Genomic DNA, 72,089 nt, shown 5'->3' with positions numbered 1-72,089 from the left:
AAGGGATGCATATGCAAGGGAATTTAGCAGAATTGTGAAACCAATGTCAAAAGGTTGAGACATCGTAGTTTCAACATGGTTGTCATTTCTATCTCGGTAGTGGAACATGATCATTCCTGATCAATTGCTACTGAAGTATTCTACTCGAAATTTCAAAAAATCGACAACCATTTCAAAAAATAAAAGGACAAGCATATGAAGATAAAAGTGCAAAAGGAATCTTTCAACCAAAAATAAGAGATGAAAAAAAAGATCACATGTGAAAAAGTAGAAGCAAATAAAAGTTTTTGAATTTACAAAGAAATCCTATTTATAAATATTTAAGTGTGAAACTGAAATGACACTTGGAGAAAAGCAACGATGACAAAGAAATGCTATTATTTCAAACCTCAATCAAAGGTATGAAGTAGGTCTAAAATCAATTAACACAAGGAACAATGATTGGAATTATGACGCTTTGAGGTAATTTCTTCAAGCCTTGCTAGAACTTCCAAAACTTGCTAGAGAAACGAAACAACCTAAGTCATTGCACAACCTACTTTTTGTCTAAGAAGTAATTATTATACTTAAGCAAATCAAATCTTTCCCGTACCACCCAACACTTGAAGATTCGATGAAACTCAATCTCACCAAGAGCTTAATAATCTTAAATAAAGAATAACACTTCACAATTCCTATCAACCCATCACCTTCAAACTTAGACATCACTCATCACTCTACTACCTGTACCTATAGAAAGAAGTGGTCGATGGTCAAAATCCACGCCAAGCCAACCTTGTATATAAACACCTCCCTCAAGTACATGAGCACATGAAATAAGGATATAAAAGAACTCAACTACTTATAAGACAAACATCCTACAACAATTCTCTATTTTTTTAAAACACCAATACCTTATATAATTTTATTATTGTAACAATATCGAAGCAATCGAAAAGTAGTCTAAACCACAATTTAAATCTTATTATTAGAATTCTATCCATATTGAATGGCATAGCTACCTTTGTAAGACCAATTTAAATTATTGGAATTGCTGGTTTAACTGTAGCAGCACTTTGGGGAACTAGATTTTCAAATATGAATAGATTTAAATATCCATCGGGTAACTTTGGTCATGACTGCAAATAATATTCAATAAATTATAATGAATATCGAAAAAAAATGGCAAAATAATTTAAGTAAATTTAAAACCCTCAATGTTCCCGGACAGGAAGAAGGCAAAAATATATGGCACCTCAAATCATGGATGTACAGCCAATTTGCCATTTCAACTTCTATAAATGGAATGGAAATCTCCAAACCTTATGGCTTCATCCAATTATGATAGGCATTCGTACGGAGACATGAAAGTTGTAAGGATAAATACGTAAATGGGTTCTCCATCACGATCATTAAGCAAAATTAAGCCGATAAGTGGTACTCGACATAGTTGATTAATACTTGGAGAGTCGATTTATATAATAACCCATTGATAAATCTCTCCCTTATCATGTTGGAAAGTGGGCCTCAAAGGATATAAAAGATTAGCAGCAATGTACTTAATTTAATCATCAACAACACAGCTGACTGTGAACTGATGATTAAAGATGCTGCCAGTTCTTCCTTGACATATAAATTAATAACATTACTTGGCAAAGGTATACTTTTGGGACTTAGATCGATGGCAAACGTGCCGATCAATGATATGTGATGAAAGAATAACAAAACTGATTAACCATTTATGAAGCACTGAACTATCCCACGCGTACATTGCAGTGTTCTTCAGTCGATATCTTCAAGGTTTTTTGTTCCATAACTTATCAGATATAAAGCAATTCATGGCAAAGCAAATAAACTATTAAGACTGGGAGAGATAACTTTTCCTAACAACTACTCATCCTAATTGAGATATCAAACTATGAAAATGACTGAATTGAAGTGCTGGATGAGTCATCTAATTGTTAATAAAATTAGTCACGGGAACTATAATTTAGTTAGTGGTTAACCTTTTAAAGTGCACTACTTTGCGTCATCAGGCACAAATCCACTTTTCCCTGCAGGAGTTTTCAACTAATGAAAATTTTCTCACGAAATTGACTTCAACTTTATTCCTCAAATTTTATTTTTTTTTATATCAGACAACAGATTAAAGTACACGATTCTGAAATTTCTGTGGCATGCTCACACATCTAATCTCTTGCATGCATGCATGCATACATACATACATACATACGTGTCACAAGATCATGTATCTGATGTAAAGCCTTTTGATAGACACGTTTAGTCGTGACACTCCACATTATTAAAAATGTTAGATTTCTGATATTATGAGCTCTGAAACTGTTACACTTGTAGCGGACAGTGGCCCACCTTTGAAGCCTTTTTCTTCCTATAAAACCTTCATAGGCTCAACAATCACTGCAAAACATTACAATTTTACAACCCTTCAGCCTCAGACATCGACTTCAAAACTTTAAACCATGGTTCCTAGTGAGCTCAGTACTGAACTTCACTACCTTGCACCAGAAAACCCGATCCTGATTCCAGACAACCTTGGAATGATGCAAAACACAATCCCAGGTTTTCATTTCGATAGATTCTTAAACATCCCATCCAATTCCCACATCCCACTGCCCGCTCATGAATTCATTGCACAGTCCTTGTGCACTTCAACTTCAGATGAAGCGGAGGAACACCAGCTGAGCAGGATCATCGACGAGCGGAAACAACGAAGGATGATATCGAATCGAGAATCCGCTCGTAGGTCGAGGATGCGGAAACAGAAGCACCTGGATGAACTTTTGTCACAGGTAGTCAGGCTTCGAAATGAGAACCAGTCTCTCATAGACAAGCTGAAACATGTATCAGACTGCCATGACCAAGTTGTTCAAGAGAATGCAAGACTCAAGGAAGAAGCCTCCGATCTTCGTCGAATGGTGACGGACTTAAGAACTGGCAGCCCGTATTCTCTATCATTGAGAGAGCTGGAAGACGTTCCCTGCAACACTGCTTACCTGAGAGCTGAGCCGACAAACCAATCCATTGCTAACTCTGTAGATTTGCTATATTAAGATGAGAGTTACACTTATGCCGCAATAAATAACAATCCTATCAGTCTATGTTCCTCCTTTTCCTTAGTTTTAGCCACGCAATAACATCTATTAATCATTTTAAATACTAGTTGAAATAACTGTTTGCAGCTCTTCTCGCCGCATAACATATCTATGGCAGAAAACGATATCAGCAATAGTAATCCATCAGAAGCAAATCAAACACTCAATCATGACTTTTAGCCATTAACCATTTTATGATTATGAACCCACCAACTCTGGTTATAGAAGTTTCATTTGAGATATGAATTAGAGAAACAACAGTATATAGCACTGAGAATCCTCACGGATGATATGAATTTTATGTATTGGATTGAAAGAAACAAGTTGGTTTTAAAGTGGTGGTCTTTTCACTGAACAGGTTCCAGTCATGCCACAAGTGCAGTCCCCATAAAGGCAGTTCAATCTCCAGTGTTGGTCACAATAACAGGGACAAGATGACAAATGATAGTGGAGGTGGCTGCTAATAGTGGCTTCATCATTCAAACAATTACTATATACCAACTACCAAGCGCAAAACATTAGAAAAAAAGGCTATCCACTAACATAACCCTAAACTACTATTTTTAAGCTTTTTGATGAGAGGCATCGATCAATTTGCCTGCCTAACAACTTGAGTTCAGCCCAGGTTTACTTGTTTTCACCAAAAAGCATCGACATCAAAGCACAGGCTTCACTTGTTCTTTATATTGTTCAAATGTAATTTGTCATTGCTTGAAACTTCATCTGCTGGTTTCAGAATCTCATCAGCTCTTGAGATTTCTGAATCCTAATAAGCAATAAACTTGAAGGCTCAGCACCCAAATTGACGCAAGAAAGAAGTTAGATTTCATTATGGGAGCACGTGTATTCCACTCATGTCCAATTAATAAAAAGTATATTCATGCTTTTAAAGTTTTCCAGATCACTAATTAATTTATATCAGATAGAGTGTCAAAACACGAAAAAGAAAAAGGAAAAACCCTTAAGGACCAATCTGAAAATCCAAAGCTCCTGCATGAGAATTCTGTCTGCATTATTTTTCTAGTTTTTTTTTTTCTGGTATGATATGATCTTTGATCGGTCTATCAGATTCATTTAATACATGCCATGATTTCGATTTACATAGGTTATAACCTTTATCAATGGCAAAAAACATAAGAAGTGAGCAGTTTAAGTTGTGAACATTCCAGAGAAGTAAAGATTGGAATTCATAGAGAAAAGATCATGGAGCATCATTTTCCTGGGTATAAATATAATCCGTATGAGCAGCCAATGACCTTCTAATCATACATTCTTCATCATTCAAACCTCTGCACTCACCATCAATGAAACTTATCGATTCCTATAAATCGTTAACATAGAAAAAAATTCAGTAAAAATATACCCACTAAATAAAGAATAGATATGTTCCAGGGAAGAAAATTAACTTACTGGCGTAGAAAATGGTTGCTTCTGAAGGTCATTGGAAAGAGGCCTGGCTTTTGCAGTTGATAGCAGAAGCAAAGCCAATGTCAAGAAAAAGAAGCCTTTTGCCATTGTTTTGTTTTTTTTGGGTTTTTTTTTTTTAACTTTTTGCAGTTTGAAGAGAGCTCGGAGAAAGGAATTAAGCAATAACAACTGCAGTCTGCATTATTTATATGAGGTTTAAGTTTTTAAATTTTGATTAGTTTGTTTATGTTTATTTTTTTGAATCAATTTATTGAATATTGAACCAAAAAAATATGGATTAATATATTCCGTTATATTCATATGATTTGTATATGTTATTTATACTTTCCCGTATCATATTTGTATGTAATTTCATAAAAGGAGCAATAAAATCATCAAAAAAGCCAAAAAGTCAAAAGATTGGCAAAGTCCAGTTGGGAGACAGGGATGACATAGTTTCCTAGGAAACATCGCCTTTGATGAACATCATCGAGAAGTGTATTTTCATTTTCCCATTTTCAGGGTTTAGGGACGATGCAGAGAGACTTATATGTAAAGTAAGCTGTACATGCAGATGCATGCACGTGAGCACCTGTCTACTTGTTGTTTGAATACAATAGTTAATTTCATTATCCGACCTATTTAATTTGTATTTATTTTCATTTAATATTGGTTAATATACTTAAAAAACCCCTCAAACTATTATATTTTGTTTAAACAAGCCCTTAGGTTATTTTGTAGTTAAATAAGCCCTATAATTTTATCCATGAAAACCCTTGATATTAATATTAATGTAAAAATGATTTGAATTTTTAAACTAATTTATATTTTATGTCTACGTAAATTTTGTGAGAATATTTTATTAAATAAAAATAAAATAATATATTTAAAAGTAAAATAAACTAATATTTTAAAATTTCTTGAATGTGTTTATATACATAGCCTATTTAATCATTTGTTTGAAAATTTTGATTACTCTTTTAAATTTTATATTAAAATTAAAAGTATATAGAATTTATTTATTGTGTTAACGAAAAATTAAAAGTATAAAATTCAAAATAATTTTCCTTTACTATTAAAATCAAGGGTTTTTTAAATAAAAATATAAGATAGAGATTTATCTAACTACAAAAATAGTTTAAAGACTTATTTAAACAAAGTGTAGTAGTTTAAGGGATTTTTATAGTATATTAGCCATTAATATTAAAAAGGTTCTTTTCATTACATTAAAAGAAAAAGGTTTTTATTGTTGATTGAGTTTTAGTTCGATTAGTATCGGCATTGTTGTCGTCTTGTGAAGAGACTTGGGTTGAATGCTGTTGAAGTATATTATTCTTCTATTTAAGGGTTGGGAAGGAATTAATGATAGTTCTATATATTGTATAAAAATAAAAGGTTTTTATTTCAAATTATTTGTCTATTTTTTTTAAATTTATCTTAATCAAATTCATTAAACATTAATTAATATTTCCTTTTAAATTAACAAAAAAAATGCATACTCATTATTATACGATGCAATTTACTTTTGAATACACACTGGTTATAAAAGTTTATTGGCATATTACCACCAAAAAGAAGTTTATTTGCATATATAAATTATAGACTAAAATAAAGTTTTTGTACTATTTAGAACTTAATCTCTTAATCTTTATTTTTATGAATTTATTCTTATTTTTTAGATTTTAAAATTCAGATCTAATTGTTAACATCGTTAAATTAAACCCTATTAAATTTATTGGTACGTTATTTTGAAATGAAAAATATTCACTTAATAGCTCTGTAATAAAAAAGTAATATTCTAATAAACTTAAATTTAATTGAATAAATTTAACAATGTCAACAATTGAATTACACTTTTAAATCTAAAAAATAGAGGAACTAAATTTTAATATCTATAAAAGTAGGGGGACCTAGAACAAATTTTAACCTAAGTTTTTATTGTAAACTTATAGATCGCGGCTTAAATCACCGACACGTTTAAAAAAAGTTGTAATTAATTAATAACTTATTAAACATGTCGAGGACAATGCCATGAGAAACCAAGCAGTTTAGCGTTCCAATGAATTGAGAATCAAATATTAATGGAATTTAAAAAAAAAAATACTCCAATAAAATAAATATATATATACGCATTATTAATTTAAAGATAGTTATGAGACATAAATTATAGCATTTTAATCGATTCACAAGCTCTTTGTCAGGGTCTAATATATTAAAGCTCATAAGCTTAAAATATGAATTCATTGATTAATAGTTAAAACGATTACGTTTTTATGTGTTTTGTGTATTATTGTTGTGTTTAAATTACTTTATATATTTATAAAATTTAATATATAAATGACGCTTGTAATGTAAATTTTAAATGACGTTAAGAGGAAGGAGTTGGAAGCTTGGGTGATGATTTTACTCGGTGGCGTATGAAGAGTTGTTGTAAGAGATTGTAGGTGTCTTTGGCTTAGTAAAAAAGTAGAAAGAGAAACATTATTCCTCTTCAAGGGCATAGGAGGGTACTAATAAATGAGGGTAATCTTGTGATATTTTTTATTGGGTTAAGCCATACAAAAAATGTCATATTTAGACACTAACAGCATTTAACTAGGACATTATCAAATTCAATTCATTTTAATCAAATTGAGTTTATTTCGAGTGATTTAAGACACTTTTAAACAATTCTTAAAATTTAAATGTAATCGGAGGTCATTCGAGACCCTTTTAAGTCAAAACAGTGTAAATGTAAGGATTAGAAGCACATGTATCAATACCTCTAAGCTAGGTATTGGTACCCTAGTTAAGTTATTATAGATTTTTTTTTTCATTCTAGAAGTTAGGTACTGATACCTGTCTCTAAAGGTATTGCACCGCAAGTGTAAAGAACCCAAAAACATGTTAAAATGCTCTCTTTTCATGCCAAAATCATTATCTTTCATTCCCATACCTCAATTATCCATTTTAAACATAAAGCACCACCAAAATAACATGTAATACAATATATAATGCATTGAAAAATAATGCATTAAGCTTAGTAAATACATCAAAAATCAAATTTACCTTTACGATTAACAAAATGTTAAGATTCAAATACATAACTTATAATAATATAAAATGGAATTAAATAGAGGTTAAGCATTAACAATTCTCAACTATCTTCTTATATGGCACTTACTAAGTTCACTAATAAATTCCATTTTTTGTTTCATGTTAGCCCATATGTAGAGTCAATAGAACACACAAGATATGCGAAAAGAACACTGAATTACTAACACAAATATGTGTACACTGATATGAATGAAAGTGCAAAGTCATTGAAATAGATCGAAATGCTTCCGTCACTAGCACCAAATTTTAGTATCACTGTATTGTATCGAAGTGCCACTATCACTAGCACACATAAAAATTCCTAATGGTATGTCATCTATATCCTACTAGTTCATATCTTATTTACATGAGCATTAAATATCTTAAAATCATCACATTCACTTAATGGTGATTCAAACTTTACACTCTTTTATAATTTAGTCCTTAATTACATCAAATTCAATAATCATTAAAATATCACTTGACATCTGATTCAATATCATAAAACACTTAATTTAATTTCTATATCTAATAATTTTGTTTTGTTTATCTAATTTTTTTGTACATTTTTCAATTTAGTCCTCTTTACAACAAGCTCACTACATATAAATTATTTTTCTTTGTCATTTAAATTCATCTTTTGACATCACTATTTTAAAATCGATTTCATAGTAATTATCAATCATTATCTTATATAATTTACTTACATAAATGTTACTATAACAAATTCAATAAATTTTCACTTAAGTTTTATTAGGTAAAGTGAAATTTTTGAGGTACTTACAGCCAAGTGTTTGGATGAGCTTTCTTCTTTTTCCTTCACTTTTTAGCTACTTATTTTCCCTTATCACCAACTTGAGATTCACCCATCTTCTCTTTTTCTTTGTTTTCATAAGAAAATATATAGAAGATTTAATATCAAAACAATAATAAAATAATATTTACATACACTTTTGTTGAAATAAACATGAGATTAATGATAAAACCTTATCAATCATACCTTAGTGTTTATACCAAACCATAACTTAAGTTTGATTTTTCCTCCAAGATGAACATCACTTGTCTCCACATGAAACTAAACTTACTATAGGGTTGCTTTATTATTTTCACTAAAAAATTTATTAAAGGAATTGAAGGAATTAAAGTTGGGTTAGTTAAAAATGGTGGACAATACTAAAATGAAACAAAATGAAAGTAGATTATCATGAACAATAGAGGTTTATGTTGGAAAGGATGATAATGGATGGAAAATTTTACATTTTTCTATAAAACTCTATTAAATTTAATAAATATAAAATTATAATTATAACTTAAAAACATGAATATCATCGTTTTCAACATGTGGCCCATATTCAATCTAAGTTCTCATAAAAAATTCAAGACTTAAAATGGGCCAACAATTATGAGATATTTCTCATAATTATCTATTTAAGAGAAAACCATTTTGCCCCTATCAATCTCTACAATTCCATCATTTTTTTATGTCACTTTCTCGGTATAATTACACTTCCAATCTCTACAACCTCGGCAGACTTAATTTATGTGATGGTGTTTTTAATTATCTTGATACTATTGGTTGGACATCTTATGCGAATATTAATTGTGCTGCATACTACGAACTCGAATATGGATTTTATGCAACATTTAGCTTCAAAATAAATGCAATTAGGACTGTGGAAACTCATGACATCGTCTACTTCCAATTGGTTGGTAAAACATTTAGAATGTTAGTTTCGAATTTCAATATAGCTATGGGTTTCACTGACCCTAATGATGTTCAATCGATTCATACCATACTGCTTTACTTGACATACCAAGCAATTTCGATGTCGATGTTGCTTACTCGGCTTTGACTAACTCTATATCACACACTTACAATTCTAAGACCTCTAAAGCCTTACTAGTGCATGAATCAGCCCTAAGATACATTCATAGATTTCTTACTTTTAATTATTAAGGCCGCAACGATTCTTCGTTTGTCCTAACTAAGATGAAATTATTTTTCTTGTGGTGTATGCATTCCGATTATAAAGTCAATCTAGTTGGTTTGCACAAAGTTTCTATATATCACACATTTAACCAGAAACATTTTTCCATCTAGAATTGATTTTTCATCTCTTACATATGCATATATTATGGATCATTTAGATGAATATTGTTTGGATTTTATGGGCTTGTTTGTCGGCACCCCTACTATGTTTCATTTTGTTCCCCCAGGTACACGAATTGCTCGCAACAACAGAGGTTTTCGTCTATGACACAATCTATCTCCCAAGGAGCAAGATGAATAACCCCTTTCGGCTGTAGAGGCATGACTAAACTGCATCGAGACTCGCCTTGACATAATGGGAGCTCAAATCTCAAAAATCCCCACCATATTGTAAAACTGACATTTCTAACAGCCTCCACCAAATTAAATATACACGGGAAATACATTTTACCCTTCCCTTTTTTATTCTTTTAAATTGCACATTAAGGGCAATGTGGGCTAAGTAAGGGGGATTCGTAGTACATGTCATACTATTACTTATTTTTCGTTGCATGTATTAATTCTTACACTGAGATTATTCTTTAATTTGTTTTGAAATTAAACATTCAATTCCTATGCTTAGTTAATTCAAATAACTAGATAATTTATGAATAATTGCTTATTGCTTAATTTGATTACGAAGTGTTTTATAGAATTGAAAATATTGTGAATAAGTCAACATTTCATGAAAATTGTTAGCTCTTTAAACTTTCTTAATAAAAACGCTTGAGTCTCATATAAGTAATTTTATCTTCTGTCAAAAAAATAAGTTGAAATAGTAATATATATACTCCGCTAATGGCTTAGTTATGAGTGAAGATTTCGGAAATGTGACCAAATTGAGTAATTGAGATGAGGTGTTTGGATTGACATCTCATTTCGTGTCAAAATATTTGAGTATTGAATTGAAACTTGCAAAAGCTCCGCTAACCGAGCTGCTACGAGTAAGAAAAAAATTCTGTTTGGAAACGTGTCAAATTGAGTAACTGAGGTGAGGCGCTTTGGTTATCACCTCATTTCACATAAAAAGATTCAACTACATCCCAAACTTTTAAGCTTACAAGTTTGATTAAGCTTTAAGTTAGTGAAGTAGTTGATTTTTGCATAATGTTAAAATTTTATAAAATGCTTGATGGTTAGACCTAGCAACTGCTTATTCATGTTTCACTTAAATTGTTTGCATTATGTTTGGTTGTGGAAATAGACTTTATTTTGAAAAAATTGTCAATTGATTTCTCGTATGAGAACATGCTTGAGGACAAATATCAGCTAAGTAGGAGAGATTTGATCGCAGGCTAATTTTGTGTGTTTAATGTACTTATTTTTTGTCAAATTTTGAATAGAATTAATGCTACTAAGCTTATGATTTTTTGTTTAAATTTTGTCAGGATGCAACTGGAATGGTGAAGTTCGAAAAAAAAAGCAAATTTGGCTAAATTGGAACGAACAACAATAAAAGGGGCCAAATTGAAAAGTTGAAGAATTAGTGACTGATTAAAAATTAGATTTTGAATTTGTCAAACTCTATAAATAAATAAAAATCTGATTTTAGTTGGTTATTAGGCATAATCTTAAAAGGAATCATGTCAAATTTATGCTAAATTTGGCATGATTCCGCCTAAGGTTATGACACTAGAGCAAGATAGAAGTGAATGTTCCCAAATTCATCACTAGTCTCACTTTATTATGGATATATAATCTAGAAAATTTTCCATTTCAATTTAATTTTTTTATTTTTAATATTTTAATATTTTAAAGACAAATAAATATTTAAACATAATTTTCAAAAAAATAATATTCTCAATTTGAACTTTAATTTTGAAAAATACAATTAAAAGAGAAAGGTGTAAGAATTTAAAGTTATTTTATAATGCATTTTTATAATTTTATCTTTTAATATTTTTAAATTAAAGTAAAATGATACAATAGTAAGATAAATTATTATCATATTTATTATTTAAAAAAACCACCCAACTTATATTTAATTTTTTTAATCAACTCGATTCGAAATTGATTTGATTCCAAATGTGAACATCCTTAGCAAAGGGTAACCAAAAAAAGTTGCAATCTAGAAAATCTAAGCTAAACCAGGGCCATTTATGTATCATGCGGGAACTAATAAATTTATTTATTTATTTTTATTATTTTGAGTTAATAAATTTGTTAATTTATTGTATTCATTAAAAAGGATACAAAAATAAAAGAGAGAACCAGAGTGGCCGGGGGCTCTCTTCGTATTCCTCTGCATGTGATCCATTTCTTCGACGTCCTTCTTTAGACTGTTTCCTGTGAAAATTTTGGATGAGAAATCAAAACTTGCGAAAAACAAAATGGGTTTGATTCAGCTTATCAAATCAATTAATTGGGAAGAAGAAGATTATCCTGCTCAAGAAGATTTCATTGTCCTTCCTTTCTTTTTTATGTTTTTCCCCTCTGTTCGGTTCTTTCTCGATAGGGTTCTGTTTGAGGTACTTGCTTTTATCCCTTTCAGACACTTTTTTTTTTTTAATGATAATTTGATTGGATTTTTACATTACTTCTTAAGTTTTGAAATGCTTCTGAAACTTTGCTGCTTCTTTTTTTTCTTTTAGCTTTATTGAATTGTTTGATGGGTTGTTTTTGTTCTAATGGGATTGAATAATATGGGATTCATACGTGTTCTTTGGTGCCGCTAGTTGTTTCTTTGCATGCGAATGGCATTATACGTACTTTTATGCTTTTGATATGATGCTATAAAGAAATCGATTTGGATATTTGGAATTAGATCCTACTTCAACTTTCTTTTAATTATGTTTTTAGGTTATCGTATCTATTAGAATATATCCCATACCTTGCCCATACCTTTCCCATACTTACCCATACCTTGGAAAGGTCAAAGTTATGGGCACCAAATATTTATTTAGTGTTGGGCATGGGATAATAGCAATTTTTGGTCCCTAAGTGAATAGGGAATTTGCAAGGTGGCCCTTAAACCTCAACTATAAATAGGCCAACCATTGCTCATTCTCATCATCCCACATTTGCCATTCTCTACCTAAGTCATTGTTCTCTCTCCCTATTTGTAAAGTTTCACTTGTATTTTAGAGTGAAATATAGTTGGTAGTGCCCGAGGACGTAGGCAAGATTTGCCGAACCTCGTTAAAATTCTGGTGTTCTTTACTATTTATTGTTCATATTTTGTGAATGTGATTGTAGTGATTTATTGTGCTATTAAATTACGATAGAGGGATATTCTGGCTAGGAAAGACTTGGTACTTAAGTGATCCTCGTGATCCACCTCTCTTTTCTGGGAATTGAACTTAGTGTGATTTATTTTACTCTTTCACACGCTTCCGCACAACAGTATCGATATTTAAAATGAATAAGAAATAGATAATAGAGTGGAAATGCATCTAAATCAATGTTCTTAGTAAATGCATTTGTATTGGATTGGCTGCATGTCGTCTTTATCTAAGTGGGATTGAATAATATGATATCTCTCCCTCTATCCTTAACACTTAACAGTATATTAAGAACAAAAAAAAACCTTAACAGTATACATGCCTGGCCGTGACTTGGTTTGAGAAAATTTTCATGCCGGGCCTGAATTTCGCTTGCCTCGACCCATTTTTCTGTTCATATATAAAATATATTTTATATACATATACATATATATAATTTTTACAATACAATTTAAATAAAAAGAGGTTTTATTTTGAATTTGGGCTGGTCTACGTTAACACCCCCAAAGGCTATGGCAGATACTGTGTTTGAACTTTGAATCCACTACTTGCAGATTCCGAACCGACATGGCTGGTACTCAAACCACAAGGCAAGAGTCTAGGTTTCCATTAGGCCTATTTAACTTAGTTGGCGAGTTAATGGTGCCGTAGCATAGACATATAGCTAAATCTATGCGCTCGAAAACACATTGAAAGTTTTATTTCTTTTGATACATCTTTAGCTGTGTTGGAACCAGATTTCTTCGGAAGAAACTTGTATTTTCTTTGGTGGCTTTTCTTGAGAGCTGCTTCTGGCCTTTATTTCTGCATAACACTATGGGTCATATTAGTGAAAAGGATTTGTGGTATTTTGATGTAGCTTGCGTAATATGGAATTGAGTGAAGGACTATATTGGTCTTGTTGCTTCAGGATCAGCTACAAATTAGCTTGGCTCAAGCTTCTGTTAATATATTTTATCTCTTTGAAGCTTGAGCATGATTCACTCAAATGTATAGAGCTGCTGGGAGTCTAAGCTTGAAGTGTTAGCAATAGATGTTTGATGTCAATGAATTCTAAAAGAAAGAAGCAAATGTAAACTGAAGGCTTTCGGTACTTGGAAATGAAACTGTTGGACTCTATTTCCCTAGTCTGACTGAAATGTAGTTCTTTTCTTTATTTTGTTTTCTTCAGATTAGTTCTCCTAAGAGCTTAAAGCAATAAATAAGTGTCATCCCTAAGTTGACCCTAATTCCCCAGGATGTTGTTTGAACCTATATTGTGTTACTGATGAGACTTTGCCTTGACTGTTGTATGTTTATGGGTTATTCACAATTAAGTAGAGTTTTACCATTTTGTAGAATTATTTTCGCTAAATCTTCCCCTACATAAAAGCTTAATGTCTTTGTTTTCATGATCACATGTTGAAACACTGGCATATTCCTATGAAATAGGTGACTGCATTGTGTGTGGACCTGTGCAGTGCTATCTGAAGATTTGCTTCCAGATTATTTTCAGTGCATCCAGGTGCCGTGTGTTGATGTACAAGTATTCTGACTAAAGTTTGAAACTTTTACCAATATGGGGAGATAGTTTATTGCAATTTATTTGCTAAATGACGCTTGAAATAGATTAAAGTCAAGTGCTATTTGAGTGCGGATAAGGTCCATATCATTGTTGATACTATCAAGTAAAATCATAAATTAAGTAGATCAAAGTGCTTGTCTGAAATGCTTTTTAATGTAATGTAATGTAATTGCAATATGTGTTTAGCTAGTTTGGTCACTCCTCTCCATTGTTCAATCTCTCTTTTTTCTATCAACGTCAATCCTCCTAACAGTTTATTCATTTAGAAAATATCTTACATGGTTTCAGAGAGTTGGAAGGCAGTTGATTTTTGGAAAGGGATATCAGATGCTAGATACCAATAAAACAGACAACAAGAATAAGGTTATAAAATTTAAGGAGTCAGCTTGGAAATGCATTTACTTTCTCTCTGCAGAATTTCTGGCTCTCTATGTAACTTCTAAGGAGCCCTGGTTTAACAATACAAGACACTTTTGGGTAGGGCCAGGGGATCAGGTCTGGCCTGATCAAAAAATTAAGTAAGCTTCATTATCAATATTCAATAAATTGCTCCTTTTTGCTTCAAATATTAACATCGACTTAAGGGTATCTTTGCGTTTACTATACATTCAACGATATGAGATATACAACTTTATGAACTCGGCAGGCTAACTATTATGTTTGTTTTCCAGATTGAAATTAAAGGGACTTTATATGTATGCTGCTGGGTTTTATACATACTCTATATTTGCTTTAATTTTCTGGGAAACAAGGCGTTCTGACTTTGGAGTCTTAATGGGTCATCATTTTGCAACTGTCACCCTCATTGTGCTATCTTACATTTTTAGGTATGCTTTGGAGACTCTTACTCTAATGTAAGATATTAGGCTTGTTGACTCTTGAGATTTTAGAGAGTAGTTGTTTCTTTTCCTTATGCCAGTTTTATGCAGATTTGGCCGTGTCGGTTCAGTTGTTTTAGCAATTCATGATGCTAGCGATGTATTTTTGGAGATAGGGAAGATGAGCAAATATTGTGGTGCTGAAAAACTCACTAGCATTGCATTCATAGTTTTTGTTTTGTCATGGATCTTACTGCGCCTCATATACTTCCCTTTCTGGGTCCTATGGAGTACAAGGTTTGTATGATTTCATGTCTGATATATTTTTTCTGCCAAAGTTTTATGAGGTTTCCTTTCAAGTACTTGAGAAACAAACCCAAATCCATACACATAGCACTGAAGTCAAGGGAAGAGAATGCAACTATAAAAAATATAAGGCTTGCACCAAGTAATCATTGGTTACATCAGTCAAGTAACCAGCAATCTGTCCTTCTCTCTTATATGAATAAAGAAAGGAAACTTTTGCTGTGTTTTGCTAGCTTATCCACATCCCTGTTGCAAGTCCTAGACGTTGGAGTAGTGCTGGTACCATGAACTTATATTTTAGATCTCTAGATTTAAATCTGATTTAGGAACTTTTGATAATGCCTTTTGCTATCTGCTTGCTTCAGTATATATGAAGGTTTATCACACTGATTACTGATCATTTTGGAAGGGGTGAGTTCTGGGATTCCAAGAGCTTTGTCTTGCTACAATGTGATGGGAACTGGCTTTCTTTTAAAGAAAAATATATATATATATTCTAAACTTGCCTTCGGGTTCTGATAATGTACAGAGAAAAAAAATCCACTTAGATTGAGTTTATAATTTTGTTCTTTTTTTTTAAATCTTATTTCTGTCTTCTATGGCAGCTATGAAGTTGTCCAGGCATTGGACAAGGAAAAGCATCCAGTGGTTGGACCAATTTGTTATTATCTGTTCAACACACTTCTATTTTGCCTGCTTGTTCTTCATATTTATTGGTGGGTACTGATGTATCGAATGCTAGTCAACCAAATCCAAGCTGGAGGCAAAATTAGTGAAGATGTTAGATCTGGTAGGTACAGCATATATATATATATGTATTTGTTCTTGGAAATAACTGCACGTAAGAACACAGATTAACTATATAAAGTGATAAATCAATCTCAGTAGTAACTTCTGACTTTAAAGACATGGATTTATTGTGTGTATGTGTGAATTTGTGTCTGTATATTTATATTGTTGATTGGCTTACTTCCTGACTGATAAATAATGATTGCTGCTGCATCGAGGCCATACGAATCATTCCTACTGCATCTATTTTACGCACCTTAGGATGCTACATCATTCTTTTCTCATATGTAATAACTTTAAAAAAGAGTTTCATACCCTTGTATAATATACATCCATGTTGTTATTCTCTAGAATGTGCTTTCAAGTGGCTTTCCCTTTTGAACTTCATAGCTGGCTATTTTATCTTCAATTTATCATTTTTATTTTCTTTTTACAGATTCTGAAGATGAACATGAAGATTGATCCAAAAACAAGCAATAGGGCCTCGGAAGGACTCATGAAAAGGTAATTTTACTTTCATTTGAAAACCTCATAGTACTCACCATTTTAAGGAGCAAAATCTGTTATAGACCTTCACACTTTGGTTCAGATTAAAACCGTCATCGAAATCGGGCATTGTGAACAAGTGGCCAGTGAGTGAACGCGTTGTTTTTGTGTGAAGTTTCGGTTTTCACTTTTGCCATTTTTCTGTAAGCTTCTGAGCAGGTCCATTTTCAGTTGAACTGATAGAGAGGGCTCTTTGTATGTCCTGCAGATGGAGAACATCCCTGGCTTAAACATCGATATTTCTTTCAAGTTCAATGAAATACGCACGTTTCCTTGTAATAGAAGGAAACTTTATATTGTTTCATGATGAAGGATGGGAATGGAGTAAGTTTAGTTGTTGATTTTTGATGTCCGGCTTTGGCACCTTCACAATATGGGGTTTAGGTCAGTTGGGTCACCAGTAAATTTTTTGCTGTTAAGATAACATGTCTACCATGAAAACCTAATTCATCAACATGAAGATAAGTCGTCAGCCAGATTAAGGGTTATCTTACGGTTTCAAAATTTTTGCCCTTAAAACCAATTGATCCCTTTAGTCTTAGTTCAGTTGAAGTTTGATTACATTATTGTAGACTCGAGTGTCAAAGCTTATGAAACTGTCATTAACATGGTACCAAAGCTCCTTTTTTTTTTTTTTCTTTCTTCTTTTCGAGATTAATAACATAGTAAATTTATTAATTTTTGACTACATGTTTGTCTTTTTGAATAAAAGAATATAGTATATGTCGTAACCAATTTTTAAAAAAAAACGGGTATCGACTTGGAGAAAAAACAAAAACGGGAGTTGTCATCAATCTTTTTAGGTGTGATTGGATCACCTTGTAAAAGTGGTTGTTTTTAATGAATGGTTTGATTTATTTAAACAACGATTTTGGTCCACGTAAATCAAGAAAACAGGTTCGGGAGTCGGTTACGCACGAGGAAGGATTAGCACCCTCGTAGCGCCCAAAAATTGGTACCTAGTTGATTAATTAATATCTTAGTGTCGAAAATGGAAAGCTTGAAAGACATTGAAATACGATCCCTCTTCGTAAAAATGCTAATTTGAAAATGACCGAATAAATTAAAACAAATGTTAAAGACTCTCTCATCTCGAAGTAATAAAATGTCACGCTCAATAAGTTAGGACACGACATCTCAAACTTTGAGAATGAGCTTGCCTTTATTTAAAATTCATATATTCTAAAATTTTTTAAAAGGCTGTTTGGTTATTTAGGATAAACAAGAAAAGTCGAAACCCAGTAAGTTAGGGCACGTTTTTTCAAATTTTCTAATACCAAATATTACTTTTATTTTTAAACAAATTCTTATTTCGAGGTAACAAAATGTCGTATCCAGTAAGTTAGGGCACAACACCTCGTACTTCCGAAAATAAGTGTTTTTTTCGTATTGTGATTTAAGAGGATTATATCGTTATTTAGATTTAAACGAGGAAAACCGAAACCCAGTAAGTTAGGGCGTAATTTTCTCGAATTGTCTAAATACGAAACTTGTTTTATTTTAGAAAAACGAGATTATGTGCGTCGAGTAAAAGACCAATGTAATCATAATCGCATGGTGAAATAAGAAACGAGTTACAGTATTAACGTGCATAATAATAACAAAGGTGGTGATATAAAAAACCATTATAATGACAAAATAATATGGATTTGCAAATATATTGAGACATATAAGAATAAACGAATAAACATAATGAAATAATGATAATGAGAACAAAACGAAATAAAATACAACGATAAAGGAAATAACAAAGCAAATTATAGCATAAATTGGATTTTAAATCGGGGTAAGCAAATAAACATATGAGTAAGTAAACACACTTATAATAAATAAAAAGCATAAAATAGTAATAATGGTATAAACATAAACAAGTATTATATAAAATAAAATAATGATACAAAATAAATAAAAAGTTTGGAATTACATAAAAGTATAAACGAATAAGTGGTGAAATCAATGTATTATATAAAACGTAAATGTATAAAAGAGAAACTATAATAATAGTAGTAGGTATAATGAAAGTAAAAATAATACTAGATATGACAATAGTAATATTAGTAATAAAAATAATAGCTATAAGAATACTAACCATGACAATAAGGAATAATAGTAATAATAATAATAAAATAAAAGTCATGTTAATAACACATTAAAATATAATAGTAAAATCTTGACAGGGTAGTGGTAATATATGAGTAATACATAATAGAAAGAATATAAAAATACAATAATAATAATTGTAATAATATAAATAATAACGTATATGTATGAACAATAATAGTAATACAAAGAAGTAATAATAATAATAATATAAATGATAATATGTACGTAAAAATCATAATAGTTAGAGATAAAAGATAATGGAAGTAGTAATAATAATGGTATTAACAAAATACATATAGATATAAGTACAATAACAATAATGGTAATAAAAATAAAAATAATAGTAATAATAGCACGTTAAGTTGTAACAGTAAAATAATAAAAATTGTGATAAGAAAAACATGATAGTAAAATAATAATAGTAATAATGTTAATACAGATACAAAATGATAATAAGTAAAAATGCCAATGAAGATAATAAAAAATAGCAATAGTAGAATAGTAATATTCATGCGTAAATATAAAGATAGGTATAATACATAAAATATAAACATAAATATAAAGAGAAAAATAAAATTAGATAATACGAATATAAATTAAGATAAAATAGCAATAATAGCAATAATAATAAATATTGATAATAAACAATAATAAAAGGAATAAAATAATAGTAATAATAAGAATATTTAATAATAGTAATAATAACAACAATATAATATATACATAAAAAGTAATCGATAATAGCGCAAATAATAACAAAAATAATAAAATTAACTAATTTAACAATAAAATAGTTAAATAATAAAAAATGATTTAAATTGAGGATTAAAACAAATTATTAAGTACAAATTTAGATAAACAAAAAAATGATTGCAAACTGAATTAAAAGTGGAAGGACTTATTTGGCAAATAACCCACTATAGCAAAAACGCGCGGATCTCAGGTAAGGCGGGTCGGGTCGCACGGGTATGGAATAAAACGGCGTCGTTTTGGGTGTTTAAGGCCAGTCCCAAAACGACGTCGTTTTGGTGGCCTATATAAACCCCAAAAATTTTTTTTAAGTTCATTTATTCTCCTCTTTAAAAAAAATTTCCTTTCTTCCTTTTTTGTTCTCTACAGGGGCCATTGCTCAGGCGAGGTTTCAGTCCGGTCGCCACCGTGGACCGCCGCCGTCGCCGGCCACCGCACATGGTGGCCGGAAAATATAAAAGGTACGCTTTTTTGTTTTTTTTATATTTTTTTTAAATATTTTTTTTATATAATCTAATATATTGTATAGGAAAAGATAGATTCAAAAATAGAAAAAAAAAAGAAAAAAAGAAGAAGAAGAAGAAGAAGAAAAGAAAAGAAAACCTTAGCCCGATTTTGAACCTCCTTTCTATTTCAATTTCTTTCGTTGTTTTTTTTGCTTTGAATTGCTGCTGTTTTTATTCAATGTCTCTCTTTTGTATTGATAAAGAAAAAAAAGGGTCATTTTACATTGTGTTTTGATGGCTTTTATAGCCTTGTTACATGATTTATTTTATATTATCTTTCTTTTCTCTTCCTTTTGCAAGTGCAAGTGGAGTGGTGGCATAGTGGCGGTGGGAGCAGGTGGAGTGAGTGGCTGACTAGCATGGGGCTGGGGGCAGAGGCGGCAGAAGCTGATTTTGCTAGGGTTTTTAGTTTTATTTTAGGTATTAAGCTTAGGTTTGGGTAGATGTATTGAGTTTATATTGGGCCCGCAAATTGGGCTTGTACAGTATATAAATATTGGAGTGGCTACCATCTCCACGTGAAAGTAAAACTAGTTTTAAACTTCAAGGATCATGATCATGAATGTTTCAAACATCATTCTTGTTTGTCAAGTAACAAAGACAAAGGGCCTATAACGTGGAAGTTTTAACTTTGAGAAAATCTTTCTTCCTTTTAGTATTATTTAAATGGGTTGAAAGTCCCAATAATGACTAAAGCTGTTCATATTACACCAAGTGAGCTGAATTCTAATTTGTCAACTGAAAGTGATCAATATTTAAAGTCTTGGTTTAACCTAATATGTTCAACTGGTTAAGTCTATTCATATTAAACTAAAAAGAAAAGTAAGATCGTCACTATTTTCTTTTCTTTCCTTTTTTTTTTTTTTGTCGTTGATTTGGATTATAACAACCCTATACCAAAGAGGCTGCTTTTTTTTTCTTCTTTTGTAAATTACAAATAAGACATGCAATAACATGTGGAGTTCCTGATTAATAGTAGATGTAGGATTCATAGACCTTTTTAGGATTATGACATCCTTTTTCACTTCCATAAGTTTAAGAAAACAAGAGGTTTTAATATCGGTGTTGGCACCAATTGCAGGATATTGTTTACTTCAATAATTTAGGCTTTATATTTTGTCCAATAAAGTGTCTTGAAAAATGATGTGTCACTTACATCCCTAGTTAAACTCTATTACACATTCTATATAATATCCATGGCTTTCTCTAAAAACGTGATAGATGAGTATTAATAATAAATTACACTCAAAGGTGATTAAATTATTAATAAATTTACGTTTTAGTTATTAAATTTTTAAAAATTATAAAATAGTTATTAAATTATTCGAAAGTCTTTTTATTTAAGTCACTGAATTGTTAAAATCGTTGTTGTATAACTTTTTTTGTTCACACTAACTACACCAATTAAAAACTATTTTTTCTCTGCTCTTCTACAATTCAATATTTTTTTCCATGAAAAAACTTTGAACGTCATAAATCTATAAACCAAAATTCAAACGGTTTTCTTCTTCAATCTCTGACATTAATTGTCATATTGATTTAGATTTAAAATATATTCTTCTATTTGTTGATAGGTATTGATTCATCGTACCGATCATCGAATAGCTTGGAGCTCGCTAGTCGAACTTTAAAAGGAAAACTTAACATCCTAGTGACTTAAATAAAAATTTTCAAATAGTTTAATGATCATTTTGTAATTTTTTTAAAATTAAGTGATTAAATGTAGTTTAAAAAAGAAAAGTTTAGAAATTTAATTATAAAAATAGGAAAAAAATAAAAGTTGAATTATTAAGAAGTAAAGAAACATTTGTTGTTATGTGTCGATGCATGATTTGGTGGGTGGCCCATAAATCTTTCGAAGTAAATTAATTTAAGAATTAAGACAACGAGCAGGTATTGGGATCTCTCTTTGTATGTGAGTTATAAGTAACATATTTGGTGTGAGAGCACTCACCAACCATGCCAACATTAGTTCCATCCTCTATTGACTAATTGTTTTAACTTGTACTAAATAATACTATGACAGCTATGCCCGAAAAGTAAAAAAAATAAATTATAAAAACAGCACTAATATTTCCCCATAAATATGTTCAAGTACATTTCCCGGCCCCCACGCATTTGTTCAAAACAATGGCGCATCAACCTTCCCTGATCAGTCTGCAATGGTTTTCAATCCTTCTGGCTTGTATTTCCTTGTTCAGTTGGACCATTTTTGCAGTTAGTCCAGACGCTCCATTGACATTGGATTACTACAAATCAACATGCCCCACTGTGTTTGAGATTGTGAGGAAAGAAATGGAGTGTGAAGTAAACTCTGATCCTCGAAATGCAGCTTTGGTTCTTCGGTTGCATTTCCATGACTGCTTTGTTCAGGTTTTTTAATTCAAACACACACATATTACTGCATATATATCGGGGAAGTTAAAAAGATTTCCATTATGAATTTTCATATATGTATAATGATTTGTCCAGGCATGCATATGCAGGGTTGTGATGGGTCAGTTTTGCTTGATGATACAATCAGTTTACAAGGAGAAAAGAAAGCTTCGGCAAATGTGAATTCTTTAAAAGGTTTCGAAATCATTGACAGGATTAAGAACAAGCTTGAATCTGAGTGTCCTGGGACTGTTTCCTGTGCTGATATCCTCACCGTTGCTGCTAGAGATGCAGTGATTCTGGTATAACAAGAAGCTAGATTTAATCATTTTTCTTTTTGGGGGTCTTGATTTTCTTGGGAGGGCACTGATTTAATGGTTGTTTTGCAGGTGGGTGGACCTTACTGGGATGTACCAGTGGGAAGAAAGGATTCAAAAACAGCCAACTATGATCTAGTTAGGGAAAACATTCCAACAGCAAATGAGGGTCTTCTCAGTATTATAGCTAAATTTCTTTATCAAGGTCTATCAGTGACTGATATGGTAGCTCTTGCTGGTAAGCAATTTACATACAAAATAAAAATATATACATTGCATTCATCTTGAGCAAACTTTATGGCTAAATTTCTTTATGTTTCCAGGCGCTCACACCATTGGAATGGCACGGTGTGAGAACTTTCGAGCTAGAATTTATGGAGATTTTGGAGCAACAGATTCATATCTCAGAAACTTGAAATCCATCTGCCCTGCTGCAATTAGTAGCTCGGGAGAGAATAACGCAACAGCAATGGACAATGTTACGCCAAATCTTTTCGACAATTCATTTTACCATACACTGCTGAGAGGGGAAGGGTTACTAAGTTCAGACCAAGAAATGTATTCCAACGTTTTTGGAATCGAAACTAAGAAGCTGGTCCGAAAATATGCTGACGACCCCCTCGCTTTCTTCAATCAGTTCTCGGATTCAATGGTGAAGCTGAGCAACATTACGAATTCGGATAGCATTGTCAATGGTGAAGTCAGGAAGATTTGCAGATTTGTTAACACTTAAAAATAAATACCTGCAAAAACACCCGCCATTTTTGTTAATGATTCCTTTGATTGTGTCTAGGAAATCAAATAAAAACTTCTTTCAAGTTAAATTTGAAGTTCCTTCCTCTAACATTATTAATTTCAAACCTACCCTGTAAATTTGTGATTCTCTCTTGCGTCTACTTCAATCAATTATGTATTTAGTATTCTTATTATTCTTTAGAATGTTATATATTTAAATAAATTTTACATATTAATTGTTTTTAATTATTTTTGTGTAAATGTTCTTCCCATTTTATTCAATCAAAAAAACCTACACCATTTGTCATTAAATTATGGGTAAGTTTTGGTTTTGATCACTTAACTAAAATAAAGTTACAATTTAATTAAAAATTTTCATTTAAGTTACTAAACTATTCAAAAGTTCTTATTTAAGTCACTGAGATGTTAAATTTTTTTTTTTAAAGTTCCACCAACAAGCTTTAAGAGATGATTTGATGATCAATACGATGGACCAGTATCCATCGACGCGTAAAAGAACATACCTTAAATCCAAATTGATCTGACGATCAAGTATCAGAGATCGAAGAAAAAAACTGTTTGACTTTTGATTCATAGATTCGTGATGTCCAAATCTACTTATTGAAAGAAATTGAACTGTAGAAGAGAAGGGAAAGAGCTTTCAATTGATGCAAACAATGTAAACAAAGAAAACCATATAATATCAACCATGAGATGTGGTATGGTAGTTGCTCATCTCATTCTTTAACCATGAGGTTAGGGGTTTAATCATTGCCTGTAAGAATGGAACACATTTTATGGTCAGCTATTTACTTTTTTGGAAAAAACCTGTGGTGAGAGGATTAGTCACTGCTAATGATGGCAGATATCCTTTTAGAAAACTCAACAAAAAAAAAGATATATAGTATCGATTTTAACAACTTAATAACTTATATGAAAACTTTTAGATAGCTTAATAATCAAATTATAACTTTTTTTTAGTTAAATGACAAAAATTTACTCATAATTTAATAACCAACGATAATTTACCGAAAAAATATGAAGTCTATATTCACTTTACTTTTATTTGGGCACAAAGAGCCGGTGCATGTTTATTTTTCTATACCAGCCCATACATATTTTCTAAAAGTGAAATATTACAAATTTATTACTTATTATGAGTAAAATATTCCATACATCCTTATAAATATTAAATTTATTTAAACAAATTATAAGAATCACTCTGAAATTACTAATTAATTGATGAAATATGTAATTTCTTCTTTTATTTCTTTTAGATATGTTAAATTTGAACATGTTTAAATATGAGCTTTATTCATGATTTTTTAATCATACCATTTTCTCATTTTTAGTATTTTTTAGGATAAATTACATCTAAGGTCACTAAACTATTAGTAAGTTTATATTTTAGTCACTTAATTTCAAAATTTTACAAAAAAGTCACTAAACTATTCAAAAGCTTTTGTTTAAGTCACTGAGCTAATGTAACCTCCCTAACCCGGCTTAGACGTTACAACCGAATTCGGAAGACTACATTGGCTGTAACACCTCCTAACCCTAAATTGTCGCCGAAACAGGGTTACGGGGCATTACTGAACCTTTCAAACAATTTACGAACAATATACAAATAAATATCTAACATACTATAAAACATTCATAATGTCCCTTTTATGGACCTTTGGGGCCCAAAATACGTATTAGAAGTGAATTGGGACCAATTTGGGTGCTCGAAAAATTTTTCGTGAAATTCTAAAATTTTTCCTAAGTACAGGGCTCACACGCTTGTGTGTTAGGCCGTGTGGACTCAATATAACCCATTTACAATAACCTAACCAACCCTGTAAATTTTAAATCACAACCAATTCAAACCAATATCACAACTAATTCAATTTTAATATACAAATATATTTAAAACATATCAAGACATCAGCATGATAATCTATTCACTAAACATTCATAAGCAACATTAAAATTAGTTTAGAAATTTCATTCTATTCCATTTCAAAGTTCAGTATTATATGTGTCATTTTGTCTTCTTATCCTTTCATATGACCATTCAAAACAACATATGTCATCTTTTACAACCAAATCCACCATAACAAAAAAAATAACCTAGGTACATGCCACATTTACCAAAAAAAAATATACATCACCAAGTTTCTGAGGTCAGGATCGGCTCTGGATGCTGGACCAGAATGTTTGACTTCTACTAACCTGTGCACGAAAACAACCGTACGTTGAGTATGGTTATACTTAGTGGTATTACTATAATTCAAATTATTAAAGTAAAGTAACAAATAAACATATCAAATTATATACCAATTAATTCATAAATAAACTATTTCATATTTAACTTTCACTTTTTAACAATAGCAACTCAATTTGGCTATTCATCAGTTTGATATCATATAACATCTCATTTGAATGTCAACACTTCATGAACCTTTGATTCGTTCATTTCCTTTTCATTTCTTAATTTCAATTCACATTTCATTTTATAAACAAAATCATTCATTTTTATTTTATTTTGCTATTTCATTTATTTACTCCTATTAACAAGACTCATACTTCGATGGATACACGGATCCAACCAAACACTCCAGTATGGCACCCAATGCCTTATCGGATAGTTTGAAGCAAATAATTGACACCCAGTGTCTCATCGGTCAAGTCGAAGTAAGTTGGTACCCAGTACCTCGTCGAATCTATCTGAAGTAATATAACGACATCCAATGTCTCATCGACTCGAGGTCGAAATATCCCTGAACACTTCCAATCCTATTGCATGCCAACTATATCCGATTTAGCCCAACTAGTTAATAGGGTTTCTAATTCACTTTTCAATTTCAAATTCACTTTCAATCACAATTCAATTCAAATTCACTTTTCCACTTTCTAGTCAATATTCGATTCAATGTCAATACATATTTATCATTCAATTCAATTTCCATTCGATTCAATAATAACACTTACCTCTTAATTCACTTTCCATACACATAATTTAAATTTAACATTTGATAATAAATAGCTTGAATTATAGTAATACAAACCAGATATTTTCTCGATTCAATCCTCGTCCACTTTTTCCTTCCCTTTCTTTGTAGATGTCTCCAGTGTAATGTTGGCTACAAAAAATTAAATCAATTTAAAATTATTAATATAACACTATTTCACATCAAATACTTAAATTTCCTATTCAACTTTTACCTTAATTCCAATTTAGTCCTAACTATATTCATCCATTTTTCTATTTCAATTCATACTATATTTTTACTCAAATTTCAACTAAACTTAAATTTAACTATCTAATTTTCATCATAAAACCCAAATTTTGAATTTCTTGAAATTTAGTCCCTAATACTCAAAACTTATAATCTATTTCACAATTTAATCCTTTATCCAATTCCAACTAAAATTCTATCAACTAACTCCTAATTCATTAATTTGTTCAACATGAACTATGTCTAAAAATCTAATATCTTTCAAAATTTTAACATAAATCCAATAATACTTTGTTCTAAGACTCCAAAAACATCAAAATTATAAGAAAAGGAACTAAATTGACTTACCAAATTAAGCTTGAAGTTTTAGAACCCTAATTCCCCTTTCTTTTTCTTTTCTCTATTCTTTATTTCTATTTCGTTTCTATTCTGTTCTTTCCTTCCTTTTGTTTCACCTACTTTATTTTATTTCTTGTATGTTTTATTATTTTGTAAACATAATATTATAATAATATAATATAAAATATTTTTTACTTAAATTATAAGTAAATACATATTTATAATACAAGTGTACATATATATTATTACCATTACACATGTATAATTTTATCACCATACATTTGTCATTATTTTATTTATTTGCAATATAATAATGTTATAATATATTTTTTACAAATTAATATAATATACTTTATAACTAAATAATATATTTATATAGTTTAAACATAATAAAAGTCTAAGATTTTTATCATGTTTGCCGCCTCATGTAATGCATTAGGCATAATTCCCTATTTAGTCCCTTTTATTTTCTTTTGATCTTTAATTAAACTTTCACACCTATTTCAATTTAGTCATTTTTTTCTAATTATTCCTAATTCTAGCTAATTCACCTAACTAAAAACCTAATTAAACATACAACTAGTTTCGTAAATATTTTTAATAAATATTTACGAACCCGTTTCACTAAAATGAAGGCCCGATAATGTACTTTTCTGATGCCATGAATTTTGGGTTATTACATTGGCCACCGAAATGGCCTAGTAAAACTGCCAGAGTTTGTAAAGCAGTCTTTTTAAAACATTTGCTTACTTTAGTAGAAAACTTAGTGTATTTCCAAAAGGCACCATTTAATTTCAAAAACTGGTTGATCTTAATGATTGTTTAGAAAAAGTTGAATTCTAGTTATATATATATATATATATATATATATATATATATATATGTTTCAAATATCATTTACATAATCATGTAGTAGAAATGTGATATTTAACATAGTTTTAATGAAAACTAAATTTCATACAAAATTAAATCAAGTTCTATGTTTCAACAACCTAAAATCAAATTAATGCCATGTATGCCAAATAAATCCAAAAACCTAAGTCTCATGCCACATGTCAAATAGAACATTACAGTTCCAAATAATAGAAATCTATTAAAAAATGACTAAAATACATTTAATAAAAATATTAAACTGAGTTGAGCCCTCCGTATGCTGAGTTCGTGTCCTAACCTGGGGGATTATTTGTAAAGATGAAATTAAGGGGGGTGAGCTTAAGAAACTCAATATGTGCTTAATCACAAGAAAATCGGTGCAAAACAATAGATCAAGCATAAGTAATAACAGTTTTTAGAACAATCACATTCGTATAGCAAAGCAGAATTCTACAGTTCATTTGAGCATGTTTATGAATGTCGATGCAATGCAAGTATAACAGGATAGTTCCTACTCATACTCCGTTACACTCCACAATAAGAGTTCCCCAAAACTCATCCATCCAATATCATTCCATTTTGTAGATGAGCCACCAGTAATTGTAGATGAACTGCCAATAAAAATTATTGGTAAATCACCAGTATTTTAAAAAAAAAAGTTTGTAGTCAAACTGTCAATAAGTTGTGGATGAACCACAAGTGTTTGAAGATTATTAAATTGTCAATACTTCCTCCTTTCAATCGTCTCACCCCATGCAATGCAATATGGCATGCTAGTAACAATACAATACAGAAACCGTAGACATGCTTAACATGTATCCAGTTCAACAGTAGCAATAGACATACTTAACATGTATTTTGTTCAATAGTCGTAGTGTTAACAGTATTAGTTTATCAGAAATATGTTGGATCTGGTACCTTAAATGTAGTATTTTCGTCTAAGTACACTTGTAATTTTTTCAAACATATTGGTTAATAAATTATTCATGAATTAATACTTTATATATTGTTCTCACATGGTTTTTGCATGCCAAGAAAAATGGAAACAAATGTTGCTTATTGGTTATCTAATATTTAACTAATACTAAGCGGTATTACGTGATCGGATCGTAGTACAGAAAGACAGCTTGTATTAGACCAACCTAAACATGTCCTTAGTCTAATCAGAAATGAGCAAACCGGTTGAAAGACTAATATGTCACCTATCAAGTTCAATTGGGGAGATGCCTTGTCTTAGGCATCGGAGTGAATGAATCCCAGAAGATAGAAACATAAATATGATTGACTGGACTGATAGTACATTGAACATGACCCAAGCAAAATAGATCCTGAATTTGCTTATGGATTTATTCACTTCTGACGCTCATAGTGTGACATACATAAATCCTAAGTGGATGACTGACTATATATGCTTGACTCGTGCACTTTGATGTAAGTAAAAACCTGAATTAAAATAGATAAGAAATCGAAAGTCTATGTGTTAGGTGTATGACTTCTGTAGTATGTAGTGTAATTCACAATAGTGGAATTCGTAGCCCAAAATATGAGTAAATGATATTCTCTTATTGGCATTACATGGTTGAAGAAAAATAAACATGGCCACGGTTCGTTCATCTTTTTGATGGATAGCTTGATCACTATTTGATAGTGATTGACTTTTCATGAAGGAAAATGTAATGGTTATCATGAGATAAAATCATATTGGGAGAACGGATATTATCTCAAAAAGATCAAAGATATCTTATAAGGGTAACACGCTTATGATAAGGTAATTGAACGAACACTGAGTAGTTGATTTCATAATGATATGTCATTGAGGAAGCTCAATCACAATACTATAGTGGAATGACTTCATAACTAAATAAGCTTATAATTAATAGACAAAAAGTCAAAACTTAATTATAAATCATTTGAGCCTCAACCACATACGTTGAATCGGTCCCTCCGCTAGCTCATTGAAACCAGAAATGAATTGCGTGTTTGAATAGAAATGAACAAAATGAATAGAAAATTAGAAAATAGAAAACATTCAGGAATGATTATGGTTTTCTCTGAAATGGAGAAATGAAATCATTTGGAAATAAATGTGGGTTTCCAAAAATGAAAATGAAAACTTGCAATCCTATATAGGATTACTTAAAAAATAATGGAAAAATGAATTTATGTTTTTGGACTGTTTGGAAGCCCAAAAATGAAAATAAATTATTCGGTCATAATGAACATGTTGAGTTGTGACATATTAAATGAATTTTTTCAAAATTTTACCAGGGCTAAAATCGTCAAAATTTTACCGCGAGTAAAATTGTCAAAATTTTACAGGGTAAAATTAGGGTGAAAAAATTATTTAATATGTAGATTTTAAAGTTTATTTTGGGAAATAGAAAAACTAATCGGGTTAGATGAGTACTGAGTCAAAAAGGCTAAGGAAATACTTGTAATTGTACCTGATGTGAGAAGGGCCCAAAACCCCTCATATAACATGAAGGGGGCGGCAACCTTAGTAGAAATACAATGGTGAGTCATTTACCCCTCTCCTACTCTAAGTAGGATTTTTTTTTCTATTTAAAATAAACATCTACAACTCTACAAGGGTTCTACCTTCTTTTCTTATAAATAGATGGCACTGGTAGAGCTATTTACATAACTTTTGAGAGATTGTTATTCTGCCAAAAAAGAAAGAATTTATTATCAAATGTTACATATATATTTTTCTAGAATAACAATTCTACCTGTAACACCCCCTATCTGTATTCCAAGCCTAGAATAAGGTACGAGACATTACTGAACTTAATACAATTAATCATGTAAAAATCAGCCATAAAATTTCTTCTAAATTAAAAACTTTCATACATATGTTTAACGTCCCTTATATGGGCCCACGGGGTCCAAAATATACATTCGGGGTTGTTCGGGACCAAACCGTAAACATATGAAACTTTTGCAACACTTAAAAAATTTTCACACTTTGGAGAGTCACACGCCCGTGTTTTCAACCCATGTAACTCTCTGTTTATAACTTCATCACCCTTGTCAGTTGTACACTTCATATAAATAACAAGAAACATGTATGGGCTCAATTCTCATTAAATTTCTCATATATATACACAATTTTACGTTATGTAATCATACAACATATATCAGCCATATCTCTGTCATCTAAATATATTTTCATAACAATTTATCTTGATTTCATATTATTTCATATTTTAGCTTAAATAACCAAAGTATTTGAAATATCATCTTTATGCAAATAGTACACGTGAGGTATATAACTCCATAATTATGAATGAACACGTTTATCAAACAATTTTCATATTCATATATCAATGTCTCATGTCTCCATATATCAATAACTGTCATTTTCATGAATTTCGAGTTCAATTTTATAATTATTTATCTCGTGTTTAATTTATTCCATGTCAGAACTTTATTCATTAAAACATTTAAATTATCAATACATATGGACAGTACATTTAAGATGAACAATTATATAATCACAAATGAATTCATTTATCAACCAAGTTCTATACTCATGTCTTATCAACTCGTACTTCCTTATATCACATAATTCTATGTAACACTTACCAAACTTTGTCAAACTAGTGAACGTCTTACGGAATTGGTCTACATCGATATGCACTAAATTTCACTGATAATCACTAATACCATAGCAGAGCTATGGTCTTTTCACTAGAATGCCATAGCTCAACTATGGTCTTACCTCTTTACTTTCATTATGCCATGGTGAAACCATGGACTTATCCGTCAATTCATCAATTTTTTTACTAAAATTCCATAGCCCAGCTATGGTCTTACATCTTATACACATATCACACCGATGCCATATCCCAGATATGATTTTACACGGAAATCACTTGTCACTTGTAGCCGAAGCTACCACTATTCATCGATCGTAGCCGGCTACCATTTTCATCGATCGTAGTGAAGCCACCACTTTTCACTGATCAGGTAGCCGAAGCTACCATTTTTCACTGATCAGGTAGCCGAAGCTACCACTTTTCACTGATTAGGTAGTCGAAGCTACTACTTTTCACTTGTCATTTGTCCTTGATCAGATAGGTGTAGTCGAAGCTATCATTTATCACTTTCACTTGTTCTTGATCAGAGATAAGTGTAGCCGAAGCTATCATTTATCACTTTCACTTGTTCTTGATCAAATAAGTGTAGCCGAAGCTATCACTTATCACTTGTTGTCATGGTCCAACCATGGTCTTTTCCGTCAATTCATCTTGTCATTGAACTAAAGTGCTCAAATTGATCATTTATTCAATTTTCATACTTTTACATTATTCACGATTTTATCATCAATACATATGAAATATCACATCATGAAATTCATAAAATTAACAAATGATCACTAAAATTTAGCCATATAAACTCACAAGTTCGATTTTTATATTAAAACGATAATCATAATTTCATAATAAATGTTCCAAATAAAACATTATATCATTTCTAATTCAACATTTATCGATTATAATCGGGCATGTGATCAATTTATACACGATTCATTCATATATTATTCTTCTTCCTCCTCTCCATCCACATCCTTATTATAAATAACACACTTGTAAGTAACATTATCTATAATTTTACTATTTACTTATATGAATATTTAAGCTGTCCATCTATGTCATAGTTACTAAATTATTTTTATCTTGAGGTAAACAACTCAAAATTAAGATCCGATAATTTTATCTAAAACTAGACTTACGTATCTTATTACCATAAAATTTTCAGAATTTTTGGTTTAACCAATAAGTACAGTTTATTCTTTAAATTCACCCCTGTTTCTATGTCTGACAGTTCCAACTCTTATTCACTAAAAATTAATTATGTTCTCGTACAGGATTTGAATAATGTTCTCATTTATTTCTCTTGAAAATAGACTCGTTAAGGATTCTAAACATATAAATTTAAGCCCATAATTATTTTTCTCCAATTTTTTATGATTTTCTAAAGTCAAAACAGGGGAACTCGAAATCATTCTGACCTTGTCTCACAAAATTTATTATATCTCATGATTTACAATTCCATTGCTTACATCGTTTCTTCTATAAGAAAATAGACTCAATAAGATTTAATTTCATATTTTATTCACCTCTAATTCGATTTTTGAAATTTTTGGTAATTTTTTAAAGTTAGACTACTGCTGCTGTCCAAAACAGTTTTAGTGCAAGATGTTGATTTCCATTTTGCACCAAATTTCACAGTTCATACAATTCAGTCCTTACTCAATTTACCCCTCAATTGAGATAATTTTTCTCAATTAATACTTTATTATATCATTTTAAACTACTTCATAACCCTTGAAAATTATAATTTTAGCACTAGACCTTATTTCCAAACTCTTCCGCAATTAGGTTCTAAAATCAATTTTCATCAATTGTACTTAATAAAATCATCATATATCAAAATTAAAGCTTCAATTATATTTTTATTCATCATATACTTCCAACACTCATCCATAACAACTTTAAAAATTAGTCATGGAATCAAAAACTAATGAAATTGTAAGTTGGACCCAATTGTAAAAGTCCAAAAACATAAAAATTTCAAGGAGAAAGCAAGAATTAAACTAACATGAAGCTAGAGTATGAAAACCAGCTTGAACCCTCCTCCATGGCTATTTTTCAGCTGATGAATATGAAGAGAAATGAAGAGAATTCTAAATATTCCAATTTAGTCCCATTTTTATTTAGCTATTTTTAGCAATTTTCCAATTTTGCTCTTATTTCACCCATTTACTGATTTTTCTCAGCTATTGCCGCCAAAATATCTCCTTTGGGCTTATTTTCACTTTAGGTCCTTCCTCATTTGATAATTGAGCTATTTATTCCTTTTAGCAACTTTTACATATTTTCCAATTTAGTCTTTTTTATTTAATTAACCATCCAAACGTCAAAATTTTCTAACGAAATTTTAATACTACCTTATTAACACTCCGTAAATATTCATAAAAATATTTATGGCTCGTTTTATAACACACAGATCTCGATACCTCTTTTTCTCAATTTCTTAACCAAATAAATCTTTATAAAACATAATTTACTATTTCAAAAATCTTTTAAAAACTACATTTGGCTCGTAAATATTAAATAATATAATTTACGAGTTCATTTTTCAAATTTGATGGTCTTGAACCACTATTTTCAACATTGCTGAAATTCGGGCTATTACGCTACCGATTTCTATTAAAGAATAGAGAATTTTCGTTTTCACCTCAAAAAGAAAACTTTTTCTAGTTTTGCATTTTAGTTCAATTGGTTGGAGCCCACACTCGAAGCAGTTCATGGTACGAGAACAACAGAGAAGATTGGTTAGTTGAAAGCCGAAAAACATCAATGATCCGCTTATATCACAAACCAGGTCGATTTTCAAATTTTTAATTTTTTGCTGTGTACAAAAACCATTTTCAAACCAAGTTTTTTCCAAAAAAAATACAATAATAGTTTACATATAACATTCACATATCATACTTTATAACGATAGCAATTCAGTCATCAATTCACAGATTCTAGCATATGATAATATCAAGGACTCAATTGAGTGCATAAAACCTCTAAAAATAATGTGGGGACTATACAGGGATTAAATTGAACAATTTATAAATTTGTTGGCAAAACCATAAAACAGGATCACATGTTCGTGTGAGAGTCTTGAGGCCGTGTAACAACTTGATGTCATGTTAAAATAAAAAAAATAAAAAAAATATTAAAATTTAATCTAAGTTAACTAGATGTTTATTGGCGTTGACAGTGCTGATCGACGTTGATCGATGTTAACTTGATGTTGATCTATCAATGTTAATCAACACTAAGTCAATGTCGATCAACATAGGTCAACTTGTGGTTAATATCTAGTCAATGTTAGTTAACATTTGATCAACTCTTAGTTAACCTCGGTCTTTTTAAATTTATTAATTTTTTACTTTTAAATTTCTTTAGAATATATTTTTATTTTTATTTTTCTAAAAGTTTAAGTATTTTATAATTTTATTTTTAGAATTTATATATATTTAACTTTATAAAATTTAATTACTTTTTTCATATTTTTGAAATTCTTATATACTTTTTGGAATTTTAGATTTTTTAAAATATATTTTATTAATTTTTGAAAAAATTAAATATCTTTTAAATATTTAAATATATTTAATCTTTTAACTTTTTGAATTATATTTATATTATATTACAAGGTCCCGAGGTCTCAGTGACATGATGATTTAATTTCTTGAGATATGGCATGTTGATCCTATTAATACATGGCAATTCAATCTATCTAAATATCTAATTTTTTAATTAATAGAAAATAATATTTTAAAATTGTAATCTATTTTAAATTAATAGAACATAATCTTAAATTTATAATAACTATTTTACACCCCACTTTGCTTAGGATGTAAAGCATTAATTATAAATAAATTACTTAAATTAAAAATATTTAAATAATTTTAAAAATTGAACATAAAATTAATAGGAAATTTTTCAAGAAATTTAATAGGAGCATTCAAATGAGAGAATGAAAAACAACAATTAGATGCTATTTTCGGGCTAGAAAAGAGGCCAATCATGGTGGTGTGGGCTAAGTGCAGGGTAAGGTCGAGGGAGGAAGAAGATAGAAAAAAAAAAAAGAAAAGGAGATGAGAAGAAATGAGAGGAAAGGAAAGAAAAGAAATCAAAAGAATTAGTATTGAAAAAAGAGAGGAAAATGTATTATTTTTTATTTATATTTTTTAGTTTAAAAAAAGGGAAAATTTCATGCAAGTCCCTTTTTCTTGACCCTTGATCATTCACCACTCTAATCAAGCCTCTTTTCCACATGTCACTCATCTGGTGATCCACATTTTAATTTTTGATAATTTTTTAACGCTACTAGACGAAAGTATTAGAATAATAGACAGAAAAAAAAATTATATTAATAATTTTATTAAAGTACAGCGATAAATCTTGCAATTATTCTAAATTTCATAACTTAAAATTTATTTTTGTGAAAGAGATAATATACCAAACAAATTTTATAATTTAAATTCAAATATTAATATTTAGGCATCTAAATTTAATTTTTCTGTTCTCAAATTAAGATAATTTTTTTATTATATTAAAAATCCAATTTCAACAGCCCAGCCCAGGTAATTAGTTCGGTTTGGAATTGGAAGTAAAGTTCCAACTTCCAAAGCGCAAAAAACAGTCAATTGGAGAGACACAAACACTTGGCTTCCCAGGATTGAGCATTTCATCGATCCCCGGAAAAGAATCGAAACTGCTGCAAGTACTAGTATTAAATACCTCTCTCTTCCTTGTTTTATCTTTGTGTGAATGCATTCTCGAGAAAGTGTTTTTTCCTCCCCTTAGATTCTCTAGAATTCCCAACTTCCAGAAAAAAACGAGGAAAATCCCGGAAAATCACATTCGTTTCTATTCCGAAAAAAGAAACCAGAGAAATAGAATGACCATTTTTTATTATACAAGGAGAAAGGGTTAATCCAGTGTGACTTATTTACTATAAAGAGTAGTAGAACACATAGAAAAAATAAAAATAAACAATTTAAAAAACCCCGACTCATTTGGTGTGTCTCGGTGAGTATAATCATCATCATTACTAAAAAGCTTTCTTTTTATTGAATTTGATATATACTCTAATTACGGAATCTGGGTATAGCTTGTTTTGTCATTTTGTTATCTGGGTAATTATTATTATTATTTCATTGTTTGCTTCGATTATTATTATTATTATTATTATTATTTTTTTTTTTTGGGGGCAAAGGTGGTTGCGAAAGATTCAAATAATGTGTTAGAATAGATGTTTTGGTAAGTTTCTGTTTAATACTTCGTTGACGTTGCTGTCATTTTCCTCTTTGAATGTGATTCTTTATATGTTCTTGGAATGTTGGGTCATTGAAAATCAAAATTTTGTGGTGCTGGTGTTTTTTTTTTTTTTTTAATGTAAAAGCTGTTTGTTTTGATCTTTGAAGTTGTTACTTTTATTCTCCATGTAGTTTCCATATCTATTTTTCTGACTAGTGTTCACCGAGCAAAGCAGAGCTAACAGAATAGTTTTTTTTGTTCTTTTTTCTTTTGGTATTGCTTGATTTTGTTCTTTCTTTGGATCCTTTACAGCTAGTGCGCGACAGTTTTTGTTTGAGTTTAATGTTAAGAATGAGATATTCATTGCTTGTATCATGACAATTAGTGACTGAAGGAGATGATAATATGTGCTGCTGTAATCTTTTAGCAGGATGTCTAATAGTTGCTTGCCTTGCTCTTATCAATGTCGAAATTGGTACTTTCATTTTACCTTTATGGATCTGTGAATATATTAATGCTTTACAAAGATAATTAATCATCTTGATTTCCCTCTTACTTAGTACAAAAAGAGTTGGTCATTTCTGTTATTTCCATAAAACTCTTACTGCTGTGTCCATCCTTGAAGGAATGATATTTTTTTTCTTATTATTATTTATATTGTTTTTTCCTCCTTAAAATTTATACAAAAGGTGAGCCTAAATGACTGAGTCCTTGATTCTACCTCAACTGCTGTCATGGCATTTGATCAGTATAATGCTTAGAATTATATAATCAAGGCATCTTGGTGATTCATTTCCTAACCTTATACCTAATGTTGAACTTTGATGTTGCTTAAAATTTCTGTATGACTTTGCCTTCTAGTGTGCCTCTATCAAGTAATGCAATTTTTTATTTTTTATTTGTGGCGAGATAATTTCAGTTTTCCCAACGAGTTATACTCTTTATTTCAATTTTGTCATTGACTGAGATTGGGATTACTTTCTTGGTTTTTTACATGCAACTTTTATGTAGAAAGGATTTGCAGAAAATAAATAGCTGTATCGATTTCCAGTTGAAAATTGTCCATCTTATGTTAAATGAAAATTCATTGACGTTTTTTTGGAGGCATGCGCTTAGTACTGGAAGTTGAAAAGATTAAAGCATTTTAATTTTTTTACTGGCACTACTTATATTTTTTAATTGTTCACTTATGCCAGAGGTAGCTGTCATATTTTCAATGGCTCAAGACGCTTCTGGTGTTGAAACATGCCATAAGAAACCAGGTCTTTTAAAAGATCAAGTTCCAATGGTTAAGCGAAAGGATATTGATCGCCATGAGATTGTTTCAATCCAAGATCCTTTGTCTTTTGAGAAGGGGTTCTTTATTGTTATCCGTGCATGCCAATCGTTAGCACAAAAAAATGATGGAATAATATTGGTGGGATTAGCAGGTCCTTCTGGGGCAGGGAAGACTGTATTTACCGAAAAGATGCTCAACTTCATGCCCAACATTGCTATTATAACAATGGACAACTATAATGATTCTAGTCGGATAGTTGATGGCAACTTTGATGGTAAACGCATCTTTTATCTCAATTTTCCATCCTTTTGTAAATGCGATTCTGTTGAAGCTTCTCGGCAAGAATTGAAGATGTCTTCACAGCACTTGTATTGTTTGTGACTTTATTTTGTAGGAATGAGTTTTACATGTCAAAAGAAAATGAGACATGACTGACTGCATTAATATTTTATTTGAATATTGATGTTGTTTGGAATTTAACAAACTTAACAGAAAGCAAGCAAAGCAATAAAATGATCCTTCTGATTCTTTTAAACAACAGATCCACGCTTGACAGATTATGATATGCTGCTCCAGAATGTTCATGATTTAAAGGAAGGGAAGGATGTCCAGGTTCCCATCTATGATTTCAAGACTAGTTCTCGAGTAGGATACAGGTTGAACACTGCTTCATTTAGTGCTTATCAGTACTATCATTTGCTTAAAAAGCTGTTAAGGATTAAGTTTTCACAGGTATGCCAAAAGAAAAGTAAATGGTAACAGTATTAACATTTGATTGTGAATTATAGAAATCCTGATTAATGTTGTTTACGGAATTGGATTTACTGCTACTGTAAATCCTTAGTATAAGATCAATTATACTCTTAATCAGATAGGTTATACTACTTTCATAACTGGGTTACAGATTTTAATTTAATCTAGCATGTATCTGTAATAGGACTCTTGAAGTTCCAAGCTCCCGAATTGTAATTATTGAAGGCATCTATGCTTTGAGTGAAAAGTTGAGACCTATGCTGGATCTTCGAGTATCTGTCACTGGAGGAGTTCACTTTGACCTCGTTAAACGAGTTCTACGAGACATACAGCGTGCTGGCCAAGAACCTGAAGAAATAATCCACCAAATTTCTGAAACTGTATGTTCAGCTTCTTTTTTTCTGGTGAAATTTATTGCTGCTATGAAAAAAGGCTGAGTTTGTAGTTATTTTGTTAAATTTTAGTAAGGTACTTCAATTTCATTTCGGTGCACTATTGTTGTTTTCTGCAAGAAGTCACATGCTCTCTGTTATGCAGGTATATCCGATGTACAAGGCCTTTATTGAGCCGGATCTCCAAACAGCACATATAAAAATCGTTAACAAGTTCAACCCGTTTACCGGATTTCAAAGCCCCACTTATATTTTAAAGGTTAGCATTTGCCCCACCTCTTTGCTTGTCTCTCTAGGTTACAAAAAAATGGTAATGTACTTATTGCTACTCCAGTATCAATGTCCTTATTTCTCCTGGCATCTCAGTTTTTCTGTTTATTGTAGTCAGCAAGGAAGTTCACAGTTGATCAAATTAAGAGTGTTGTATCCAAAGCACATATGGAAACAGAGGAGCAGACTTATGATATATACCTTCTACCTCCTGGTGAAGATCCAGATTCTTGCCAATCATATCTGCGGATGCAGAATAAAGATGGAAAATACAGTCTCATGTTTGAGGTTGTTCCTCAGTTTTTTAGCTCTTATTATCATGAGCTATGGTCATGCCTACGTGAGATCATATCTTCATAAGCCATTGACAATTTCAGTGGTCCTATAGTTCATGCATTACAAGAGTTAAGGGTGTCATACAACTCTGGAGGTTTCACTGTAGGTATTTTGAGGAAATATGTATGTGTCTAGCTCTGAGTAGATATTACCTATGATAAATAAAATGTTGGTCACAGCATGTGTTTGATATTGTATAGTTTAAGGGTAATTTACAACTCTGGTGGTTTCACTGTAGATGTTTTGAGAAATTATGCATGTGTCTAGCTCTAAGTAGATTACTTATGACAAACAAGATGTTTGTCACTGCATGCGTTTGATACTGTATTCATGTCTGAACAAATAGCATCCAATGACGATTCTAGGTTTACAGAATTCCGGCTGGAATAGTCTTAATCAAAATAACTAGGTTGGTATTAAAATGGCAAATGTTGTTTAGTAGTGGATAGATCTTGGTGAAGTCTTCTTACTAAGAAAAAAAAGAACAACAATCCTTTATCTGTAAAATTTTGGGGTTTAAATGTTGGATTGAGATTCTTTGTTCTTCTAATCATCTGTGTTCGTTGTGCTTGATTTCTAACCTTTCTTCGCTGGTGAATGTTTGCTAAGAAACTGTACCCAACCAATGAGAGTCTGATTGGATAGTTTGTGATTCACGTCTTCAGGAATGGGTAACAGATATTCCATTTGTCATATCTCCAAGAATTACATTTGAAGTTAGTGTTCGCCTTCTTGGTGGGCTGATGGCCTTGGGTTATACAATATCAGCCATCCTTAAAAGAAACAGCCATGTATTCTCCGATGATAGTGTTTGCGTGAAAATCGATTGGTTGGAGCAGCTAAATCGTCAATATCTTCAGGTACTTCTAAGAATCTGAAATCTTCTTCAAAGCTGAGTGCTACAAGATGTGGTGTTTTAGTATAACTTTCCGAACCTGTTAAAGTTGAAAACCCATTCTGGATTTTTTAGTTTTTATAAATGTTCAGCGATTTACTTCATTTTCTTTCCCCTCTTATCAGTTACTTGCGTTTTGTTTTTGAACAAGTTTAGGAAGAAGAATTATTCTTTTTTCTTCTAATCTGACTACAGCCTTTTAAAGAATAGCAGGAAAAATAAAAAGGAAATAATCTCTAGAAATTAGCCTATCCCTAAAAATTAGTAATTTGAAAAGGAAATAATCTCTAGAAATTAGCCTATCCCTAAAAATTAGTAATTTGATTATGGCTAATAGTACAAGGAAATTCCTAGAACTAAGGTAGAAAATCTGCTTAATTTAAGGAATTCCAACACTCCCCCTCAAGCTGGAGTGTAGATGTTAATCAAACCCAGCTTGCCCATAATTTCTTCGAACATTTTTCTGCTCAAGCTTTTGGTTAACACATCTGCTACTTGTTGTCTTGTAGGTAGATATGAAACACAAACTTCCCCTTTGTTAATTTTCTCCGTAATAAAGTGGCGATCAATTTCCACATGCTTGGTACGGTCATGGTGTACAGGGTTATGAGCTATGCTAACTGCTGCCTGGTTGTCACAGTATAATGTTATAGGTTTTGTATAGGATAATTTTAGTTCTCCCATTAGCCGTTGTAACCACATTCCTTCACATATACCGTGGGACAAAGCTCGATATTCAGATTCAGCACTGCTGCGTGCCACAACAGATTGCTTTTTACTCCTCCATGTCACGAGATTACCCCAAACATAGCTGCAATAACCGCTTGTGGAGCGCCTGTCATTAACTGCCCCTGCCCAGTCTGTATCAGTGTAGACTTCTATGCTTCGATTTACATCTTTCTTGAAATGCAACCCCTTACCAGGAGTCCATTTTAAGTATCTCAATATCCTGTAGGCAGCTTCCAAATGTTTCTCCCTAGGAGCATGCATAAATTGACTTATAACACTTACTCCAAAAGCTATGTCCGGACGAGTGTGAGAAAGATAGATAAGTTTTCCCACTAACCGTTGATATCTCCCCCTGTCTACCTCTTCCCCATCCTTATCAGTTTCTAATTTAAGGATGGTTCCATAGGAGTCTCGACTGGTTTGCAACCCAACAGTCCGACTTCAGAAAGTAGATCAAGAACATACTTTCTTTGAGAGATTGAAATACCTGCCTTTGACCTTGCTATCTCCATTCCTAGAAAATATCGAAGATTTCCCAAGTCTTTAAGTTGAAACTTAAGACTTAAGAACTCTTTTAGTCTTTCAATTTCAATAGAATCATCCCCTGTCAATATTATGTCATCTACATAGACAATGAGAATACAGCACTTCCCATTAACCGAGTGTTTGTAGAATAAGGTGTGATCAGCTTGACCTTGAGTATAATGTCTACTAGTCATGGCTTTGGCAAAACGATTAAACCAAGCCCTAGGGGATTGCTTTAGTCCATACAAGGACTTCTTCAACTTGCATACTTGGCCCTTGCTTCCTTCGAATCCAGGCGGAAAATCCATGTAGACTTCTTCGTTTAATTCTCCATTGAGAAAAGCGTTCTTTACATCCAATTGGATCAAAGGCCATTCTAAGTTGACAGCAATTGAGACAAGCACTCGAATAGTATTCAATTTGGCCACCGGTGCAAATGTTTCCTCATAGTCCAACCCATATGTTTAAGTGAAACCCTTGGCCACAAGTCTAGCCTTGTATCGATCAATGCTCCCATCTGGTTTAAATTTTGTGGTGAAAATCCACTTACAACCCACGGTCTTCTTCCCAGTAGGTAGTTTAGATATTTCCCAAGTTCCATTGTCTTCAAGAGCCTTTATTTCTTCCAACACAGCTTGCCTCCATTTGGTTGACTTAAGAGCCTCTTCTATGTTTTTTGGAGTTTCTATAGAGTCAACATTAGAAACAAAGGCATTGTAGGATTTAGACAAGTTTCCATAGGATACAAACCGAGAAATGGGATGTTGAGTACAGCTCCTAGTGCCCTTTCTTATTGCAATTGGAAGATAGATGGAAGATGAAAGAGGTGAAACTTCTTCCTCAAGACCGTCCTCGGGTAAAGATGGCATTGGCACTGCTGTTTCTGTCTCAGGCAGCTGATGTCTCCGAGAGTATACTCGAAGCCCCTGAGTTGGAAAAACAGGTTCCAAAACAGGAATAACAGTGGCTGTAGGATTTTCAGCAGGTTTTGTAGTGGTGGTAGGGCTGATAGAGTCTTGAGGTATAATGATAGGATTTTCAGCAGGTTTTGTAGTGGTGGTAGGGCTGATAGAGTCTTAAGGTATAATGAGAAGATTGCTCAAGGTCTCATCTTCACTAAGTATCTCCCCCTGAAGATGAGAGGCTGAAAAATATGGCTCGTTTTCAAAGAAAGTAACATCAAGGGACACAAACATCCGGTGTAAGGTTGGAGAGTAGCACTTGTACCCTTTTTGTGTAGGTGAGCAACCAATAAAGACACAAGTGTGGGCTCTAGGATCAAGTTTAGATCGGTTAGGTTGATGGTTGTGGACAAATGCTTTGCAACCAAATGTTTTGGTTGGGAGATTAGTAACACGAAACAAGGGAAAATTTTTTTGAAGAGTATGTAAAGGTGTTTGAAAGTTTAATACCTTAGATGGGAGTCGGTTTATAAGATAACAAGCAGTGAGGACAGCTTCTCCCCTTAAATACTTTGGTACACCCATAGTAAACATAAGAGCACGAGCCATGGCTACAAGGTGTCTATTTTTCCTCTCGGAAACCCCGTTTTGTTGAGGGGTGTCAGGACAAGAACTTTGATGTATGATTCCTTGCTCAGAAAGATAAGGACTTAGGATAGAATTAAAGTACTCTCTCCCATTATCAGTTCTAAGGTTGTGAATATTTGAATTGAATTGGGTTCGAATCATTGAATGAAAATTTTTGAAGACTCTAGAGACTTCGGATTTTTCTTTAAGGAGATAGACCCAACAAACTCTAGTGTGGTCATCAATGAAAGTTATGAACCACCTAGCCCTGTGATGTTTTTTACTCGATTGGCTCCCCATAGATCACTTGTGGATTAAAGAGAAAGGTTGAGATTGAACATAAGGTTTCAAAGGATAAGGGACACGAGTGTGTTTAGACAGTTGGCAAACTTCATAGTTCAATGAACTTATTTTCTTATTTAGAAATAGTAGAGGAAACAATTTCTTCAAGTACATGAAATTTGGGTGTCCTAGTCTACGGTGCCATAGCATGATAGAATCTTCTTTTGATGTAGATAAGGCCATCCCTTCTTGTGAACTGTTTTTGTTTCAAACATATAAGCCATCATCAACTTTAACAGTGCCAATCATCTTCCCCGATTCCTATTCCTGAACCACACAACCTAAAGCAGAAAATTCAACAAGTACTTTTTCATCCTTGGTAAGCTTGCTAATTGAGAGTAAATTATAGGAAAGATTTGGAACATGTAAAATTTTATCAAGGGAAAAATTTTCAGTAAGTCTAACTGTCCCCATTCTAGCCACCAGCGAGTAAGATCCATCAACTATGCGAATCCGAGAGTGATCACGACAAGGTAAATAGGTGTGAAACAAACTTAGATTACCTGTCATGTGGTCGGATGCACCCGAGTCTAGTATCCAGGAAGTTGTGATAGGTTCGTGTGTAGTATTTAAAGCAGTACCTTGAATAGCTAGTGACCCACTGGCTGTAGGAGTCCCGAGTAGTTTATGAAGAGCCTCAAGTTGAGGTTAGCCGAAGTTTATGAAGAGTCTCAGAGGAATTTTCGGTGTCACCCATGGGAGTAGGGTTTCTAACAGAGAAAACAAAACAAGAAAAGAGAAGAAAGAGCAGGATCAACTGAATTCTTGATGCTCTTGATACCATGAACAAGTTTAGGAAGAAGAATTATTCTTTTTTCTTCTAATCTGACTACAGCCTTTTAAAGAATAGCAGGAAAAATAAAAAGGAAATAATCTCTAGAAATTAGCCTATCCCTAAAAATTAGTAATTTGATTATGGCTAATAGTACAAGGAAATTCCTAGAACTAAGGTAAAAAATCTGCTTAATTTAAGGAATTCCAACAGTTTTAATTACTTTTTTTCCCTTCAAAATGCAAATTTGACATTTTACATCATATTTTGTCTATTTGTGGACATATCGATTGGAATGGTCAAAATTTTTGAGTACGGGTTTATGTATGATTCATGACATGAATGCTTTTGAAGTGCCATTTATCTTGGAAATTTATCAAATTTACATTTTAGCATGTACTTTTTATTTTGGAGGAGCTAGATAACATGTGGTGTATTTGATGCTTAACTATTTCATTTAAAACATTTGAAATATTTCTTGCTTCAAAATATTATGGTAATTTGTAATGCATTGCGCGTTGACATTCTTAAACAGGTACAAGGAAGAGATAGGTCAGCTGTAAAAGGTGTTGCAGAGAGGCTTGGTTTGGAAGGTTCTTACATTCCACGTACCTATATTGAACAAATTCGATTGGAAAAGCTTGTAAATGAGGTTATGGTATGAGAATTTTGCAATTCCTCAAAAGCTTATGATGTCTTTTTCAATTATAGCACAGCTCTTACCTAATCATCCAACAGGCTCTGCCTGAGGATTTGAAGACAAAGCTCAGCCTAGATGAGGATTTGGTGTCAAGCCCCAAAGAAGCACTCTTGGGAGCCTCCATGGATATGATTGCTTTGAGAAATATGCACCTCAGGAGGTGTGAACTTCTGATACAGTTCTTTTTTCTGCTGCATAAGAATGTTGTTTAATGGTCCTTTTTTAATTGCATTTAAATCATAGACTGATGTATGCTAACGAAATTAGTGGTATGTCACTTTCATATTCAACTCAAAGAGAGAAGTATATATCAAAATTTGCTGGATATAGTCTGAACAACCAGAGGTTTGGTGAGAGAAACTCGGAGTCAGCTCTAGCAAACAAGGTCTTTATGCAGCTCTTTTTACATTATACTTGATTTTATACTCATGGAATGCTTTGGCAACTTATATCTCCTGTATTTTTCTTGTTTTCCATGCAGGGAGTCATTAATCAGCTTTCAGAGCAGATATCCTCTCTAAATGATAGAATGGATGAATTTACAACCCGGGTCGAAGAGTTGAATTCCAAGTTAACCATCAAAAGAAGGACTTCCAGCCAACAAAACCTGGCTTTTCGAGCTGAATCTTGCAATGGATCTAGAATTGGTTTAGGCAATGGTTCCATAATAACCAATTCTTCATCTTCCTCCCAACTGGCTAAGGATTCACCTTTAATGGAAGAGGTACTCTGGCTATGCTCTTTATTCAAGTTTCTTATGCATAAGAAATCTAGAATTGCCAGAGTTACAATACAATCTAGATCATTGGCAATAAGAGTTGAAACATTTAAGACTCATTTTGACCCCTGGAAAAGATAGAAAGTGTTAGGCATCAGTTTTATCTCTATTAAGGACTGTTCTTGATTGTCAAGGGATCAATGGAGATGATCCAACGTACATAATTTAGAACATCAATGCTAATGGCTCGTTTTGGTCCCGGAAAAGTTAGAAAAACTGATAGGGATGGATTTTATCTCTAGTAAGGGCTGATCTTGATAGTCAAGGGATCAACCTGAACAATCCAACATAATTTATAACATCAACAATGGCTGGGAATTCAAAATACAGATGCAATTAACCTATATCTGTGTGATTATGTTTATTCACTTGAAGTTTCATTGCCAACTGATTTGGCTTAAAACTTTGATTCTGTATGTCTATGAAGCAGATATCTACTGTTGCAGAGGGACAACGTCGAATCATGCATCAGTTAGACAGCCTTGGTAATCTCCTCCATGAGAGACTTGTAGAGAGGTCTGAGCAAGCAAATACAAGAAAGAAATACATGGTGGCTGGTGCAGAACCTATTAAAGTTCCTCTAATTTTAACAACATTGACCATTGGTGGTCTGGGAATCTTTCTATTTAGGGGCTTTCTTTGTAACTCGTCCTCTCAGGTTTTCTAGTAAAGTGCATCCGGGTAATTTTGGCATCAGAACCGAACTTGGAACCTTAATTGTGTTTGATTATACTGAAATTTTCTGGTTGGCTCCGACAGGCTTAAAAGTTCAACTACTTAATCATGTTCAACTACTTAATCATGCTCTTATTGTTATATTTTTCTTATTTATCTTTTGTTATGTTTTACTATTTTGCTTGTGGATTTATTTGCTGTCGTATTTACTTGAACTTTTTTAATCAACAATGAAAAAGACACTAAGAATAGTGGATTTCTGAGTTCGTCCTTTTAATTGATAAAAGTAAATTGCAAAATATCAAGATACAACAGAATATTAACATCTATATCACAGAAGAGTTGACCCCAACACATATATATTATCTTTGATTTATATTTTATTTTGATATCTATGATTTATGTTAAATATGATTAGAAGTAGCATTTAAATAATAGAATTTTAGTTGAACCTAACAAATCATAAATATCGTTACAATTATCCTATAAAGTATGTTCCATTCTAATTCATCGACTTCTTGATTTTGCCCAAAAGCCATCTCACTAGTTGAAAGATGATATAAAAATTTATATCTGCAGCTAAAATTTTATGTATAATCGATGTGAAATTCAGACACTGTTTTAGTATCATAGTACATACCAAAAACTAGTTCATATAAAGTGAATAATAACATTATTGAGCAAATTGATATAATCTATAAAGTTAAAAAGTGAACATCTTGAAGAAAAAGCAGTAGGTTATGTCTCATCCGAATAGACTGTTTTGTTATGAGAATATCAGATTTTCTTTGAGAATAATGTGTAGTAGTTCTATTAGTATTTCCTCTTATAGGCTGAAAACTTGTATTGTTAACATTATACATAGATGCCATCACAAATCACATATACATGCATGCATAGATTCAAACATATATAACAAACCTGTACTGTGTGGAAATAAAATTTGGAAACCTCTTTATGTTCTCTAGGTCCAGAGAGCTCCATTGCTTGAACCAGCTAGGAAGAGTCATCTGTAAGATCAGAATATCTCTCTGAAGACGACAATGCGTTAGCTCTGGACCTACTGCTGGTTGCTTCAGCTGATCTCTGAGAAGCTTCCCATTTTTCAGCAAGTCCACCACCTTCTAGCATCCAAACCACTTCGGACATCTTCAGTCTATAGCTCGGAAGGTATTGAGTGCATAAAAGGGCTACTTGAACCATTCCTTCAACCTCAATTCTATCATAGTTGTTCTTCAGGTCCTTGTCAACTATCATCTCAAGTTTCTTTTCTTGCTTAGTTTTTCTTACCGGTATGTAATAATAATGATAATCAGTTACATCAGATTTCTATAATTTGATTCATTCTGGGAATTGTTTACCAAAGTGAAGAGTTTTTCTTTTCCTTTTTATTGGCTCACCCAGTCAAGCATGACTCCTTTCTTCTGGTTAATCGTCTTCCCGAATTCAAGAGCCCTCAGTCCAGATATAAGCTCAAGTAAAAGGATACCAAGCCCGAAAACATCAGTTTTCTCGGAGGATTGACTAGTGGATGGATATTCTGGGGCTATATGTCCCACAGTGCCCCTCACAGCTGTTGTTACATGTGAATCCCGGTGATCCAACAAATTTGCCAACCCGAAATCACCTACTATGGCCTCATAGTAATCATCAAGAAGTATATTTGCGGCCTTAACATCCCTATGAATGATCATTTGGATCACACTGCTCGTGCAAGTACAATAAGCCCCTAGCTGATCCCAATGCTATTCTTTTTCTAGTTCCCCAATCCAATGCTGGTTTGGCTGCAAAAACAGAAGTTACCAACGTTATTCTGTGATGAACTTTGCCTTACACGACATTCAGGATAGGTGACGAAATCATCCTATGTCCAAATATGCGTCAGACACTAATGCATTACCTTTGAGTCTAGTAGCAACACTACCATTGGATATATGGGGATAAACTAGAAGTCTCTCACTTGCTGTCATACAAAATCCATAAAGCCAAAGGAGATTCGATGACCTGAAAGGCTAATCATCTCAACTTCTTTCTGAAATTGGATTTCACCTCCAATTTCATTCCTATCTTTAAGCCTTTTTACAGCTACCACTGTTCCATCTTGGAGATACCCTTTATACGCTTTTCCAAAACCTCCTTTCCGAACCAATTTCTTGCTGCTGAAGTTGTTCGTAGCTACCTGAAGTTCCTTGAAATGGAACCTCGTACAATTTCCAAGGCAAACTTCTTCTCTGTGTTGTTCTGAAATGTTCAAAAAGAATGTGAATTAGAGCATGCATTACTTTGACTTGAATTTGATTATGAGTGTTGGATAAGGATATGTGTGAAGTTTTTCATGTAATAGAAGCGGCATATCTCTATACTCATTTTCGAGTATGTGTCAAACACCAATATTGGATATAAATACTTAATCAGAACAAGTTCTGTTTTCAGTTTTCACTAACCATTAACATTGAAGTATATTTGCTGGTTGTGTCTTTGCCTCGACCAGAGAAACAAACCAAAGCCAAAAACAAGTAGGCAGATGCAACCTAGGCTGGATCCGAAGGCTAAATCAATTTTCTGGCTTTTGGGTCTACCAGAGGGTTGCGAGACTAACAAGAACAGAAAATGATTCAGTAATCTTAAAGCAGGCTATAGCATAAACTTATAGAAATCGTAAATTCTACATGCTGACTCAAATCATGAATTTTACAGTAGAATCAAAAGGAAGGTGACCAATAGTTAGAAAAGTAACATTGAAGAGGGGAGAACTGTTCTAGAAATGTGTATGACGTAGCTGTGTCCGAAAATTTTCATATTTTCTGTGTATTTAGAGGGTTTTTAGAGGATCATATCTCCGTATCCACGTCTGGATATGAAGCGGATATGAGCACTTCAGGAGAGCCACATTGTCTATGCTTTGTGAATTATTAAAGGAAATAGACATTGACATTGGTCTTGTTCTGGAGCAGACTTGCTCAGCCCCTGCAGCACAGATCAAAGGGTTTCCAACAATGCTCTATCAACTAATACATTATGTAAGCCAAACAAATAATAAACAAAAAATAGTATTAAAATTATTCTGTTTTTATAGTTAAAATTTATTGTTTTAGACAGGGTAAAACACAGGAACATAAGCTCAATCCACGAATAACTTACTTGAACGATTTTGCAAGCAATCCTGGTATTTGACTACTCAAGTTATTGAAGGACAAATCCCAGTAAAATTGAACAAATACCACATTTATGCATCAGTTTGGAAAGGAAAACTCACATGGATTTATAGGATTTAGAGAATTTACAGGAAAGTGAGCTGAGCCATGTTTGCCAAAGAAAAAGGTATTGTTCCTGAGAGACTGTTATTATTTAGCCTCCCTGTTATTCAAAGAAAACCCCATTGTCAGATTCACACAAGTTTCAGTAATTAACCATAATTTAGGCCAAAAAGGGAAGCAATATTAAGAGTGTATATATAATTACAGGTACTGGAGGCTTTCTAAAAGGGACAAAGTTGTGGGAATTTGACCTGAGAAGTTAGAAACATCAAGTATATGAAGTTTGGGAGGTCTCCCTAATTCAGAGGGTATGTTTCCTGATATATTATTATTCTGTAAAAGCCTGCAAAAACTTTCATTTGATCAGGCATTTTAGCTATTGCTGAAACTATAGACTATACTATTTGTTTGATGATAATTTGATACTCACAGCAGCTGAAGATTTGTCAAGTTTCCAATACTAGGGGCAAGAATACCAGACAGATTCTGGCTTGGAGCTCTACTGAAACAAAATCATTTCAACCACATCAAATACCTAAATTGCTCCTACTTTCTTTTTGTTGAAGTATATCAGACATCCTAGTGGACGAATGTATTGTGTGTTTTGACTTTATAAAGAAAAAAGAACTACTTACAGGCTAATGACTAGACCATCATTAGAGCAGGTGACCAAATTCCAGCTGCATGGATCAACAGCATCATCATCCCAATTATCAAGAACCCCACGAGGATCAACCAGAAATGATTTTATCCCCATTAAAGCTAGAACTGGAGAAAAGAAAACCCAAAAAACGAAACAATAAAAGTATTATTTCCTGTTTGAAAATTTTACTTCTTTTACATACAGTAAAATTTTAGAAGAAATTACCTTCAAAGTTAACACCTTTGGGTGAAAGCAATCCACATGCAAAGGTCCACAAGCAGAGCAAGGCTACATAACTCAAACCAAACTTCTCTTTCCTGATTTCCATTACTTCAGTAGTTTTAATTAAAACCAAAAGCAGCTTCTTCTTCTTCTTTTTTTATGTAAGGAACTATGAAGCAGGTAAGGAGCTGGTTGAAGTTTGTAAGCAAAAGATTCAACTGAACTGAACTGAAGTGATGCCAAGTATAATTGTTTTGTTTTATGCAATGTGCACTGAAAGTTCCCATGGTTTCCTTACATGGAAAGAGTTTCAAGTAACATAGGTGATGCCAGCCACTGGTTCAATAAAAAGTAGAGAAGTCATAATACGTAAAACCTAAGATGCACAAACCAAATCTAGATAACCCCAAAAGATGATTGACACTTCATCAAATAAATAATACGTATACATGTTTTTTTTTGTGGTGAAATTATATAGAGCAAGAGTTCGGGATTGCTTAGATATGCTAAGCTTCCACTGTGGCCTGTGGTGGGGAATTCAACAATTCCCTGAGGAAGGCAATTTCTTTATGAAGAAAAAAGGTGGGAATCTGGAGGGGATTGTGCTGGAGATTGTTTGAGATCTTTGTTGTGTCAATCATATTTTACGCATTTCTTTTTTATTTATTTACTTATGTCGTAACCATTTTTTGAAAAAAAAACGAAAACGACTTAGATTTTTGGAAATGAAAACGAAAACAGGAGTCGCCACCGATCTTTTTAGGTGTGATCGGATCACCTTAAATTAATCATTTTAATAAAAGTTAAGATTTACTAAAACGATAATTTTTGGTCTACGAAAATCAGAAAATGAATTCGTGAGTCGGTTACGCACGAAGAAGGATTAGCACCCTCGATACGCCCAAAATTGGTACCTAATTGATTAATTAGTGTCTTTGTGTCGAAAATTTGAAAACTCGAAAGAATTTAAAATACGATCCCTTTTTTATAAAGAAAATGCTCAAATGTTAAGGACCTTCTCGTCTCACAATATAAAATGTCACACCAGTAAGTTAGGACACGACATCTTGAATTTTCGAGAGCGAGCTTACCTTTTATATAAAAATTCGTGTATTTCAAAAGGTTATTCAGTTAGTTCAGGTGAACGAGGAAAATCGAAACCCAGTAAGTTAGGGCACGTTTCCTCGAATTCTCGAACACTGAATATTGCCTTTACTTGCAAAAATCTTATTTCGAGGTAACAGAATGCCATACCCAGTAAATTAGGGCCCAACACTTCGCATCTTCGAGAATAAACATTTTTCAAAACTCGTATAGTGATTTAAAAAGAATATATTCCGTTATTTAGGTTAAATGAGAAAAGTCGAAACCCAATAAGTTAGGGCACGATTCTCGAATTTCCAAATACGGAATATTATTTTTCTGAAAGGATTATTTTTGTTGGGTAAAGGACGATATAACGCAAATTTGTAAAAAAGGAAATAAATCATGATCTTAACAAGCATTATAAAAAATGAGTAATATGAATGACAAAAAAATGAAAGAAATAAACAAACTATGTAATTGAAGAAGAGAATAATAGGTAAAAATAATAAGATGATAAAAGTAAATAAGAATAAGAAGAATAAGTAAAAGGAAACTTAATAATAAATCGATAAATAAATAAGTAATATATATAAAATAGAAAAACAATAACAATGTTGACAAAAGGTAAAATATGTATTAATAAATATAATAAAAATAATATGCTAATAATATAATAGCGATGATAATAATAGTAGTAAAAATAAGGGCAGCGTAATAAAATAAAATAATAATAGTAATAAAATAAAGAAGTAATAGTAATACTAGTAGTAGCCGTAATAAAGTAATAGTAATAAAAATGGTACTAATGCAAATAATGATATATATATATGTATAAAAAATAATGGTGGTAAAAAGGGTAATAATACAATGATAATAGTAATTACAAAGATGATGATAATAACGATAATGTGATATTACTATGTATAAATATATGTTGAAAATAAATATATAATAACGTTGGATGCATATACATAACATGTACATGAAATGGGATAAATACATATAACTAATAATACTAACGATGTATATACATAGTATACAAAACAAAATATACACATAATATATTAGAATATATACATAATATACGTAAAATATATGTAATGTCTAAAAGAGTGAATATACATAATAATACTAATACATATATACGTAGTATGGAGTATAATGTATATACATTAAATGAATACATATATGACACATAAACACATTAATAAAGTAATATTAATCTATCAATAACACTTTATAACATATATATATATATATAATAAAATGATAATAATGAACTATTAATAAAAATACAATAATAATAAAATATGTTAAATAATATCATAATTGAATTAGAATAATGAGGAAAAGTAAAAGAAAGGATGAAATTGAATTAACAGTGGAATTTTAAGGCGAATTTCAAATAAATGAAGGAAAAAGGGGATTAATTTGAACACGCGAGCGACCAGGAGGGATCAAAGGAGTAAATATCCCGATCTACTAAAACGGCGCAGTTTGCAAAGGTACCAAATTGAAAACGAAGTGAATTTTAGGGCCAAATTAAAATTAAACAAGGCTCAATTGTGAAGCCTTGGAAAAGCGGAAGGACTGAGGGCGCAAATAACCCTCGGTCAAAAACACGGACCACAGGCATAGGTGGGTGGTCTTGGATCATTGCTCAAAGCAGCATCGTTTCTGCGTTTTAGACCAGGCACCAAAACGGTGCCGTTTTGGTAGGCTATAAAAGCCTGAAAATTTCTAAAAATTTCATTTGAGCTGCTGAGGAGAGAAAAAAGAGAGAGAGAGAGGGGAGAGGGGCGATATCCGGCCAGGGGGCCGATCACCAGCCAGTCGCCGGAGCGCCGTGCGCCACCGTCGCCAGCCACCGTGCACGGTGGCCGGAGTTTCGAAAAAGGTAAAATTTTTCCTTTTTTTTTTGCGTTTTAAAATGTATTTATAATATGTAGGTGTATATAGGTAAATAGGCTAAAAAGGGAAAGGAATTAATGATGATAATCACCTTCGGCTATTGGATTTTTGCTTCTCTGTTTGGACTATTTTTTTGCTTTCGGTATTGCTGGATCTGTTCTCTGCTTTGTATTTTGTTTTCAAATCTAATATTATTTCTTATTTTTCAAAAAAAAATGCCGATCACAATGGTTTTGAATTCAGCCTTTTATAGGCGTTTTTTTTTTTTTTACAACTTGTTCTTTGTTTTCTGTCTCTTTTTCCTTTATTGCTGCAGGTAAACGGTGGTGGAGCAGAGAGGTGGGGAGCATGTGCTGACGGCTAGGGTTTCTTGGAGGAGTTTAGGATAGTGGGCTAGGGTTAGGTGAGGTTTGAGCTTAGTTGGGTTGAGTTATTTGGGTTGGTCTGTAATTGGGTTTAGTGGGTTTTGGGTATTGGGCCCAAAATTGGGCTTGTACAGCTGCCCCTCTTTGCTTGTTGTCGTGTAACGAGAACAGAGCAAAGACTTGAGAAAGACCAATTTTGCCCGGTCTCACTATGTCTGGACTTGTCTAGCGCTCCTTTTCCCTAGGTAGCTTCATTCCAATCTTGTTGCTTCGCTTCGCTTTACTGCTCTACTGCAGCTTCAAGAAGGTAAGGTTTGTTTTGATCTGCTCCACTGCAACTCTATGGAGCTAAGACATGTGACTTCAATCTACTCCACTGAAACTTCAAGGAGATCTGCTGTGGCTTCGATCAACTCCACTGCTGTTTCAGGAAAAAGATATTTAATTTTCAGCCTGTTACCCTACTGCTTAGGGGATTAAGGCTTGTCATCTTTGATCTGTTTCCCTACTGCTTAGGGTTTCAGATCTATAAACTCAACTAGTTACCCTACTGTTTAGGGGGTTAAGGTTTGTCAATCTTCGATCTGCTCCACTACGGCTTAGGGAAATAAGATCTACAATTTGGTCTGTTACCCTACTGCTTAGAGTTTAAGATCTTATGGACATCAGCTTGTTACCCTACTGCTTAGGAAGTTAAAGCTCGCTACTTTCGATCTGTTTCCCTACTGCTTAGGGCGATAGTATCTATAAACTTCAGCTTGTTACCCTACTGCTTAGGGGGTTAAAGCTTGGTGGTTTGAATCTGCTTCACTGCATTCGAGGAGGCAAGATTCGATGTATTTGATCTACTCCACTGTAACTTCAGGGAGGTGAGATCTGTGATTTTCAGCCTATTACCCTACTACTTAGGGGGTTAAGGTTTGTCAATCTTCTTTGATCTGTTTCCCCACTGATTAGGGTGATAAGATCTGTAAATCTTTAATCTGCTTCACTGCAACTTCAGGAAGACAAGATTATTGGATTCGATCTGTTCCATCGCAACTTCGTGGAGACAAAATCGTAATTTTCAGCCTATTACCCTACTACTTAGGGGTTAAGGTCTGTAAATTTGGCTTGTTACCCTACTGCTTAGGGGGTTAAAGCTCATTATCTTCGATCTATTTCCCTACTGCTTAGGGTGATAAGATCTGTAAACTTCAGCTTGTTACCCTACTGCTTAGGGGGTTAAAGCTTGGTGGTTTGAATCTGCTTCACTGCATTCGAGGAGGCAAGATTCGATGTATTTGATCTGTTCCACTGCAACTTCAGGGAGACCAGATCTGTAATTTTCAGCCTATTACCCTACTGCTTAGGGGGTTAAAATCTGTAAATTTACTGATTCTAGGGACATGGCCTGTAGAATCAGTTCCATGTATTTGTTGTGCTTATGTAAAAGAATTAGGATGTTATGATCATAATGAATCAAATGTTCCTAATTAGATGCACTTATGAATGATCTATGAATGTATTAGTGCAGCATGTTGTGAGCGTGAATCCCTGTTTAGGTTGCCATTGCTCTTAGTTAATCAAGGTTTCTTTACTGAAATAGTATCCTGTCTTCTTGTTCAGCTCAAATTTTGAATAGAAAACCCGAAGAGGTAGTCCCAATTTAAACTCTTTCTTCTCAGATGCTTCCAATCTTTGAGTTTGGTTAGTTCTAAATAATAGTCCTGTTTCAGGTTCCTGTACTATTTAAAAACTTTCAGAGTAATGTGCAGAACTCTTTTTGAAAAATAGTTTTAGTCCATTAATCATCATTTCAATGCAAAATGCTTGAAAACCGAAATTTATCAGAAACAACATTTGAAGGGAATATATTAATCACAGTCAACAAACATTGCTGGGATACAAAATGAATAAAAGGGAATAGGTGCCCCAGATATCGCAGCGTGAGTTTCTCTGTACTGACTTTTTGAGGACTCCTTTTTTTTTTCGCCTAATATGTGTTTAGGGGATCTAGAGTACTCTTGCAGATGCCCCAAGATGTAACATCTCTCCTCCTTGTTAATTTAGGTACCATAAGACCATCGCATGCCCCACCTTTGATCAAAATTTGAATCACCCTTTACGGGTTTTCAACTCAAATCCCCTTTGGTCTCAAGATGCCCTTTGCGAGTTTCCACCCTGGCCTCTCCTTCTTTTTTTTTTTAGGCGAAGTATTTCTTAACCGAATTCGAATTTACGGGATTGGATAAGGTCTTGCCATCCATTTCAGCCAATATCAATGCTCCGCCAGAAAAGGCTTTCTTCACCACATAAGGTCCTTCCCAATTCGCATCCATTTTCCTCTGAAGTCTTTTTGTATGGGCGGGATCTTTTTCAAGACTAGGTCTCCTCGTGGAACTCTCTCGGGACGAACCTTTTGTAAAAGCTTCGCATCATTCGCTTTTGGTACATCGACCATGGCGAATAGCCCGTAGCCTCTTTTCTTCAATCAAATTCAACCGATCGTATCGGGACTGGATCCATTCTGCTTCATCCAACTTTACCTCTGACAAAACTCTAAGGGAAGGGATCTCGACCTCGATAGGTAAAACTGCCTCCATTCCATAGACTAATGAGAAAGGCGTTGCCCAGTAGAAGTTCGATAGACGTTCGATAAGCATAGAGGCGAATGGTAGCTTCTCATGCCAATCTTTATAAGTTTCATCATCTTTCCTACAATCTTCTTGATGTTCTTATTGGTCGCTTCGATCGCACCGTTCATCTTGAGCGTCTGGTGACGAGTTGTGGTGTCTGATCTTGAACTGACTGCAGACATCCGCTATCGTGTTATTGTACAAATTCAATGCGTTGTCAGATATGATCCTTTCTGGTATTCCATATCGACAGATGACTTCTTTTTTCAGGAACTTGCTAACTGCTGATTTTGGTGATATTGGCATATGAAGCGGCCTCCACCTATTTGGTGAAATAATCGATGACCACAAAGATGAAACGATGCCCATTTGAAGCTTTTGGCGAAATTGGCCCAATCACATCCATGCCCCACATCGAGAAAGGCCATGGCGAAGTCATGACATGCAGAGGTGAGGGAGGTACATTAATCTTGTCTCCATAGATCTGGCACTTATGACATATTTTGGCGTAGTTAATACAGTCTCCTTCCATGGTGGACCAATAATAACCGAACCTCATAATTTGCCTGGCCATTGTAAAACCATTAGCGTGTGTCTCGCAGACGCCCTCGTGGACTTCTTCTAAGATTTTCTTAGCTTCAATGGCGTCTACACATCTTAGTAGTACCTGATCCTTCCTTCTTTTGTATAGGATCTCCCCATCTAAGACATAGTCACTGGCCAGTCTTCTCAACGTTCTTTTGTCGTTCTTAGTAGCTTGGTTGGGGTACTCACAATTCTTCACATATCGCAGGATATCATGGTACCAAGGGTGATCATCAATTTCTTCTTCTTCTTCGAGGTTGTAACAATGATCCGGGGCCTCATAAATGCTCATTTGGATTGGTTTCACATCTTCTGGTTGGTTCATCTTGATCATAGAGGCTAAAGTTGCTAGGGCGTCGGCCATCTGATTTTCTTCTCGTGGGAGGTAGTAGAAGACAATATCATCGAACTCTTTAATTAACTTAAGGATCAGCCTTCGGTAATTGATCAATTTGGGGTCTCTTGTTTCCCATTCACCTTTGAGTTGATAAATCACTAGGGCAGAATCTCCATATACCTTTAACACCTTGATTTTACGTTCTATGGCCGCACGTATTCCCATGATGCATGCTTCGTATTCTGCCATATTGTTCGTGCAGTCAAAATCCAATTTACTAGTGAATGGATAATGATCTCCGTTCGGGGATACCAAGACTGCCCCGATTCCATTACCCACAACATTTGATGCTCCGTCAAAGTTTAGCTTCCAAGGGTGACCTTCTTGAGGGTGTTCTTCAGTGGTTGCTATGCACATTAGATCTTCATTTGGGAAATCAAAGTTCAGAGGCTCGTAGTCCTCTAGGGCTCTGCTGGCTAGGAAACCTGCTATCGCACTCCCTTTTACGGCCTTCTGGTTCACATAGACTATATCGAATTCAGAAAGTAGAATTTGCCATCGGGCCATTCTCTCATTCAAGGCAGTCGACTCCATCAAGTATTTCAGAGGATCCATTTTAGAGATCAGCCAAGTTGTATGGTACAACATGTATTGTCTCAGTCTTCGGGTTGTCCAGATCAAGGCGCAGCACAACTTTTCGGTGGACGAGTATCTCGTCTCACACTCAGTAAACTTTTTACTGAGGTAATATATCGCTCTTTCTTTCCTTCCCAATTCATCGTGTTGGCCAAGCACGCATCCCATAGAATTTTCAAATACCGTCAAATACAGTATCAATGGCTTATTTGGATTAGGTGGTGTCAACACTGGGGCATTAGACAAATATTGCTTAACTTTGTCGAAAGTCTTCTGGCATTCCTCGTCCCAACTACCAGGGTTGTGTTTCTTAAGGAGACGGAATATGGGGTCACATTTCTCGGTTAGTTGTGAAATAAACCGAGCGATGTAATTTAGTCTTCTTAGGAATCCTCGAACTTCCTTCTGAGTACGTGGTAGAGGTAACTCTTGTATGGCCTTGACTTTGTCCGGGTCAATCTCAATCCCTTTTCTACTGACCACGAATCCTAGCAGTTTTCCTGACCTGGCCCCAAAGGTACATTTTGCGGGATTGAGTTTCAACTGGAATTTTCTCAACCTCAAAAATAATTTTCTCAAGACTTGCACATGCTCTTCTTCAGTCCGAGATTTGGCGATCATGTCGTCGACATAGACTTCAATTTCTTTATGCATCATATCATGAAATAGGGTAACCATGGCTCTCTGATATGTTGCTCCCGCATTTTTCAATCCGAACGGCATTACTTTATAGCAAAAGGTTCCCCACATGGTCACAAATGTGGTTTTATTCATGTCTTCAGGATGCATCTTGATCTGATTGTACCCCGAGAAACCATCCATAAAGGAGAAGAGTGAGTAACCTGGCGTGTTATCCACCAAGGTATCAATATGAGGCAACGGGAAATTATCTTTCGGGCTGGCTTTGTTTAAGTCTCTGTAGTCTACACACATCCGTACCTTTCCATCTTTTTTAGGGGCGGGACGATGTTGGCTACCCATTCCAAAGTACTTAACTACTTGTAAGAAACCAGCATCAAATTGCTTCTTGACCTCCTCTTTATTTTCAACGAACATCGGGCGCATCCTTGAAGCTTTTCTTTGAATCGGCTTGCATTCTTCTTTGATGGGGAGCACTGTGTACCACAATGTCGAGACTTAGCCGGGCATATCCCGATATGACCATGCAAAGACATCCTTGAACTCTTGGAGTAACTCAATAAGGTCCCGCTTTGTCTCTGTGGTGATGCAAGCTCCGATTTTTACTTCTCTCATTTCTAGTTCATCTCCTAAGTTCACGACTTCTACTGACACTTTGTGAGGTAAAATCTGGTTCTCATCTTGTTCTACCATTCTTAACAAATCGGGGGATAAGTTACAATCTCTGTCATCTTCAAAATCCTCGGATCCCTCTAGACACATATCGCGCTCAAAAGGTGACTCCGAATTAGTAGCAAGGTCGCTCACATCGTTGATATCTGGAGACCTGTTTTAGGCATAAGGGAAGATGCAAAGAACAAAAGAATCTAAGAACAATGGTATGTATGGTATGATTATGAATGAAAGAATAAAAGAATATTTGCACTGAATAAGACAAAAGGATGCATTTCATTGAAATAACGATTTTGAACATAGGCCTATTTCACAAAAAGACACTTATTACTCCTCGGCCTAGGGTAATAAGCGTGTTTTGGGCATTATTCTGTATTAGTTTTAAAGACTACAGGAATCTCTTCCGCAGTCCAATTATTCAAGACACTTTCTGGCTCATAAGGGCGAATGCCCGCCCCATTCTCTTCTCCAGTTCCTCCTTCGAACGTGGCATTAATGCTTAAGTTTTCCAACATTTCTTTAGTGGACTCTTGGCCTGCCGATCTTCCTTCGGCATAAATAGTTCCTCCCGACACGAATGTTCTGGATATATGGGGAAAGGTCATTGGCTTCCATTTAACCTCTTCCCCGTTTAAACGCGCTCTTCTCCTTTCTTGTTTCTTGTCTTGCTCCTCTTTCTTTTGTCTTGCATCTGGCTTGAATCCTAAGCCAAAGTGGTCCCGTTTGTCCGTAAGCATAGGTACTTTGACCCTTCCTTGTAGGCTTCTTCCAAGTCCTTTCCCTGGCAAGGCTCCCTTCCCAACCATCAGTTGTAGTCCCATTCTTGTGGTTTTGGAAAGTCTAGGTGTTGGGACTTTATTTCCTTCGACAACAAAGGTTGTGTTTACAAATTCCAGCGATTGAAAAGAATATTCTATGGCTTCATCATCTGTCCTCACATATGGTGCATTGCTGTAATAGATGCAATGATGTCTTCTTCCGCATTTATAGTCACCGATCGACCCTCCGTTATAAGTTTGAGCTTCTGATGTAACGATGACGGCACTGCCCCTACTGAGTGGATCCATGGTCTTCCCAATAGGCAATTGTAAGAGGGTTTGATGTCCATTACTAAGAAATCTACCTCGTACGTGCTAGGACCGATTTGAAGGGGTAATTCAATCCTCCCTATTACTTTCCTTTCTGTATCGTCAAACGCCCTTACTACATTTTGGCATGTCTTCATATGGGAACTATCCACGGGCAACCTATTCAGTGTGGATAGGGGTAAGACATTTAGTGCTGATCCATTGTCGATCAATACCCCCGGTAATGTGTATCCCTTGCAGCGCGTAGTAATGTGCAGGGCCTTTGTGGACCCCATTCCTCCTAGTGGTATTTCGTTGTCGTTAAAGAAAATAAAATTGTCGTACGATATTGTTGACCGGTGGTCGGTTTGTTGTGAAATGTCATGCGCGACGTATGTCTCGTTCAGCACTTTTATTAACGCGCTCCGATGCGTTTCTGAGCTCAAAAGTAAAGCTAGCACCGAAATGCGAGCCGATTGCTTATGTAGCTGTTCAACGACGCTGTACTCACTGTGTTTTAAAAATTTTAAGAATTCCCTAGCTTCATTCTCGGTTACAGACTCATTGACTGGCGATTCGAACCTGACCGCCTTTTCTTTCCTTTACTCAACTATTGGGACCTTTTCTTCGGCAATTTTGGTTCTTGTACCCTCAGAAACATAACGTCTCCCAGTACGTGTAAAAAACCCTACATCTTGGTTTTCTTGTGAAGCACTAGCCGGGCTCTTCTTTCCTGGGATCGCCACATTGCAGCTATAATTCCATGGTACCCTCTTGCTATTTTTATAAAGGAAAGCAACGGGCTTCTGGATCACGACTTTTGGTGCGACTTGCGTCCCGTCTTCATTAGTTCTTAAGCGTGATATGATAACTAATGGGTGGTTGATTTTACAAGCATTTCTCGTCGGCCCTTCCTCTGAAGCACACACGTCTGTTCCTTCTGGGTTCCTAACATACTCGAAGAATTCCAGCTCCTTATTATCCATTAACCCTTGTACTAGAGCCTTGAAATCGCTGCATTTCTGAATCTCATGGTCCTCTTGATTATGGAACTCGCAATAACTTTTTGCTCATTGGTGTACATCCCCCAATTACGTGTTACCAACCCTTTTTCCACAATTTTCTTCCATACTTCTTTTAGTGGAGTATTCACTTCTGCAACATTCATCTTAATTTCCTTCCCTGAACTCTCGATTATGGCATTTATACCCTTATCCCCATGATTAGGTAACGAGTTTTCTGCACTAGGTGTATCATCAAATTTCACGATGCCCATGTTGATGAGTCTTTCAACCAGCTTCTTGAAAGTGGTGCAGTTTTCTATTGAGTGCCCTGTGGCTCCTGCATGGTATTCGCATTGGGCATTTGCGTCATACTATTTGGGGAATGGGGGTTGCATTGGCTTTAGATAGAAGGGCGACACTACATGGGCATCGAATAAGCTCTGGTACAATTCTTTGTAGGACATCGGGATAGGCGTAAACTGGACTCTTTCCGTGTTAGGCCTTGGGTTGAAATCTCGTCTTGCGAAGCCCTGATGGCTGGTAGTCACCATCTTTGGTTGGCTCATAGTGACTGGCTTATTATACATACTCGTGTTGTTCACATCATTCTCTTTCCTTCTTGGGGCTGATTTCTTAGCAGTTTCCCCTGCTTCAATCCTTCCACATCTTATCACGTTCTCTATCATTTCTCCAGACATTACTATGTCTGAGAAGCTTTTAGTAGCGCTTCCTAGTATGTGGTTGATGAATGGAGCCTTCAGCGTATTGATAAAGAGCATTGTCGTTTCTTTCTCCAGAAGAGGTGGTTGAACTTGCGTTGCTACCTTTCTCCATCTTTGGGCTTATTGCCTGAAACTCTCATTTTGTTTCTTCTCCATGTTCTGTAACGTGACTCTATCAGAGCCATGTCATCACGTGGATTATCTTCGCTTCATGAAAGCTTGTGCTAAATCCTCCATGAATCGATCTGTTACGACTCGGTTGGTTGTACCATCTGAAGCGGCCCCAACCGGACTTTCACGAAGCAGTGGATTAATAGTTGGTCATTATTGACATAGCCTGCCATTCGTCTACAGAACATAGTGATGTGAGCTTCGGGACAGCTAGTCCCGTTGTATTTCTCAAATTCTTGAGTTTTGAACTTGGGAGGGAGTACTAGGTCTGGAACCAAACTTAATTCCTTAGCATCGATTCCACCACGATAGTCGGTGTTTTCTATTTCTTTAAATTTTTCTTCTAACCATCTACATCTTTCTTCAAGCTCTCTCGGGAATTCTACCCTTGTCTTTTCTGCTTCTATTACTTCATCGAGATTGAGGACCACAGGGTTGGTCAGATTGTCCCCCGGATTAGAGCCCGAACCGGTCGATAATTCATCGTGCGAGACACCGGTTTGAAATTGTTGAGGCTGATTGTGTGATGGCCTTCTTGGGTACACATCGGGTTGTGTCTCGAACGTCCATTGGGACAAACCCGGAGGTAGACGGGATCTTCGTTGTCATCTCCAGTATTGATTATGGGGCTTTTCCCTTTTTCTAATCCACCAGCCAATAGACGCGTTAATTGATCCATCATACTCCTTTAGGACTCCAGCATCTGGTCCCTTACATCTTGCTGGATTTTGGCCAGCTGTTCTTCCATACGTGTTTGTAGTTGATCCTGCATCTCTTTTTGCATTTGTTCCAATCTCTCTAACCTTTGATCCATTGCTTTTGTTTTCCCTCTTGTACCGTAACGATGTTCCAGGGTAACTGCCATGATTTTTAGGGTTTCTTGTGAGTTTTAGTGCGTATGATGCAATGCTGATGCATGAATGCAATGAATGCGATGAATGCAAAAAAGCGTTGATTCCAATTCGATTTCATTAGAGTAACTTTTCTAGAAAACAAGTTTCTTTACATAAAATAGATTACATATAAGGCTTGGCCCTGATACTTAAGGCATTGACCTGTCTAAGAAGCCGAGCTAGCTTTTGGCCTCGGTCCGATTCTGACTCATATTTTAAACTCAGCACATCGGCTTGTACTGCTAATGTTTGCAAGTGGTCAGCCACCTCTCGTACTTAAGTCAAAGTTTCGCCCATGATGTAGTCCCTGCTCCTGACCTGGTCTTGAGATTGATGAAGTTGCTCCTTCTATCGCTCGTTATTTACCTCGAGGAGTTCTATCTGAAGTTCATGATTTTGCAGCGCTATTTTAAGTTCTTCTATATTCTTTTTAATTCTTGATTCATTCGACTAGCTTTCAACTCGATTGCGAGTTACGCGAGCGATACTGATACAATGACCTCTCTAACTCTGATACCCGGATCTTTAACCCTTCTTTCTCATTCTGACTTCCTACCAAACTTCTTTTCAGAGTACCTTCTCGAGCTTGAGCATCGCGAAATTTTTCCTCCCACTGATTGGCTTTGCTTTGTTCTTCTTTAACTTCATGTCGCTATTGTTCGGATGTTTTTCCTAACCCAGCGGTTCTCATTGATCTGTGCAGCTTCTTATAGTCCGTTTTCAAACTGTCTAAGTCCTCTTGACCTTGTTTTTCCCTTTTACGAGTCTTTCGACTTCTAGTTTCGGGCATCGACGTCTAACCCTAATCGCATCTTTTCTTCTTCCAAATGCTCGATCCTTTTTCTAGCTCCGGACTCTTTCTCTCGAAATCTTGCGATGATTTCCATTTCGGATGGGATTACTTTCAAGTGCTCTTCTATCGATCGAGGATTCCTTGATCGATGTAGGGATGTTGTCGTTAATCCTCCGATTCCACCATTGGTCATACTCGGGAGTAGTCATGGGATTGGCGACAAACTTCTTCATTTTACGAGTGCGGTTCCGGGCACTTGATATCTCACGAACTTTCTTTTTGTAATTATTCCCGTGAACGCGAACTCGACTTGGGCTAACCCGTATGTTGGTGGTGTAAACTATGCGGATCTCAGATTGTCGCAATGCAAGCGAGAGGAGCATACCCGACGGCCCCCCATACTCCTAACAATGGAACCCAATTGAAATCTCCGCATCGGTATAATATTTCATCAGGAACCATCCACGGGGCTCTCCATTCAATATCTTCTTCTTGCAGATTTTGGAGAACCGTCATCCAATTTTCTTCATCACATCATCTCGCCTCGGTGTAGCCACTAACTCTTTCAATGGAGAGTAATTTTTAGAGAAGATGCGTCGAGATCTTTTCCACTTTCCAAAATGGTGTGGAACCAGGATAGTAAGAGCTGTGCACATCCAATAAATCTCCCTTCACCCGCTCTTCTACAAGCATTTAATGATCTAAAAGTTTCAGCCAAGATTGCAGGCACAGGGGTGGTTCCTTTACCAAGCCTGTCAAAAAGGTCGATAACAGCCTCGTCTATATGCCCCAAAGCCTTGGGGAAGATGACCAGTCCATAAATGCTCAAGGCGAAGACATCTACCCTTTTCTCCACGTCGGGGTGCGCTAAGATTAAATCCCTCAGGTTCCTCCAAGGAATGCATTTACCATCTCCTTTTTGTTTGATCCGAGTTGTCACCCACTGTTCGCTCATCCCTGTGATGTTCATTAATTTTTTTGAAAATGCTGGGACGTTAGCTGGTCTGGTATAAAATCTGTCTACCTGAATCTTTGGGCAATGTAGCAAGGTCGTGTATTCTTCTATAGTAGGTACCAAATCTACCTTCCCGAAAGTGAAGCAACTGTAAGCAGAATTCCAATATTGGGCAAGGGCTCGAAACAGGTGCTCGTCTACCTTGACGTCGAGCAGATAAGGTAAATCACCGTAATGACAATAGAATAGCTGTTTGACCTCATCATCCCACTGACCCCAAATTTCTTTCATCTCTTGGAGATTATTCTGAGTTACGCTGATCCGAGTAAAATTCCATAACTCTGACACGTACCCCTCGGTAAGACTGTCGCCTTTCTCTTGTTGCGTTGTCTCAGCCCATATCCGGACAGCCGCGTTGTCTTCTACTTTATCAAAAAACCCATTTTCCATGATAAGCTATCTATTTAGGAACCGAATGCGAATCAACACCTTTTATGATGAAAATGCCATGCAAATACAATAAAAGTAAAACAAAGCAAGTCAGTAATTTATACGCAGTTCAAAGCAAACAAAGAATAATAAATATAGCACTTGCTCAGGTAACCACTAGGGTTTCGGAGTGGCTCTACCTAGGGTGGGTTCTTGAGGCTCGCTACATGGGGTTTGATTCTAGAATAAGGGTACCTGAACCAGCAGATTCCTCGATCTTCACCCATTATAGGCTCATACAGACCGAGTTCAGTTCAGGGGAATACATTTTCCTATGGCTGCACGGAGATGAAAATCTCACGAAGACATAGGTACGGATGTATCTCGAAAGCAATCCACTATCCTGCACGGAGGTGAAAACCTCACGAAGGAATAGTTTCGCGCTCCCACTTAAGAGGGTGTGACCACAACGGTCATGCAATGCAATATGCAACACTATTTAAAGAATCGGACCAACGTAGCAGGTATTATTTAGACCACAAAAATAACTGATGAAATGCAATGAAAGGATCATATTTCAAAACCAAATTTTCAATTTTCGATAAAAAGACAAGAGTTAATCAACTTGTGGCTTGACTCTCTCATTCGTGTCCCCAGTGGAGTCGCCAAGCTGTTGTAACCATTTTTTTGAAAAAACGAACGGGTATCGACTTGGATTTTTGGAAATGAAAACGAAAACAGGAGTCGCCACCGATCTTTTTAGGTGTGATCGGATCACCTTAAATTAATCATTTTAATAAAAGTTAAGATTTACTAAAACGATAATTTTTGGTCTATGAAAATCAGAAAATGAATTCGGGAGTCGGTTACGCACGAGGAAGGATTAGTACCCTTGATACGCCCAAAATTGGTACCTAATTGATTAATTAGTCTCTTTGTGTCGAAAATTTGAAAACTCGAAAGAATTTAAAATACGATCCCTTTTTTATAAAGAAAATGCTCAAATGTTAAGGACCTTCTCGTCTCACAATATAAAATGTCACATCCAGTAAGTTAGGACACGACATCTTGAATTTTCGAGAGCGAGCTTACCTTTTATATAAAAATTCGTGTATTTCAAAAGGTTATTCAGTTAGTTCAGGTGAACGAGGAAAATCGAAACCTAGTAAGTTAGGGCACGTTTCCTCGAATTCCCGAACACCGAATATTGCCTTTACTTGCAAAAATCTTATTTCGAGGTAACAGAATGCCATACCCAGTAAATTAGGGCCCAACACTTCGCATCTTCGAGAATAAACATTTTTCAAAACTCGTATAGTGATTTAAAAAGAATATATTCCGTTATTTAGGTTAAATGAGAAAAGTCGAAACCCAGTAAGTTAGGGCACGATTCTCGAATTTCTAAATACGGAATATTATTTTTCTGAAAGGATTATTTTTGTTGGGTAAAGGACGATATAACGCAAATTTGTAAAAAAGAAAATAAATCATGATCTTAACAAGCATTATAATAAATGAGTAATATGAATGACAAAAAAATGAAAGAAATAAACAAGCTATGTAATTGAAGAAGAGAATAATAGGTAAAAATAATAAGATGATAAAAGTAAATAAGAATAAGAAGAATAAGTAAAAGGAAACTTAATAATAAATCGATAAATAAATAAGTAATATATATAAAATAGAAAAACAATAACAATGTTGACAAAAGGTAAAAATGTATTAATAAATATAATAAAAATAATATGCTAATAATATAATAGCGATGATAATAATAGTAGTAAAAATAAAAGGCAGCGTAATAAAATAAAATAATAATAGTAATAAAATAAAGAAGTAATAGTAATACTAGTAGTAGCCGTAATAAAGTAATAGTAATAAAATGGTACTAATGCAAATAATGATATATATATATGTATAAAAATAATGGTAGTAAAAAGGGTAATAATACAATGATAATAGTAATTACAAAGATGATGATAATAACGATAATGTGATATTACTATGTATAAATATATGTTGAAAATAAATATATGATAACGTTGGATGCATATACATAACATGTACATGAAATGGGATAAATACATATAACTAATAATACTAACGATGTATATACATAGTATACAAAACAAAATATACACATAATATATTAGAATATATACATAATATACGTAAAATATATGTAATGTCTAAAAGAGTGAATATACATAATAATACTAATACATATATACGTAGTATGGAGTATAATGTATATACATTAAATGAATACATATATGACACATAAACACATTAATAAAGTAATATTAATCTATCAATAACACTTTATAACATATATATATATATATATATATATATATATAATAAAATGATAATAATGAACTATTAATAAAAATACAATAATAATAAAATATGTTAAATAATATCATAATTGAATTAGAATAATGAGGAAAAGTAAAAAAAGGATGAAATTGAATTAATAATTGGAATTTTAAGGCTAATTTCAAATAAATGAAGGAAAAAGGGATTAATTTGAACACGTGAGCGACCAGGAGGGATCAAAGGAGTAAATATCCCGATCTACTAAAACGGCGCAGTTTGCAAAGGAACCAAATTGAAAACGAAGTGAATTTTAGGGCCAAATTAAAATTAAACAAGGCTCAATTGTGAAGCCTTGGAAAAGCGGAAGGACTGAGGGCGCAAATAACCCCTCAGTCCAAAAACAAGCGGACCCTGGGCATAGGCGGGTCGGGTCTTCGGATCATTGCCTGAAACGGCGTCGTTTCTGCTTTTTAGACCAGGCACCAAAACGGTGCCGTTTTGGTAGGCTATAAAAGCTTGAAAATTTCTAAAAATTTCATTTGAGCAGCTGAGGAGAGAAAAAAAAGAGAGAGAGAGGGGAGAGGGGCGATTTCCGGCCAGGGGGCCAATCACCGGCCGGTCGCCAGAGCGCCGTGCGCCACTGTCGTCGGCCACCGTGCATGGTGGCCGGAGTTTCGAAAAAGGTAAATTTTTTCCTTTTTTTTTGCGTTTTAAAATGTATCTATAATATGTAGGTGTATATAGGTAAATAGGCTAAAAATGGAAAGGAATTAACGATGATAATAACCTTCGGCTATTGGATTTTTGCTTCTCTGTTTGGACTGTTTTTTTGCTTTCGGTATTGCTGGATCTGTTCTCTGCTTTGTATTTTGTTTTCAAATCTAATATTATTTCTTATTTTTCAAAAAAAATGCCGATCACAATGGTTTTGAATTCAGCCTTTTATAGGCCTTTTTTTTTTTTTTACAACTTGTTCTTTGTTTTCTGTCTCTTTTTCCTTTATTGCTGCAGGTAAACGGTGGTGGAGCAGAGGGGTGGGGAGCATGTGCTGACGGCTAGGGTTTCTTGGAGGAGTTTAGGATAGTGGGCTAGGGTTAGGTGAGGTTTGGGCTTAGTTGGGCTGAGTTATTTGGGTTGGTCTGTAATTGGGTTTAGTGGGTTTTGGGTATTGGGCCCAAAATTGGGCTTGTACAACTTACATTTGGGTGTTAGGTGCTGCCTTTTTCGATTCTTATATACTCACCATTGTCTCTACAGTCTACAATCAAGAAACTGTCACATTTTATCAATCCAATAGCACTACTTTACAGCGACGAAGCCAGAAAATATTTTTAGGGGAAGGTCGGATAAAATTTTAATTTTTTATAGTTTATATTTTTATAATTTTTAAAGGATTAAATTAAATTTTTATAATTTTAAGGGGGCCAAAGTGTAATTTTACCTTTATTAATTTAAAATTTTTAAAAAATTTCAATGGTCTAAAATGAAAATTTCCATTTTAGGGGGGGCCGAGGCCCATTACACGATAATTAGCAAAGAGGGGCAGCTGTTATAGGCCAATTTTGGGCCTGTTTACATCACATAAACCCATTCATATTAAACCCCGAGACCCAAATATCAAACCCAATACACATCTAAATTAACCCACAATTTTAACCCACAACCCAATTACAAACAAACTTTAACCCAAAACTATCCAAACTCAACAGATTTAATCCAATACAAAACCCTTAGCCCACTACCCGGTTATAGACCCATTCACATTATAACCCAAAACCCAATTACACCCTAAACCCACCCTCAGCCCAAATACCTACAGAAGCCCAAATCCCACCAAACCCTAGCCCATCCCAATCAAATCAACAACCAAACCTTAGGTGCGCCGCACCTAGGGTCTTCAGCTTTCTGTCGTCTGCCATGGCCACCAACTCTCCCCACTTGCCCTTTGTCACTAGACTGCTCCACCTGCATAGCAAATGACACACGCAACAGCAACGAAAGAGGAAACAGATAGTATAACAAGTGGGCTATAAAAGCCGAATGTAAAAAACAGTTTGGGGGGGATTTTTATTTTCTTTTTCCTGCGATTGAAATGAGCATAGACATTTAAATAAAAAGATATAGATCTTTGCAACATCAAAAAAATAGAAGAACAAAGCAAACTAAAATACCAAAAGTCAAAAAACGAGGGATTCAATGTGATTTTAATTCTTTTCTTCTTTTTTGATTTTGATTTTGTTCTCATATATGCATACATATTACGAATATAAAAAAAATATAAAAAAAAATATACCTCACGGCGGCCGGCGTGGCGGGGCGATGACCGGACCAGGATCGGAGCTTGAGCCCTAGCAGAGGAAAAATCAGCCCCTCTCCCTTTTTTTTTCTCTCAACAGGCAGAAATGAAAATTTTCAAAATTTTTTAACTTATATAGGGGTCTGGAACGGCGTCGTTTTGGGCCTTGCATTTAAGCACTGAAATGGCGTCGTTTCACTATGCCCGACCCTTTCGACCTGAACTCGCTTCAGGATCCGCGTGTTTTTAACTCAATGGTATATTTATGCAATTGGTCCTTCCGAAATTTTATTTTTCGCAATCAAGTTATCTTTGGATTACAGATCGGCCCTGAAATTTAATCGGTTTTATAAATTGGTCCCTTTCAATGCGCAGCGTTTTAATAACTGGGAATATTGCGCTTTCAATCCCCCTTAGTGTTTCCCGTGTTCTAATAAGTCCTTCTCTTTATTTTTATTTTTAAAATTACCCCAAAACTTTATTTTTGTTTTAAATTTAGTCCTTTCTTCATATTTAAGTTTATTTTTGTCTTGTCTTTATTTTCCTTTTTATATATTATTATCTGTTATTTTTATTCCTCTTATATTTATTACTAATATATTATTATGATAGTTACCACTATATATATATTACGTATATATTTTTTATAATGTATCTATGTAATATAATTACTAAGTTTTTAACATTAATAGTATTTATATTTGTATATTATGTAAGTGTTCTAATACTATATCATATATACACATGCATTTTTCATATTAATATATATATCTTTTAATATTATATTATTATGTATATGTTTTAATATTATTAGCTATCTATCTTTCATACTATTTTATGTACATTTCTAATACCATCGTATATTATAACATCATTATTATTTATATATATCTATGTACGTATCTATATAGCGTCATTTGAATAGTCTTTTTATTACCATTTCTAATATAAATATATATATATATATATATAATATAGGTTTATATACAAATCATACATATTTCATTTTTTTTATTTTTATTAGTTATATATATATTATTACTATTTTATGTATATATTTTTATCTTTATTACTATTGTTGTTAATCTTAGTATATGTTTTATATATGTACGTATATATCTCTAGTATATATATATAGGTATATATATCCATATAGTATTGTAATAGGTTTTTTATTTTCAATATGTATATATTATGTAAATGTTTTGATGTTATATTATATATGCATTTTTATATATTATGTATATATATATATATTTTCAATATTTTTAGTTTTTTTATATACTATTCTATGTACATACTTCCATATCACCTATATATATATATATATATATATATATATATATATATATATATTCCTAAATACTATCATATGTATAGGCATATTTTATTACCATATTGTGTGTATATTATTATTATATTTATTTTATTCCTACTATATTTATTATTAATGTTAGTACATATATTCTATCGTTTTTGTATACATTTTTATATATAGTATTATTTTCATATATCCTTATAGTTATTACTATACTTATTATTTTATTCTAATGTTATTATGTATTCATTTTAAAATATATACGTGTATTTATATAGTATTAT

At 33.6% G+C, this 72,089-nt stretch overlaps 5 protein-coding genes, 1 long non-coding RNA gene and 1 pseudogene across 9 annotated transcripts; 5 read left to right on the top strand and 2 right to left on the bottom strand.

Annotated features, from left to right (window-relative positions):
* Nucleotides 1-2,408: 2,408 nt before the first annotated feature.
* On the top strand, nucleotides 2,409-3,154 carry LOC108478993 (basic leucine zipper 8-like). The gene has a single exon (XM_017781439.2). The coding sequence runs from the start codon at nucleotides 2,460-2,462 to the stop codon at nucleotides 3,048-3,050; it is 591 nt and encodes a 196-aa protein (XP_017636928.1). The 5' UTR covers nucleotides 2,409-2,459; the 3' UTR covers nucleotides 3,051-3,154.
* Nucleotides 3,155-4,135: 981 nt separating this feature from the next.
* On the bottom strand, nucleotides 4,136-4,623 carry LOC108478968 (phytosulfokines-like). Its single transcript, XM_017781415.2, has 2 exons — nucleotides 4,503-4,623; nucleotides 4,136-4,413 (listed from the first exon to the last, which is right to left on the bottom strand). The coding sequence occupies exons 1-2, from the start codon at nucleotides 4,605-4,607 to the stop codon at nucleotides 4,294-4,296; spliced, it is 225 nt and encodes a 74-aa protein (XP_017636904.1). The 5' UTR covers nucleotides 4,608-4,623; the 3' UTR covers nucleotides 4,136-4,293.
* A 7,134-nt stretch (nucleotides 4,624-11,757) lies between these two features.
* LOC108478595 (ceramide synthase 1 LOH3) lies at nucleotides 11,758-17,465 on the top strand. The gene is made up of 7 exons (XM_017781059.2): nucleotides 11,758-12,071; nucleotides 14,677-14,906; nucleotides 15,060-15,215; nucleotides 15,318-15,503; nucleotides 16,118-16,302; nucleotides 16,738-16,805; nucleotides 17,056-17,465. Exons 1-6 carry the CDS (start codon nucleotides 11,934-11,936, stop codon nucleotides 16,761-16,763), a joined length of 921 nt encoding a protein of 306 aa, XP_017636548.1. The 5' UTR covers nucleotides 11,758-11,933; the 3' UTR covers nucleotides 16,764-16,805; nucleotides 17,056-17,465.
* A 2,556-nt stretch (nucleotides 17,466-20,021) lies between these two features.
* Nucleotides 20,022-20,778, top strand: LOC128285273 (uncharacterized). The gene is made up of 2 exons (XR_008275739.1): nucleotides 20,022-20,161; nucleotides 20,507-20,778. It is a non-coding gene; the product is annotated as an uncharacterized LOC128285273 (long non-coding RNA).
* A 1,536-nt stretch (nucleotides 20,779-22,314) lies between these two features.
* Nucleotides 22,315-23,889, top strand: LOC108477838 (peroxidase 11-like). The gene is made up of 4 exons (XM_017780323.2): nucleotides 22,315-22,579; nucleotides 22,693-22,884; nucleotides 22,972-23,137; nucleotides 23,223-23,889. The coding sequence occupies exons 1-4, from the start codon at nucleotides 22,337-22,339 to the stop codon at nucleotides 23,630-23,632; spliced, it is 1,011 nt and encodes a 336-aa protein (XP_017635812.1). The 5' UTR covers nucleotides 22,315-22,336; the 3' UTR covers nucleotides 23,633-23,889.
* Nucleotides 23,890-36,210: 12,321 nt separating this feature from the next.
* On the top strand, nucleotides 36,211-47,023 carry LOC108476656 (inorganic pyrophosphatase TTM2). Of its 4 annotated transcripts, none has more exons than XM_017778924.2 (12): nucleotides 36,211-36,356; nucleotides 38,089-38,445; nucleotides 38,713-38,827; nucleotides 39,109-39,304; nucleotides 39,462-39,575; nucleotides 39,701-39,874; nucleotides 40,588-40,782; nucleotides 45,250-45,372; nucleotides 45,453-45,574; nucleotides 45,712-45,799; nucleotides 45,896-46,138; nucleotides 46,623-47,023. In XM_017778924.2, the coding sequence occupies exons 2-12, from the start codon at nucleotides 38,109-38,111 to the stop codon at nucleotides 46,857-46,859; spliced, it is 1,944 nt and encodes a 647-aa protein (XP_017634413.1). In that variant the 5' UTR covers nucleotides 36,211-36,356; nucleotides 38,089-38,108; the 3' UTR covers nucleotides 46,860-47,023. The 4 variants fall into 4 exon arrangements, with proteins under 4 accessions (XP_017634413.1, XP_017634414.1, XP_017634412.1 ...); XM_017778925.2 differs by having other exon boundaries at nucleotides 36,211-36,362; XM_017778923.2 differs by having other exon boundaries at nucleotides 36,211-36,664.
* A 626-nt stretch (nucleotides 47,024-47,649) lies between these two features.
* LOC108477298 (protein NSP-INTERACTING KINASE 2-like) lies at nucleotides 47,650-51,618 on the bottom strand (annotated as a pseudogene).
* Between the last annotated feature and the right edge of the window lie 20,471 nt (nucleotides 51,619-72,089).

The sequence above is a fragment of the Gossypium arboreum genome, chromosome 12 (genome assembly GCF_025698485.1).
Source record: "Gossypium arboreum isolate Shixiya-1 chromosome 12, ASM2569848v2, whole genome shotgun sequence".
Classification (NCBI taxonomy): Eukaryota; Viridiplantae; Streptophyta; class Magnoliopsida; order Malvales; family Malvaceae; genus Gossypium; species Gossypium arboreum.
Note: the sequence above shows the minus strand (reverse complement) of the source record. Positions and strands in the feature narration are given on the sequence as shown.

Excerpts from the sequence above, each read along its gene's own strand:
- LOC108478968 (XM_017781415.2), bottom strand. The coding sequence starts at position 4,607 with ATGGCAAAAGGCTTCTTTTTCTTGACATTGGCTTTGCTTCTGCTATCA. Across the intron at positions 4,414-4,502 it reads AGCAACCATTTTCTACGCCA|GAATCGATAAGTTTCATTGA; the intron begins GTAAGTTAATTT and ends AACGATTTATAG.
- LOC108478993 (XM_017781439.2), top strand. The coding sequence starts at position 2,460 with ATGGTTCCTAGTGAGCTCAGTACTGAACTTCACTACCTTGCACCAGAA.
- LOC108477838 (XM_017780323.2), top strand. The coding sequence starts at position 22,337 with ATGGCGCATCAACCTTCCCTGATCAGTCTGCAATGGTTTTCAATCCTT. Across the intron at positions 22,580-22,692 it reads TCCATGACTGCTTTGTTCAG|GGTTGTGATGGGTCAGTTTT; the intron begins GTTTTTTAATTC and ends ATGCATATGCAG. Across the intron at positions 23,138-23,222 it reads TGATATGGTAGCTCTTGCTG|GCGCTCACACCATTGGAATG; the intron begins GTAAGCAATTTA and ends TTATGTTTCCAG.
- LOC108478595 (XM_017781059.2), top strand. The coding sequence starts at position 11,934 with ATGGGTTTGATTCAGCTTATCAAATCAATTAATTGGGAAGAAGAAGAT. Across the intron at positions 14,907-15,059 it reads TGGCCTGATCAAAAAATTAA|ATTGAAATTAAAGGGACTTT; the intron begins GTAAGCTTCATT and ends TTTGTTTTCCAG. Across the intron at positions 15,504-16,117 it reads TGGGTCCTATGGAGTACAAG|CTATGAAGTTGTCCAGGCAT; the intron begins GTTTGTATGATT and ends CTTCTATGGCAG.
- LOC108476656 (XM_017778924.2), top strand. The coding sequence starts at position 38,109 with ATGGCTCAAGACGCTTCTGGTGTTGAAACATGCCATAAGAAACCAGGT. Across the intron at positions 39,576-39,700 it reads GCCCCACTTATATTTTAAAG|TCAGCAAGGAAGTTCACAGT; the intron begins GTTAGCATTTGC and ends TGTTTATTGTAG. Across the intron at positions 45,575-45,711 it reads AGAAATATGCACCTCAGGAG|AGAGAAGTATATATCAAAAT; the intron begins GTGTGAACTTCT and ends TTCAACTCAAAG.